Consider the following 72,089-nt stretch of genomic DNA (forward strand, 5'->3'; position numbering starts at 1 on the left):
AGGAATGTGGCCTCCTTATCTCTGTACAGAAAACTCGTGCCCTCATTCCATGTGGTATTCCACCACCCAATTATCATATAGATGGGCGAGCACTTGAGAACTGCGAGTCTTACAGATACCTTGGTGTCCCCATTAACGACCCTGGGTACCTTTCTTCTCTCAAGAGGAGACTTTGGGAGAGATTAAAGCCCTTGCGGGTCCTTGTTGGTGTCAATCATGGAATCAACGTGAGACTTGCTAGAATGTTTTATGTATCATTTATACGCTCTGTGATTGACTACAATGCTCTACATCTCACACTGTATACTGACAAAGAGCTGAAATCTCTTGAAACCTTGCAAAATGAAGCTATGCGTCTCATCCTTGGGGCTCCATAGTCCACAAGAATAGTTAATATGAGAGCAGAGTTAAAATTACCTACCATAAGTGAGAGAATTTTGTCTATTAGCACAGTTTTCGGCGTGAAGGCATTGAGTAGATCTAGACAACACATGAAGTTTCAAGCTAAACTTTCTAATATGCTGCACTCACCTGTGGTCTATAGAAGAAGAACGAAATCTGATTATGTATTTTGGTTCTACAAGCTAGCCAACTCCATCAAAATATTAAATATGTACCCAACTCAATTAATGATTAATCAACCAATTACTCCATAGGATAACTGGGATCTATCGGTTGATTTTGTAAATGAGCCCAAGAAAGATAGTGTGCACTCTATATTATTAAAACAGTTAACACTGAAAAGCATCACTGAAAGTACTCAGAGTATGGGTAACGATGTGTATCAGTGCTACACTGACGGTTCTGTAGAAGAAGGTGGACGATGTACCGGATGTGCATACAATATATTTGAACAATCTTCTCTCGTACATACAGCAATGAAGCGCGTCAATGACTGGGCAAGTACAACTCGAACCGAACTTGCAGGCATATACCTTGCCATTGAATGTTTAAAAGACAAAGGCAGTGGACTTATATACTGTGACTCGCAGAGTGCACTCCTGGCATTGAACGCACATAGTAGTAACACCCAGAAAATAGTCAGTGATATTCGAATGAATGTTTTAGCTGCCAAAGAAAACAGATTTGAAATTAAATTCCTATAGATACCATCACATGTTGGCATCTCAAGGCATGACACTGTTAATATGCTTGCAAAGTCAGCCTGCAGAAAACCAGTGGTAGAAATTGATATGGGTGTTTCATTAGCAGTGACAAAGAGAATACTTAAACAAATATTTAATGAAGATCTCACAGACCTAACAAATTCACAAAGACCGGAAAGTTGTAGCATTAAATATTATGATAGATATCGTGAGGAGACATTCACATATGGGACTAATAGAACAAGAACCCGGCAATGTGATGTTATAGTGGCCAGAATACGCCTGGGATATAGACGTATCTGGCAGCTTTCTCAAAACCCAAATGTCGAGTACACAATGTGTCAACTTTGGAAAAGAGAAAACATGCACTCTCTTGAACATTATATTGTAGAATGTTCCATATTGACTGACTTTCGCCCTCCTGGGCTATGGTATGCTGAACTGTGTAATTACTATATGAGTACTGAAACACTTGATGATATATTGGACTTGTACCCAAGATTAACCATGTAATGTATCAATTATATAATGTATGTGTGTGATGTAACTATATAACCTGAGCTTGTAAAAGCACCTTCATCACCTTCAGTGATTAAGTGCTTAATTGCACACTAGTTTCTCTATCAGCTATCTCACTCTGTCAGAGTAAAAGAGACAAATGTATGTGAATGCATGTGTGTGTGTATATATACATGTATATATATATGTATGTGTTTATATATATGTGTGTGTGTATATATGTATGTGTATAAAGTACATATGGAAGCTGATAAGAATTACATTTCACCTTTGTAAATGCACATTAACGACATTATGTAAAAGACACATCGAACACTATGTAGGGCATACGTAAATCTGTGTATCTATGTATTTACGTATGTAGGTTATCTTAGCATTTTAAAAGCACCGAATCACCTTCTGTGGTTGATTGTTCACTAAACCCTTGAACTATATGTTTAACACATCTCTAACCCTGTCCATGGAGGACAGAAGAAAATGTATATATGCTGGTTAGCATTGTAAATGCCACGTTTGTGGTAGAAAATAATAATAAAAAAAACTATAATTTTCTGTCCTCCAGTTGCTATGGTGCCTGATATGTAGTCACTGAAAACTGTTAGCTACAGAAGCGGCTCTCTCTGTTATATTGATGTTGGCCATGTTGTTTCTATCATATTCCTGTCTGGGTCTTCTGTCGTTCGGTGAGGGGTTATATATAACTATTACTATAATTTTCTATCCTTCAGTTGCCATGGTGCCTGATATGTAGTAACTGAAACCTTCACAGTTCTGATTTACCATCTCTTCAATACTCCAACCTTTTCTTATCAGCATAGCTACACCTCCTCCTCCTCCTCTTCCTTCTCTCTCTTTCCTCACTACATAGTAGCCCTGTGGAAACACTGCGTTTGTTATAGTTTTCGTTAGCTTTGTTTCTGTGAGTGCTATTATGTCTGGGTTTTCTTCTAGTGCCCATTCTCTGAGTTCACTTGTTTTATTTGTAATCCCATCTATGTTAGTGTAAATTGCCTTGAAGCTCACTTTCTTCTGTTCATTTTCTTGTCCCCTTCTTGGCGAGCATTCTGCTGGTGGGGAAAGCTGGGTGAGAAGATCTGTGAGGTGGTTTGCAGGGGTCTCAGAGGATTTTGGTGTTGAGGGTGGGGGTTCAAGGGAAGGGGGGACAGGTAGGGTGTAGGGGAAGGAGATAGAGGGGACATGGACGATACGGGGTGAGGAGGGAGGAGGGATAGGGAGGGTATGGGATGAAGGGGGAGGGGGGACAAGGGGGGAAAAGCAGGAGGGGGACATGGTGGGAAAGGGGGAGGGGTGACAGGGTCAGAATGGGGTGTTTTGGGTGAGCATTTGAGTGGGGGCAGGTAGGGTGAGGGGAAGGGAGGGTTTCTATACAGATGGGGGTGGTGGGGTTGCCTTCCCCTCTGGTGTTGCTGGGATGCTGGTTGTGGGTTCCCCTCTTGTCTCTGGGACTATTGTGTTGGGGGCTGCAATTTCCTGGTTTACTCCTCTCTCCCTGCGCTTCCTCCTTGCCTCTGCTGCCCTGGCACTCTCCTCCTTCGTGCTATCCCTCTGCAAGAATACTTTTTTGTATTCCTCCACATGCTGCAGATGACTCTTCGTTTCTAGAATAACCTCTTTTGAGGTCTCGTTTGTAAACACCACCTTTACCAGTCTGTTTCTGTCCTTGCTGTACCAGCCCAACCTGAAAACCTTCTCAATATTTTGTTCAGCCCCTTCCATCTGTAACCCCTTCAGTATCCCATGTACTGCTTCTCTATCCTTGCTCTTCCATTCCTGCCTATTGGATCCTTCCTGTTCTTTGATGCCTACAACTACCACTGATCTTTTTCTTTCCAGCAGATGACTGGTGCATCTTGCTAATCCTCTGATTTAGCTGCTTGCAAGGCTACCTCCCTCACTGTGTCCATTGCTTCTGAGCTCTTTCTCAGTCTTTCCCCAAATGTTTCAGGCACAGAGGTGTTTCCTTTTAATGCAACATTCCCACCATCCCTTTGGATGATAATCTAATGCTTGGACTCTTTATTTTTCTCTGTGAGAAATTTGATCTCCTTCCTTGCTGATGTCAGCTCACTTTACAGGTAGCTAATTGTAATCCCCATTTCATGTATCTCCCTCCTAAATTCCTCCAAAACTTGGACTAACATTTCCTTCATTTGGTCATTTTGACTATTCCCTGTATCCCTGTTGCATCCTTTTGCCATTTTGTCCCTTTCCCTGATATGTTTTGATAGGGTTAGGCAGGGGGGTTCAGAGAGGTGGGGCAGAGAGAGAGAGAGAGAGAGAGAGAGAGAGAGAGAGAGAAAGAGTGCAAGAGAAAGAGGGCAAGAGAAAGAGGGCAAGAGATAGAGAGAGAGAGAGAAAGAGAGAGAGAGAAAGAGTGCAAGAGAAAGAGGGCAAGAGAAAGAGGGCAAGAGAGAGAGAGAGAGAGAGAAAGAGAGAGAGAGAGAGAGAGAGAGAGGGGGGGGGGAGGGGGAGAGAGAGAGAGAGAGAGAGAGAGAGAGAGAGAGAGAGAGAGAGAGAGAGAGAGAGAGAGAGAGAGAGAGAGAGAGAGAGAGAGAGAGAGAGAGAGAGAGAGAGAGAGAGAGAGAGGGGGAGAGAGGGGGAGAGAGAGAGAGAGAGAGAGAGAGAGAGAGAGAGAGAGAGAGAGAGAGAGAGAGAGAGAGAGAGAGAGAGAGAGAGAGAGAGAGAGAGAGAGAGAGAGAGAGGGGGAGAGAGAGAGAGAGGGAGAGAGAGAGAGAACAGTGAGGACGAGAGAGGGGAGGGCGGGGGGGGGGGAGGAGGGAGATTGTATGACACTATCTATGGTGTCCAGTTGTCGTGTAGGTGTGTGTACTCACCTAATTGTGCTTGCGGGGGTTGAGCTTTGGCTCTTTGGTCCCACCTCTCAACTGTCAATCAACAGGTGTACAGATTCCTGAGCCTATTGGGCTCTATCATATCTACATTTGAAACTGTGTATGGAGTCAGCCTCCACCACATCACTTCCTAGTGCATTCCATTTACTAACTACTCTGACACTGAAAAAGTTCTTTCTAATGTCTCTGTGGCTCATTTGGGTACTCAGGTTCCACCTGTGTCCCCTTGTTCGCGTCCCACCAGTGTTGAATAGTTCATCCATGTTTACCCGGTCGATTCCCCTGAGGATTTTGTAGGTTGTGATCATGTCCCCCCTTACTCTTCTGTCTTCCAGTGTCGTAAGGTGCATTTCCCGCAGCCTTTCCTCATAACTCATGCCTCTTAGTTCTGGGACTAGTCTAGTAGCATACCTTTGGACTTTTTCCAGCTTCGACTTGTGCTTGACAAGGTACGGGCTCCATGCTGGGGCCGCATACTCCAGGATTGGTCTTACATGTGTGGTGTACAAGATTCTGAATGATTCCTTACACAGGTTCCTGAACGCCGTTCTGATGTTAGCCAGCCTCACATATGCCGCAGACTTTATTCTCTTTATGTGGGCTTCAGGAGACAGTTTTGGTGTGATATCAACTCCTAGATCTTTATCTCTGTCTGTTTCATTATGTACTTCATCTCCTATTCTGTATCCTGTGTCTGGCCTCCTGTTTCCACTGCCTAGTTTCATTACTTTGCATTTACTCGGGTTGAACTTCAACAGCCATTTGTTGGACCATTCACTCAGTCTATCTAAGTCATCTTGTAGCCTCCTACTATCATCCTCTGTTTCAATCCAACTCATAATTTTTGCATCGTCGGCAAACATTGAGAGGAACGAATCTATACCCTCTGGGAGATCATTTACATATACCAGAAACAGTATAGGTCCAAGGAATGACCCCTGCGGGACTCCACTTGTAACGTCTCGCCAATCTGAGACCTCACCCCTCACACAGACTCGTTGTCTCCTGTTGCTTAGGTACTCCTCTATCCACCGGAGTACCTTCCCTTTCACTCCAGCCTGCATCTCCAACTTTCGCACTAGCCTCTTGTGTGGCACTGTATCAAAGGCTTTCTGACAATCTAAAAATATGCAGTCTGCCCACCCTTCTCTTTCTTGCCTTATTTTTGTTGCCTGGTCGTAGAATTCATGTAACCCTGTGAGGCAGGACCTGCCATCCCTGAACCCATGTTGACGCTGTGTTACAAAGTTCCTTCGCTCCAGATGCTCCACTAGTTTTTTTCGCACAATCTTCTCCGTCAGCTTGCATGGTATGCAGGTTAGGGACACTGGCCTGTAGTTCAGTGCCTCCTGTCTATCCCCTTTCTTGTATATCGGGACTACGTTAGCTGCTTTCCAAATATCTGGCAGTTCCCCTATTGCCAGTGATTTGTTATACACTATGGAGAGAGGTAGGCACAGTTCTCTTGCTCCTTCCCTTAGAACTAAAGGGGAGATTTCATCTGGGCCTATAGCCTTTGTCACATCCAACTCTAGTAAACACTTCCTTACTTCCCCGCCGGTAATCTCAAAGTCTTCCAGTGGTTCCTGGTTAGCTATTCCCTCACTTATCTCTGGAATTTCTCCTTGCTCTAAGGTGAAGACCTCCTAGAATTTCTTATTCAGTTCCTCACACACTTCCTTGTCATTTGTAGTGAATCCTTCTGCCCCTATCCTTAATTTCATAACCTGTTCCTTTACTGTTGTTTTTCTCCTGATGTGGCTATGCAACAATTTAGGCTGAGTCTTTGCCTTGCTTGCGATGTCATTTTCGTATTGTCTTTCTGCCTCTCTTCTCATCCTGACATATTTATTTCTGGCATTCTGGTATCTTTCTCTGTTCTCCAGTGTCCTGTTATTCTTATAGTTTCTCCATGCCCTTTTACTTTGCTGTTTAGCTAGCTTACATCTCTGATTAAACCATGGGTTTCTCATCTTCATTTCTCTGTTTTCCTTTTGGACTGGGACAAACTTGTTTGCTGCGTCCTTGCACTTCTGCGTGATGTAATCCATCATATCTTGGGCCGTCTTTCCCCTGAGCTCTGTTTCCCATGCTATAACTGTTAGGAATTTTCTTATCCCCTCATAGTTTCATTTTCGGTATGCTAACCTTTTGGTTTCGGTATCCCTCCTCGAGTTCAATAACCCTTCTTCAACCAAGTACTCAAACACCAGTACACTGTGGTCGCTCATTCCTACTGGTTCCTCAAAATCGATTTCTCTTATGTCGGAGTCGTTCAGAGTCAAGACTAGGTCGAGTCTCGCTGGTTCGTCATTGCCTCTCATCCTTGTGGGTTCTCTGACATGTTGGGTTAAAAAGTTTCTTGTCACCACCTCCAAGAGTTTGGCTCTCCACGTATCCTCGCCTCCATGCGGTTCCTTGTTCTCCCAGTCAATCCTTCCGTGATTGAAGTCGCCCATGATGAGCAGGTGGGATCTAGTTCTACAGGCAGCAGAGGCTGCCCTCTCAATTATAGTGTTAACTGCCATGTTGTTGTTTTCATACTCTTGCCTGGGTCTTATGCCATTTGGTGGAGGGTTGTATATTACTGCTACTACTATTCTTGGTCCTCCCATTGTCATGGTGCCTGCTATGTAGTCTCTGAACTCCTCACAGCCTGGGATAGCCATCTCCTTAAAACTCCATTCCTTTCTCATGAGTAGGGCCACTCCGCCTCCTCCCCTACCTTCCCTCTCTTTCCTTATTACTGTGTACTCCCGGGGAAACACGGCATTCGTTATGATTCCAGAGAGTTTTGTTTCAGTGAGTCCGATTACATCTGGGTTCACTTCTTGTGCTCTTTCCCTTAGTTCACTTGTCTTGCTTGTGATCCCATCTATGTTCGAGTACATCACCCTGAAACTGACTCTCTTCTGCTTCTCCTCTGGGGGGGACCTTTGGGATCTGGGGTGAGTGGGAGCTGGGGGGACCTGGCATGGGGAGACTGGTGGAGGAGGGAGGGCTTGGGTGGTGGGGGAGAGGGGAGGGTAAGGGGGGTGGGTAAGAAGGGGAGGGTACGGGGGGAGAGTGAGAGGGTTGGGGGGGGGAGTGAGAGGGGGAGGGTTGGGGGGGTGAGAGAGAGAGTGTTGGGGAAGCATGGGGGGAGGAGAGGCTGTGGGGGATAGGGGAGATGGGGGGGCTTGGGGGGGAGAAAAGGGTGGAGGGCTTGTGGGGCGTGGGGGAAAAAGGAGGGCTGAGGTGGGTGAGGAAGAGGTGAGGGGTTTAGGGGAGTGGGGGAGAGGGGAAGACTTAGGTGGGGTGGGGAAGAGTGGGGGGCGAGGGAGAACGGAGGGCTTGGGGGTGGGAGAAACGGTAAGGCATGTGGGAGAAGGGAGGGCTTGGGGGATGGGGGAGAAGGGAGGTCCTGGGGAGTGTGTGTGTGTGTGTGTGTGTGTGTGTGTGTGTGTGTGTGTGTGTGTGTGTGTGTGTGTGTGTGTGTGTGTGTGTGTGTGTCCTCACCTAGTTGTGTTTGCGGGGGTTGAGCTCTGGCTCTTTGGTCCCGCCTCTCAACCGTCAATCAACAGGTGTACAGATTCCTGAGCCTATTGGGCTCTATCATATCTACACTTGAAACTGTGTATGGAGTCAGCCTCCACCACATCACTTCCTAATGCATTCCATTTGTCAACCACTCTGACACTAAAAAAGTTCTTTCTAATATCTCTGAGGCTCATTTGGGCGCTCAGTTTCCACCTGTGTCCCCTTGTGCGTGTGCATCTTGTGTTAAATAGCCTGTCTTTATCTACCCTATCAATTCCCTTGAGAATCTTGAATGTGGTGATCATGTCCCCCCCTAACTCTTCTGTCTTCCAGCGAAATGAGGTTTAATTCCCGTAATCTCTCCTCGTAGCTCATACCTCTCAGCTCGGGTACTAGTCTGGTGGCAAACCTTTGAACCTTTTCCAGTTTAGTTTTATCCTTGACTAGATATGGACTCCATGCTGGGGCTGCATACTCCAGGATTGGCCTGACATATGTGGTATACAAAGTTCTGAATGATTCTTTACACAAATTTCTGAGTGCCGTTCGTATGTTGGCCAGCCTGGCATATGCCGCTGATGATATCCTCTTGATATGTGCTGCAGGAGACAGGTCTGGCGTGATATCAACTCCCAAGTCTTTTTCTTTCTCTGACTCCTGAAGAATTTCCTCTCCCCGATAATACCTTGTATTTAGCCTCCTGCTCCCTGCACCTATCTTCATTATATTACATTTGGTTGGGTTAAACTCTAACAACCACTTTTTCGACCATTCCTGCAGTTTGTCTAGGTCTTTTTGAAGTCTCAAACAGTCCTCTTCTGTCTTAATCCTTCTCATAATTTTGGCATCGTCCGCAAACATTGAGAGAAATGAATCTATACCCTTCGGGAGATCATTTACATATATCAGAAACAAGATAGGACCGAGTACAGAGCCCTGTGGGACTCCACTGGTGACTTCACGCTAATCAGAGGTCTCACCCCTCATCGTATCTCTCTGCTTCCTATTGCTTAGGTACTCCCTTATCCACTGGAGCACCTTACCAGCTACATCTGCCTGTCTCTCCAGCTTATGTACCAGCCTCTTATGCGGTACTGTGTCAAAGGCTTTCCGACAATCCAAAAAAATGCAGTCCGCCCAGCCCTCTCTTTCTTGCCTAATCTGTGTTACCTGGTCATAGAATTCTATTAAGCCAGTCAGGCAAGATTTACCCTGCCTGAACCCATGTTGTTGATTTGTCACGAAGTCCCTTCTCTCCAGATGTGCTACCAGGTTTTTTCTCACGATCTTCTCCATCACCTTGCATGGTATACAAGTTAAGGACAGTGGCCTGTAGTTCAGTGCCTCTTGCCTGTCGCCCTTTTTGTATATTGGGACCACATTCGCCATCTTCCATATTTCTGGTAGGGCTCCCATCTCCAGTGACCTACTATACACTATGGAGAGTGGCAAGCAAAGTGCCTCTGCACACTCTTTCAGTACCCATGGCGAGATCCCGGCTGGACCAACAGCCTTTCTAACATCCAGCAGGTGTCTCTTGACCTCCTCTCTCGTAATTTCAAACTCTTCCAAAGCCGCCTGGTTTACTTCCCTTTCTCCTAGCACAGTGACCTCACCTTGTTCTGTTGTGAAGACCTCTTGGAACCTCTTGTTGAGTTCATCACACACCTCTCTGTCTTTCTCTGTATACCTGTCCTCACCTGTTCTAAGTTTCACTACCTGTTCTTTCACTGTTGTTTTCCTTCTGATGTGACTGTGGAGTAGCTTTGGTTCGGTCTTGGCTTTGTTTGCTATATCATTTTCATAACTTTTCTCTGCTTCTCTTCTCACCCTGACATACTCATTTCTGGTTCTCTGGTATCTCTCACTGCTTTCTGGTGTTCTGTTATTCCGGAAGTGCCTCCACGCCCTTTTGTTCAGTACCTTTGCTTCCATACATGCCCTATTATACCATGGATTCTTCTTTTGCTTCTCGGATTTTTCCTTTTGGGCCGGAATGTATCTGCTTACTGCCTCCTGACACTTTTGGGTGACATAGTCCATCATATCTTGTACAGACTTAGCTCTGAGGTCTGTGTCCCAAGGTATTTCCCTTAGGAAGCTTCTCATCTCCTCATAATTTCCCTTTCGGTATGCTAGCCTTTTGTTTCCTAGTTCTTTTTTTTTGGGGGGGGGGGGATAATTCCTAGCTCTATCAGGTACTCAAAGTTCAATACACTGTGATCACTCATTCCCAAGGGCGCTTCCATCTTGACTTCCCTTATATCCCACTCATTTAGGGTAAATATCAGATCAAGCATTGTTCGTTCATCCTCTCCTCTCATTCTTGTTGGATCCTTGATGTGCTGGCTTAGAAAGTTTCTTGTTGCCACGTCTCTGTTCTCCCAATCTATCTTCCCATGGTTGAAGTCTCCCATGATTAGTAGTCCAGATCCATTCCTGCTAGCAACAGAAGCTGCTCTCTCCATTATGTTAATGGTGGCCATATTGTTTCTATCATATTCCTGTCTGGGTCTTCTGTCATTTGGTGGCGAATTATATATGACTACGACTATAATTTTTTGCCCTCCAGTTGTTATTGTTCCTATTATGTAGTCACTGAAACCTTCACATCTCTGAACAACCAACTCCTCGAAATCCCAGACTTTTCTTACCAGCAGAGCTACACCACCACCACCTCTTCCTTCTCTCTCTTTCCTCATAACATAATAGTCCTGTGGGAACACTGCATTTGTTATTGTTTTCGTCAGCTTTGTTTCTGTGAGAGCTATTATGTCTGGGTTTTCCTCTAGTACCCATTCTCCAAGTTCATTTGCTTTATTTGTAATACCGTCTATGTTAGTGTACATTGCCTTGAGGCTCACTTTCTTCTGTCCCTTCTCAAATCTCCTCCTTGGTGAGTGTTCTGCTGGTGGAGGAAGCTGTGCCATGGGTGTGAGGATTTGTGAGGTGGATACCAGGGTTGCAGAGGATACTGGGATGAGGGGTGGGGGGTCAAGTGAAGGGGGAAGGACACACACACATGTGTGTGTGTGTGTGTGTGTGTGTGTGTGTGTGTGTGTGTGTGTGTGTGTGTGTGTGTGTGTGTGTGTGTATATGTGTGTGTGTGATTGTTGAGAAAAAAGTTGATTGACAGTTGACAGATTGACAGTTGAGAGGCCAGAAGCTAAAAAGGCAGAGCTAAACCCTCGCCAGCACAACTAGGTGAATACACATGTTATAAGTGTTGCACCGTACAGGAATAGCGTGGTTTAGGTTTGGTAACACAGGAATAAGGAGGTGGGTGTTGCAAATTTAAATAAGGGGGTGTGAGTGTTGCAACACTGAAATGAGAAGTTATAAGTGCTGGAATACAAGAAGGAGGTGTTGCGAGTGTTGAAAAACAGAACTTGTTGTTTGAGTGTTGGAACAAAAAATTACATACCCAGGGATGCAACACGTAAATAACATACTCTGTGTTGCAACGTTCCAACACACAATACACATTATGCCTGCGTTGCAACACTACATGTTATTTATGCGTTACAACACAAGCAAGTTATTTCTATGTTGTAACGCCCATAACATATTTATAAGTACTGCAACATTCACAACACATTATTTATGTTCTATCACACAAAAGTCGTTATTGTCTTGCAACACAACTCCCAACACGTCATTGCTGTGTTACAACACTCACAACACGTCATTGCTGTGTTACAACACTCACAACACGGTATTAAAGTGTTGCAATTTTTACACTTTCACTGTGCAATTTAATAAAGAAAAGGTGATAGAAAATATAACTAACAAGTGACTAAATCGATAAATTACAAATAAATGAATAAATAAAACTTGACTGAATAAACAAATTATATTAGATTGAACCGCTAATGATTAGTGATTACCAAGAGAAATATTGGTGATTAAGTATAAAAAACGGGTGATTACATTGGTAAATAATGCTCGAACAAATCGATAAAATGTTACATATATAAAAATTACTGTAATTTACAAATAAAACGTGAATGAACATTTAAAATGTGATTAAATAGATGAAAATTGCGATTGAATAATTCAAACTGAACTATTATTTAGCTAAATGAATATAGAAGAAAAGATGAAAGAGTTGGAACTGGTGACCGCGTGAACACCGGGTCCAACTGGTGACCGCGGGAACACCGGGTCCAACTGGTGACCGCGTGAACACCGGGTCCAACTGGTGACCGCGTGAACACCGGGTCCAACTGGTGACCGCGTGAACACCGGGTCCAACTGGTGACCGCGTGAACACCGGGTCCAACTGGTGACCGCGTGAACACCGGGTCCAACTGGTGACCGCGTGAACACCGGGTCCAACTGGTGACCGCGTGAACACCGGGTCCAACTGGTGACCGCGTGAACACCGGGTCCAACTGGTGACCGCGTGAACACCGGGTCCAACTGGTGACCGCGTGAACACCGGGTCCAACTGGTGACCGCGTGAACACCGGGACCAACTGGTGACCGCGGGAACACCGGGTCCAACTGGTGACCGCGTGAACACCGGGTCCAACTGGTGACCGCGTGAACACCGGGTCCAACTGGTGACCGCGTGAACACCGGGACCAACTGGTGACCGCGTGAACACCGGGTCCAACTGGTGACCGCGTGAACACCGGGACCAACTGGTGACCGCGTGAACACCGGGTCCGACCTCCCAGTCTGGCCACGACTCTTCCTGCCTAATGAAGAACTCAACACTCATATGTTCATCCACTTCATCATACATCATCAGTTGACAGTTGAGGTCTGAGAAGCAAAAATCCACGAGGAAAAACTATAAGAAAAATATGTAAGGTAAGGCAAGGCAATTATGAGGTGAAAGCGCTAGGCCAGTATGCTTATATATCACTTGGAAGGATCATTAAGATGAGCTGGGATGTGAGGACGGAGTGAAGGAACGCTGCCCAACCACTTCCACTTCCGGAATCAAACAAAAACATATTTTATAAACATCAAGGATCTGAATATATTTAATCGATGGAAACTGTACACGGTTGTTCTCAGGAATTCTATAAGGTATATCAAGGTATACACTTAGTACTTAATAAATATAAAAATTCGGGACAGGTTGTTTAATGGCATTGATGTGCTCACCTAGATGTGCTCACCTAGATGTGCTTACCTAGATGTGCTCACCTAGATGTGCTCACCTAGATGTGCTCACCTAGATGTGCTCACCTAGATGTGCTCACCTAGATGTGCTTACCTAGATGTGCTCACCTGTATGTGTTCACCTAGATGTGCTCACCTAGATGTGCTCACCTAGATGTGCTCACCTAGATGTGCTCACCTAGGTGTGCTCACCTAGATGTGCTCACCTAGGTGTGCTCACCTAGATGTGCTCACCTAGATGTGCTCACCTAGATGTGCTCACCTAGGTGTGCTCACCTAGATGTGCTCACCTAGATGTGCTCACCTAGGTGTGCTCACCTAGATGTGCTCACCTAGATGTGCTCACCTATATGTGCTCACCTAGATGTGCTCACCTAGGTGTGCTCACCTAGGTGTGCTCACCTAGGTGTGCTCACCTAGATGTGCTCACCTAGATGTGCTCACCTAGGTGTGCTCACCTAGGTGTGCTCACCTAGATGTGCTCACCTAGATGTGCTCACCTAGGTGTGCTCACCTAGATGTGCTCACTTAGATGTGCTCACCTAGATGTGCTCACCTAGATGTGCTCACCTAGATGTGCTCACCTAGATGTGCTCACCTAGATGTGCTCACCTAGGTGTGCTCACCTAGGTGTGCTCACCTAGATGTGCTCACCTAGATGTGCTCACCTAGATGTGCTCACCTAGATGTGCTCATCTAGGTGTGCCCACCTAGATGTGCTCACCTAGGTGTGCTCACCTAGATGTGCTCACCTAGATGTGCTCACCTAGATGTGCTCACCTAGATGTACTTACCTAGATGTGCTCACCTAGATGTGCTCACCTAGGTGTGCTCACCTAGGTGTGCTCACCTAGATGTACTCATCTAGGTGTGCTCACCTAGATGTGCTCACCTAGGTGTGCTCACCTAGGTGTGCTCACCTAGATGTGCTCACCTAGGTGTGCTCACCTAGGTGTGCTCACCTAGATGTACTCATCTAGGTGTGCTCACCTAGATGTGCTCACCTAGGTGTGCTCACCTAGGTGTGCTCACCTAGATGTGCTCACCTACATGTACTCATCTAGGTGTGCTCACCTAGATGTGCTCACCTAGGTGTGCTCACCTAGGTGTGCTCACCTAGATGTGCTCACCTAGATGTGCTCACCTAGATGTACTCACCTAGGTGTGCTTACCTAGATGTACTTTCCTAGATGTGCTCACCTAGATGTACTCATCTAGGTGTGCTCACCTAGATGTACTCACCTAGGTGTGCTCACCTAGATGTGCTCACCTAGATGTGCTCACCTAGATGTACTCACCTAGGTGTGCTCACCTAGATGTACTCACCTAGGTGTGCTCACCTAGATGTACTCACCCTAGTTATCAGTGTTAAATATTATCAAAAACTATAGCTGATTTTTTACTTTTCAATTTAATTTTCTAGTAATGATCACATAGCAGGAATTTTATCTGTATGATTAGAAAAAATAAAGTACAGTGTATTTGGCGTTTATGGGTTTAATTTATATTTTACTTCTAGTTCGCCGCAAGTGCAGAAAGAAAGAAGCAACAGATCGATGGAACTTGACGTCATAATGTGTTCAAACTCATAAGATTCCAATTCTTGCCCTAAACTTTTAACAAAAAAGTTCCTCAAGTTATTTTTCTATATTGAAGACTTCAAACAATTTATAATAATAGCTACGGTAATTATGGTAATATTCTGTCAATAGTTGAGGCATTAAGGTAATATTTATGGTAAAGACTTGTATATTCCTTTTGTGTACAGAGGAAATATTGGTATATTTCTAACACAATCTCACGGGAGTCATTATATTAGTGATTATATTTCTCTATTGATGCTTGAGAAAAGAAATCTATAATGAGAACGGAGTTATGAACGATAATCTACTTGCACACAAACAACATATATTGAGACATTCACACATGTTGTGAGCTTCACAACAACAACGGAATAGCGTGTTGTGAGTGTTGCAATACACGAGTGAGTTGTTATTGTTGCAACACAGAAATAATGTGTTGTGAGTGTTGCAACACATGACTAACATATTTGTTGTGAACGTTGCAACATAAAATAATATACTGTGAGAGTAGCATCACGTTATTTCTGCGTTGCAATGGTGCAACACTCACCACATAATATCTCTGTGTTGCAATGGTGCAACACTCACCACATAATATCCCTGTGTTGCAATGGTGCAACACTCACCACATAATATCTCTGCATTGCAGTGGTGCAACACTCGCCACATAATATCCCTGTGTTGCAATGGTGCAACACTCACCACATAATATCCCTGTGTTGCAATGGTGTAACACTCACCACATAATAACATTGCGTTACAATGGTGCAACACTCGCCACATAATATCCCTGTTTTGCATCATTCACACCCCATTATTTCTATGTCGCAACACGTTATTGCACGCAACATTCCTGTCCGTTGCACGCAACATTCAAAACACGTTATTCCTGTCCGCTGCAACATTCACGATACGTTATTCTTGTATTACAACGTTGCAACACTCACAACACATTATTACTGTGTTGCAGCGTTCATAACACTTTATTTCTGCGTGTCATTATTCACAACATTTTTGTTCTGTGGTGCAACACTCACAACATGTCACTCCTGAGTTGCAACACGCACAACGGGTTATTTGTGCTGTGTAACTCTCACAACACGCTAATCTTGTGTTGCAATGATGTAACACAACACTCCCAATCTATAATTTATGCGTGCAACACTTACAGAACGTCATTTGTGTTGCAGTACTCACAAAATGGCATTTATGTGTTGTAACACTCACAACACGTTATTGCTGTGTTGCATCGCTGCATCACTCACAACACGTTATTCCTGTGTTGCATCGCTGCAACACTCACATGTTATTCCTGTTATAATCCCAATATATAATATATATATATATTATATGCTAAGGGGGAGTAACCTACAGCATCAATGGAAAACAGCCTGGCCAAATATCAATAAGTGTCTAGGGGAGTGAAAGGCTAACAAAAAATATTCCAGTTTACTGGGCATTAACATAAATGAACATAACAAAAAAGAATACAATCTATAAACTCACACTCAATGATTTATCCAGCTTCTCAAAGCTGGGCATGATCATCAACAGGTCTCAAAACTGTATACAATCAGCACTAGCTGACGCCAGGCTCTATCGTGGCGCAGTGGGACACTAGCGCCTATTATGCTGCTAATACCAATACAGGGTGGTGGTGGTGGTGTCAACCATTAACAAATGAGGTATGAGGAATCAATATCATATACAGCACAATGGCATCACTTAAGATCCTCAGGTACTCACCTCACTAAGATATATAACAGCACCTATCACCTGGTATAAAGGATACACAATGGTAGAACTGATCCATGGTATACATTACTGCAACATGACAAATATCCTAGCAGTCAAATGACACAAATAAGGTCACAAAGCCCGGACCGTAGCGGCAACACATGCGCTCGACTGAGAAAATCAAAGAGTGACCGCCCAGAGCCATGCTGGCCGGGAGCGACACTGTATCCACCTCTATGAGTCAGCTGACTCCTCTCTTTCAAATATCTCAAGCTCATATACAGACATATCTCCATCAAGAACTTGTAATTCATATATCAACAAAATAAAGACTATAATACATAACCTTACATAATAATACAAATCAATAATTCAGTACATTAAAGATTATATCATGATACAAAAATATGTGAACAAAGAATTCATATTGGCAAGACATGGTAACACTGGCGGGAGAGGGGAGGAGGGGTTAAGGGAGGATTTCAAGACGTCTGCCAGCCAGCCATTATACATAAGTATACATGAATACAATATAAAGTATAAATATATACAACATGTGTATCAAAACTATGCCTATGTGGTATACATCTCATAGTGCCAAAATCTAATTTAATGTTAGAGGACAATGTAATGAACAATAATGAAAGGGAAATTACACAGTATACATGACAGTAATACATCCGAGACCTAAATTTATACATTCTCCATCATAGTTCACATAATATTTCCTATACAGCATTATGTAGCATTCCATAATATAAGCATATGTGGATGTTTTTCAAGCTACATGACATTAGGCTACTGCTATTCACTAGACTTCTAATATATATCCACAAATACATGGCAAGGACTTATGGTACAGATATATAATATACATAGATATATGTGGCATACATTGGCAATACACATTTAATACTAGTGTGTTGTCGAAAAAAGAATAACTACATAAATTAATATTCATGACACTAGGCTAATCAGCCAAGACATCACTATACAGTTTGAGCACATCATACACCAGCTACAGTATGATCATACTGGTGTATGTGTGGTCATAACACCACCTCACACCCATATGGTAATATCACAACACACTATGGACCAGTATGGTAATATTACAACACACCATGGACCAGTATGGTAATATCACAACACACCATGGACCAGTATGGTAATATCACAACACACCATGGACCAGTATGGTAATATCACAACACACCATGGACCAGTATGGTAATATCACAACACACCATGGACCAGTATGGTAATATCACAACACACCATGGTCCAGTATGGTAATATCACAACACACCATGGACCAGTATGGTAATATCACAACACACCATGGACCAGTATGGTAATATCACAACACACCATGGTCCAGTATGGTAATATCACAACACACCATGGACCAGTATGGTAATATCACAACACACCATGGTCCAGTATGGTAATATCACAACACACCATGGTCCAGTATGGTAATATCACAACACACCATGGTCCAGTATGGTAATATCACAACACACCATGATCCAGTATGGTAATATCACAACACACCATGGTCCAGTATGGTAATATCACAACACATCATGGACCAGTATGGTAATATGACAACACACCTGAGTGATTGTGAGGTGATGGTGATATAGCAGTGATAGTAATTTAATAAAGATAGTATGATAGTGATACTGAGGTTGTTATATGACAGCGATAGTGAGGTGATGGTAATATAGCTGAGATAGTATAGTGGTGATATAGCAGTGATACTGAAGTGATAGTGATATGACAGTGATGGTGAGGTGATGGTGATATAGCAGTGATGGTGCAGCAGTGGTACTGTAGCAATGATAGTGATATAACAGTGAAAGTAAAGAGGAAATCTATCAGTGTGAGGTGATAATGTGGTGAAAGTGAAATGATGTTGGTGTAGCAGTGACAGTGTTATGTGATAGTGAGCTGTTGGTGATATAACAGTGACAACAGCTGTCATATGGTGACACCAACAATTTGTTACTCAACATGGTCAGTATATGACCCTAAGTGTGGGGCCTGAGGTGATGGTGATATATACAGGTGATAGTGAAGCTATAGTGATACAGCAATGATAGGTTACAGTACTGAGAAGATATAGCATTGATGGTGATACAGTCGTCATTGTCAAGCATATGATACCAAAGTATAAATACCAAAGTGTTAAATACCAAAGATAGTGAAGTTATGATGATATAGTGATAAAGGTCTGTCCTTAAGTTACATTGTCATCAAAACACGCAGTCCATGGTGATGCAGAAGTGATGGTGATGGTACAGTGAACTAGAGTGGCAGCACAACACCACAGTAGTGGTGGTACAGTAAACTAGAGTGCAGCACAACACCACAGTAGTGATGGTGGTGGTACAGTGAACTAGAGTGGCAGCACAACACCACAGTAGTGATGGTGGTGGTACAGTGAACTAGAGTGGTAGCACAACACCACAGTAGTGATGGTGGTGGTACAGTGAACTAGAGTGGCAGCACAACACCACAGTAGTGATGGTGGTGGTACAGTGAACTAGAGTGGCAGCACAACACCACAGTAGTGATGGTGGTGGTACAGTGAACTAGAGTGGCAGCACAACACCACAGTAGTGATGGTGGTGGTACAGTGAACTAGAGTGGCAGCACAACACCACAGTAGTGATGGTGGCGGTACAGTGAAATAGTGGCAGCACAACACAACAGTAGTGATGGTGGTGGTACAGTGAACTAGAGTGGCAGCACAACACCACACTAGTGATGGTGGTGGTACAGTGAACTAGAGTGGCAGCACAACACCACAGTAGTGATGGTGGCGGTACAGTGAACTAGAGTGGCACCACAACACCACAGTAGTGATGGTGGTGATACAGTGAACTAGAGTGGCAGCACAACACCACAGTAGTGATGGTGGTGGTACAGTGAACTAGAGTGGCAGCACAACACCACAGTAGTGATGGTGGCAGTACAGTGAACTAGAGTGGCAGCACAACACCACAGTAGTGATGGTGGTGGTACAGTAAACTAGAGTGGCAGCACAACACCACAGTAGTGATGGTGGCGGTACAGTGAACTAGAGTGGCAGCACAACACCACAGTAGTGATGGTGGTGGTACAGTGAACTAGAGTGGCAGCACAACACCACAGTAGTGATGGTGGTGGTACAGTGAACTAGAGTGGCAGCACAACACCACAGTAGTGATGGTGGCGGTACAGTGAACTAGAGTGGCAGCACAACACCACAGTAGTGATGGTGGCGGTACAGTGAACTAGAGTGGCCGCACAACACCACAGTAGTGATGGTGGCGGTACAGTGAACTAGAGTGGCAGCACAACACCACAGTAGTGATGGTGATGGTACAGTGAACTAGAGTGGCAGCACAACACCACAGTAGTGATGGTACAGTGAACTAGAGTGGCCGCACAACACCACAGTAGTGATGGTGGCGGTACAGTGAACTAGAGTGGCAGCACAACACCACAGTAGTGATGGTGATGGTACAGTGAACTAGAGTGGCAGCACAACACTACAGTAGTGATGGTACAGTGAACTAGAGTGGCCGCACAACACCACAGTAGTGGTGGTACAGTGAACTAGAGTGGCCGCACAACACCACAGTAGTGGTGGTGGTGGTACAGTGAACTAGAGTGGCAGCACAACACCCCAGTAGTGGTGGTGATGGTACAGTGAACTAGAGTGGCAGCACAACACCACAGTAGTGATGGTGATGGTACAGTGAACTAGAGTGGCAGCACAACACCACAGTAGTGATGGTACAGTGAACTAGAGTGGCCGCACAACACCACAGTAGTGATGGTACAGTGAACTAGAGTGGCCGCACAACACCACAGTAGTGGTGGTACAGTGAACTAGAGTGGCCGCACAACACCACAGTAGTGGTGGTGGTGGTACAGTGAACTAGAGTGGCAGCACAACACCCCAGTAGTGGTGGTGATGGTACAGTGAACTAGAGTGGCAGCACAACACCACAGTAGTGATGGTGGTGGTACAGTGAACTAGAGTGGCAGCACAACACCACAGTAGTGATGGTACAGTGAACTAGAGTGGCCGCACAACACCACAGTAGTGGTGATGGTACAGTGAACTAGAGTGGCCGCACAACACCACAGTAGTGATGGTGATGGTACAGTGAACTAGAGTGGCCGCACAACACCACAATAGTGATGGTACAGTAAACTAGAGTGGCCGCACAACACCACAGTAGTGATAGTGGTGGTACAGTGAACTAGAGTGGCAGCACAACAACACAGTAGTAATGGTGATGGTACAGTGAACTAGAGTGGCAGCACAACACCACAGTAGTGATGGTGATGGTACAGTGAACTAGAGTGGCAGCACAACACCACAGTAGTGATGGTGATGGTACAGTGAACTAGAGTGGCAGCACAACACCACAGTAGTGATGGTGATGGTACAGTGAACTAGAGTGGCAGTACAACACCACAGTAGTGATGGTGGTGGTACAGTGAACTAGAGTGGCAGCACAACACCACAGTAGTGATGGTACAGTGAACTAGAGTGGCAGTACAACACCACAGTAGTGATGGTGGTGGTACAGTGAACTAGAGTGGCAGCACAACACCACAGTAGTGATGGTGGTGGTACAGTGAACTAGAGTGGCAGCACAACACCACAGTAGTGATAGGGGTACTGTGAACTAGAGGCAGCACAGTAGTGATGGTGGTGGTACAGTGAACTAGAGTGGCCGTACAACATCACAGTAGTGATGGTGATGGTACAGTGAACTAGAGTGGCAGCACAACACCACAGTAGTGATGGTACAGTGAACTAGAGTGGCAGCACAACACCACAGTCCACTACAGTCACCTCCCTAATGTCACTGTGGTTGACTGCTGCCCTCACCACATCCAGGCCGCTCACCACATCACCGAAGACATAAAACCACTGATCACTACCCTGGCGGTCCCTGGTGGTGATGGTGAACTGGGCACTCGTGGGACCCCCCGGCTCATCAAAGCACAACACAGCTCCTGCCCGGACTGACTCCCGGTACTGCCCATAGAGGTCAGACAGCAGTGGGGCTCCTCCCTCACCATCATTACTCTCGTAGTCTCCGCCCATCACATACTCCCCCGGCTCACCCTTGTCCCACACCTGCAACAGTTTAGTGTTGCGGTAGGTGTGGCCCCGCTGGCCCGTACACAACAACACAAACTGTCTGGCCAGCGGAGTGTCAGGGGTCAGCCGGATGGTGACCCGCCCTCTTGTTGACCCCGCCCACCCGAGGTCAAGGAACGCCAGGGTGCAGGAGGGCTCCAGCACGCCCACAACCTCACTCTCCTGCAGAAAAAGAAATAAATCATGCTGATAACTGTATAACAAAATGTTATCATATTAGTTATCAAAACTCAGTAAGTCAGTAATGTCAGTAAGAGAAGTGGGTGTAATAAAGTAACCTGGAGGGTGTGGGCGTGGGCGGGCGTGGGCTGACGCAGGAGTGGGTGGAGGTACAGCTTTCCGTATTGTAGAGTTATCCTGGCGGAGCGGCAGCCATCTTGGTCTTCCTGGACGGCCAACACCTGGCCAGCCTCCACCAGCCTCTTGACGGGCTCCCTCATCCTGCGGAGGTCCTCAACCTGTGGACAGTGTCAGTCCCATTATGACCTGTGGACAGTGTCAGCCCCATTATCACCTGTGGACAGTGTCAGCCCCATTATCACCTGTGGTCAGTGTCAGCCCCATTGTCACCTGTGATCAGTGTCAGCCCCATTATCACCTGTGGTTAGTGTCAGCCCCATTATCACCTGTGGTCAGTGTCAGCCCCATTATCACCTGTGGTCAGTGTTAGCCCCATTATCACCTGTGGTCAGTGTCAGCCCCATTGTCACCTGTAATCAGTGTCAGCCCCATTATCACCTGTGGGCAGTGTCAGCCCCATTATCACCTGTGGTCAGTGTCAGCCCCAGCTCTACTGGCAGGGGGTTGGTGCTTGCCCTGAAGCTCCAGCCCCCCACTACTGGCAGGGGGTTGGTGCTGGACCTGTAGCTCCAGCCCCCCCCCCCTCCTCTACTGGCAGACGGTCGGTGCTGGGCCTGTAGCTCCAGTCCCACCTCTACAGGCAAGGGGTTGGTGCGGGACCTGTAGCTCCAGCCCTCCCCCCCCTCTACTGGCAGGGGGTTGGTGCTGACCCTGTAGCTCCAGCCCCCCTCTACTGGCAAGGGGTTGGTGCTGGACATGTAGCTCCAGCCTCCCTCTACTGGCAGAGGTTTGGTGCTGGACCTGTAGCTCCAGCCCCCCCTCTACTGGCAGGGGGTTGGTGCTGGACCTGTAGCTCCAGCCCCCCTCTACTGGCAGGGGGTTGGTACAGGACCTGTAACTCCAGCCCCCCTCTACTGGCAAGGGGTTGGTGATGGACCTGTAGCTCCAGCCCCCCTCTACTGGCAGGGGGTTGGTACAGGACCTGTAGCTCCAGCCCTCCTCTACTGGCAGGGGGGTTGGTGCTGGACCTTTAGCTCCAGTCCCCCTCTACTGGCAGGGGGTTGGTGATGGACATATAGGTCCAATCCCCCTCTACTGGCAGGGGGTTGGTGCTGAACCTGAAGCTGCAGCCTCCCCCCTCTCTCTCTCTCTACTGGCAGGGGGTTGGTGCTGGACATTTAGATGCAGCCCCCTCTACTGGCAGGGGGGTATGGTGCTGGACCTGTAGCTCCAGCCCCCTCTACTGGCAGGGGGTTGGTGCTGGACCTGTAGTTCCAGCCCCCTCTACTGGCAGGGGGGTTGGTGCTGGACCTGTAGCTCCAGCCCCCTCTACTGGCAGGGGGTTGGTGCTGGACCTGTAGTTCCAGCCCTCCCCCCGTTTATTGGCAGGGGGTTGGTACTGGCCCTGTAGCTCCAGCCCCTTCTACTGGCAGGGGATTGGTGCTGGACTTGTAGCTCCAGCCCCCCTCTACTGGCAGGGGGTTGGTGCTGGACCTGTAGCTCCTGCCACCCCCCTCTACTGGCAGGGGGTTGATGCTGGACCTGTAGCGCCAGCCCCTCTTTACTGGCAGGGGATTGGTGCTGGACCTGTAGCTCCAGCCCCCCTCTACTGGCAGGGGGTTGGTGCTGGACCTGTAACTCCAGCCCCCATCTACTGGCAGGGGTTGGTGCTTGACCTGTAGCTCTAACCCACATCTACTTGCAGGGGGTTGGTGCTGGACCTGTAGCTCCAGCCCCCCTCTACTGGCAGGGGGTTGGTTCTAGACCTGTAGCTCCATCCTACCTCTACTGGCAGGAGGTGGTTCTGAACCTGTAGCTCCAGCCCCCCCTCTACTGGCAGGGGGTTGGTGCTGGACCTGTAGCTCCAGCCCCCTTCTACTGGCAGGGGATTGGTGCTGGACCTGTAGCTCCAGCCCCCCTCTACTGGCAGGGGGTTGGTGCTGGACCTGTATCTCCCGTTCCCCCTATACTGGCCGGGGGGGTTGGTGCTGGACCTGTAGCTCCAGTCCCCCTCTAATGGCAGGGAGTTGGTGCAGTACCTGTAGCTCCACCCCCGTCCCTCTACTGGCAGGGGGTTGGTGCTGGACCTGTAGCTCCAGCCCCCTTCTACTGGCAGGGGGTTGGTGCTGGACCTTTTGCTTCAGCCCCCCTCTACTGGCAGGGTGTTGGTGCTGGACCTGTAGCTCCAGCCCCCCTCTACTAGCAGGGGGTTGGTGCTGGACCTGTAGCTCCAGCCCCCCTCTACTGGCAAGGTTTTGATAATGGACCTGTAGCTCCAGCCCCCGTATACTGGCAGGGGGTTGGTACTGGACCTGTAGCTCCAGCCCCCTCTACTGGCAGGGGGTTGGTACTGGACCTGTAGCTTCAGCCCCCCCCCCTCTACTAGCAGGAGATTAGTTCTGGACCTGTAGCTCCAGCCCCCCTCTAATGGCAGTGGGTTGGTGCTGGACATGTAGTTCCAGCCCCCCTCTACTGGCAGGGGGTTGGTGCTGGACCAGTAGCTCCAGCCCCCCCCCCCTCTGCTGGCAGGAGGTTTGTTCTGGACTTGTAGCTCCAGCCCCCCTCTAATGGCAGGGGGTTGGTGCTGGACCTGTAGCTCCTGCCCTACTCTACTGGCAGGGGGTTGGTGCTGGACCTGTAGCTCCAGCCCCCCTCTACTGGCAGGGGGTTGGTACTAGACCTGTAGCTACAGCCCCCTCTACTGGCAGGGGGTTGGTGCTGGACAAGTTGCTACAGCCCCCCCACTACTGCAGGGGGTTGGTGCTGGACCTGTAGCTCCAGCCTCCCTCTACTGGCAGGGGATTGGTGCTGGACCTGTATCTCCAGCCTCCCTCTACTGGCAGGGGGTTGGTGCTGGACCTGTAGCTTCAGCCCCTCTCTACTGGCAGGGGGATAGTGCTGGACCTGTAACTCCAGCCCCCCTCTACTGGCAGGGAGTTGGTGCTGGACGAGTAGCTTCAGCCCCCTCTCTACTGGCAGGAGATTAGTTCTGGACCTGTAGCTCCAGCCCCCCTCTAATGGCAGGGGGTTGGTGCTGGACCTGTAGCTCCAGCCCACCTCTACTGGCAGGGGGTTGGTGCTGGACCTGTACCTCCAGCCCACCTTTACTGGCAGGGGGTTGGTGCTGGACCTGTAGCTCCAGCCCCCCTCTACTGGCAGAGGGATGGTGCTGGACTTGTAGCTCCAGCTTCCTTCTACTGGCAGGGGATTGGTGCTGGACCTCTAGCTGCAGACCCCATCTACTGGCAGGGGGTTGGTGCTGGACCTGTAGCTCCAGCCCCACTCTGCTGGCAGTGGGTTGGTGCTGGACCTGTAGCTCCAGCGCCACTCTACTGGCAGGGGGTTGGTGCAGAACCTGTAGCTCCAGCCCCCCTCTACTGGCAAGGGTTTGGTGCTGGACCTGTTGCCCCAGCCCCCCTCTACTGGCAGGGGGTTGGTGCTGGACTTGTAGCTCCAGCCCCCCTCTACTGGCCGGGGGGGTGGGTGCTGGACCTGTAGCTCCATCCCCCCCCTCCCTCTACTAGCAGGGGGTTGGTACTGGACCTGTATCTCCAGCCCACCTTTACTGGCAGGGGGTTGGTGCTGGACCTGTAGCTCCAGCCCCCCTCTACTGGCAGGGGGTTAGTGCAGGACCTGTAACTCCTGCCCCCCTCTACTGGCAGGAGGTTGGTGCTGGACCTGTAGCTCCAGCCCCCTCCTACTGGTAGGGAGATAGTGCTGGAGCTGTAGTTCCAACCCCATCCCCCTCTTCTAGCAGGAGGTTCGTGCTGAACCTGTAGCTCCAGCCCACCTCTACTGGCAGGGGGGTGGTGCTGGACCTGTAGCTCCAGCCCCCCTCTACTGGCAAGGGGTTGGTGCAGGACCTGTAGCTCCAGTCCCCTCTACTGGCAAGGGGTTTGGTGCTGGACCTGTAACTCTAGCCCCCCTCTACTGGCAGGGGGTTGGTGCTGGACCTGTAGCTCCAGTCCCCTCTACTGGCAAGGGGTTTGGTGCTGGACCTGTAACTCTAGCCCCCCTCTACTGGCAGGGGGTTGGTGCTGGACCTTTAGCTCCAGCCCCCCTCTACTGGCAGGGGGTTGGTGCTGGACCTGTAGCTCCAGTCCCCGTCTATTGACAGGGGGTTGGTGCTGCACCTGTAGCTCCAGCCCACCTCTACTGGCAGGGGGTTGGTGCTGGACCTGTAGCTCCAGTCCCCGTCTATTGACAGGGGGTTGGTGCTGGACCTGTAGCTCTAGCCCACCTTTACTGGCAGGGGGTTGGTGCTGGACCTGAAGCTCCATCCCCCCCTCTACTGGCAGGGGTTGGTGCAGGACCTGTAGCTCCTGCCCCCCCTCTACTTGCAGGGGGGGTTGGTGCTGGACCTGTAGCTCCAGCCCCCCTCTACTGCCAGGGGGTTGGTGCTGGACCTGTAGTTCCAGCCCCCTCTACTGGCAGGGGGTTAGTGCTGGACCTGTAGCTCCAGCCCCCTTCTACTGGCAGGGGGTTGGTGCTGGACCTGTAGCTTCAGCCCCCCCCTCCTACTGGCAGGGGGTGGGTGCTGGACCTGTAGCTTCAGCCCCCCCCCTCCTACTGGCAGGGGGTGGGTGCTGGACCTGTAGCTCCAGCCCCACTCTACTGGCAGTGGGTTGGTGCTGGACCTGTAGCTCCAGCGCCACTCTACTGGCCGGGGGTTGGTGCAGGACCTGTAGCTCCAGCCCTCCTCTACTGGCAAGGGTTTGGTGCTGGACCTGTTGCCCCAGCCCCCCTCTACTGGCAGGGGGTTGGTGCTGGACTTGTAGCTCCAGCCCCCCTCTACTGGCCGGGGGTGGGTGGGTGCTGGACCTGTAGCTCCATCCCCCCCTCCCTCTACTACCAGGGGGTTGGTACTGGACCTGTACCTCCAGCCCACCTTTACTGGCAGGGGGTTGGTGCTGGACCTGTAGCTCCAGCCCCCCTCTACTGGCAGGGGGTTGGTGCAGGACCTGTAACTCCTGCCCCCCTCTACTTGCAGGGCGTTGGTGCTGGACCTGTAGCTCCAGCCCCCTCCTACTGGTAGGGAGATAGTGCTGGAGCTGTAGCTCCAGCCCCCCTCTACTGGCAGGGCGTTGGTGCTGGACCTGTAGGTCCAGCCCCCCTCTACTGGCAGGGGGTTGGTGCTGGACCTGTAGCTCCAGCCCCCCTCTACTGGCAGGGGGTTGGTGCTGGACCTGTAGTTCCAACCCCACCCCCCTCTTCTAGCAGGAGGTTCGTGCTAAACCTGTAGCTCCAGCCCACCTCTACTGGCAGGGGGGTGGTGCTGGACCTGTAGCTCCACCCCTCCTCTCAACTGGCAGGGGGGTTGGTGCAGAACCTGTAGCTCCAGCCCCCATCTACTGGCAGGGGGTTGGTGCTGGACCTGTAGCTCCATCCCCCCTCTACTGGCAGGGGGTTGGTGCTGGACCTGTAGTTCCAGTCCCCTCTACTGGCAAGGGTTTTGGTGCTGGACCTGTAACTCTAGCCCCCCTCTACTGGCAGGGAGTTGGTGCTGGACCTTTAGCTCCAGCCCCCCTCTACTGGCAGGGGGTTGGTGCTGGACCTGTAGCTCCAGTCCCCGTCTATTGGCAAGGGGTTGGTGCTGGACCTGTAGCTTCAGCCCCCCCTCCTCTAGTGGCAGTGGGTTGGTGCTGGACCTGTAGCTCCAGCCCCCTTCTACTGGCAGTGGGTGGGTGCTGGACCTGTAGCTCCAGCCCCCCTCCTCTAGTGGCAGTGGGTTGGTGCTGGACCTGTAGCTCCAGCCCCCCCCCTCTACTAGCAGGGGGTTGGTGCTGGACCTGTAGCTCCAGCCCCCCCCCTCTACTGGCAGGGGGTTTGTTCTGGACCTGTAGCTCCAGCCCACTTCTACTGGCAGGGGGTTGGTGCTGGACCTGTAGCTTCAGCCCCCCCCCCTCTACTGGCAGGGGATTGGTGCTGGACCTGTAGCTTCAGCCCCCCTCCTACTGGCAGGGGGTGGGTGCTGGACCTGTAGCTCCAGCCCCCCCTCTACTGGCAGGGGGATAGTGCTGGACCTGTAGCTCCAGCCCCTCTCTACTGGCAGGGGGTTGGTGCTGGACCTGGAGCTCCAGCCCCGCTCTACTGGCAGGGGGTTGGTGCTGAACCTGTAGGTCAAGCCCCCCCCCTCTACTGGCAGGGCGTTGGTGCTGGACCTGTAGCTCCAGCCCCCTCTACTGGCAGGCGGTTTGTTCTGGACCTGTAGCTCCAGTCCCCCCCCCCTCTACTGGCAGGGGGTTTGTTCTGGACCTGTAGCTCCAGCCCCCACTCTACTGGCAGGGGTTGGTGCTGGACCTGAAGCTCCAGCCCCCCCCCCCCTATCCTGGCATGGGGTTGGGGCTGGACCTGTAGCTCCAGCCCCCCCCCCCCCCTCTACTAGCAGGGGGTTGGTGCTGGACCTGTAGTTCGAACCCCAGCCCCCTCTTCTGGCAGGAGGTTCGTGCTGAACCTGTAGCTCCAGCCCACCCTCTACTGGCAGGGTGGTTGCTGCTGGACCTGTAGCTCCAGCCCCCTATCCTGGCAGGGGGTTGGTGCTGGACCTGAAACTCCAGCCCCCCTCTACTGGCAGGGGATTGGTGCTGAACCTGTAGCTCCAGCCCCCCACCTCTACTGGCAGGGGATTGGTGCTGGACCTGAAGCTCCAGCCCCCCTCTACTGGCAGGAGATTTGTGCTGGACTTGTAACTCCAGCCCCCCTCTACTGGCAGGGGGTTGGTGCTGGACCTGTAACTCCAGCCCCCCTCTACTGGCATGGGGTTGGTGCTGGACCTGTAGCTCCAGCCCCCCCCTCTATTGGCAGGGGGTTGGTGCTGGACCTGTACCTCCAGCTGCCCCTCTACTGGCAGGGTTTTGGTGTGGGACCTGTTGCCCCAGCCCCCCTCTACAGGCAGAGGGTTGGTGCTGGACCTGTAGCTCAAGCCCCACTCTACTGGCAGGGGGTTTTTGCTGGACCTGTAGCTCCAGCCCCCCTCTACTGGCAGGGGGTGGGTGCTGGACCTGTAGCTCCAGCCCACTTCTACTGGCAGGGGGTTGGTGCTGGACCTGTAGCTTCAGCCCCCCCCCCTCTACTGGCAGGGGATTGGTGCTGGACCTGTAGCTCAAGCCCCACTCTACTGGCAGGGGGTTTTTGCTGGACCTGTAGCTCCAGCCCCCCCTCTACTGGCAGGGGGTTTGTTCTGGACCTGTAGCTCCAGCCCACTTCTACTGGCAGGGGGTTGGTGCTGGACCTGTAGCTTCAGCCCCCCCCCCCTCTACTGGCAGGGGATTGGTGCTGGACCTGTAGCTTCAGCCCCCCTCCTACTGGCAGGGGGTGGGTGCTGGACCTGTAGCTCCAGCCCCCCCTCTACTGGCAGGGGGATAGTGCTGGACCTGTAGCTCCAGCCCCTCTCTACTGGCAGGGGGTTGGTGCTGGACCTGGAGCTCCAGCCCCCCTCTACTGGCAGGGGGTTGGTGCTGAACCTGTAGGTCAAGCCCCCCCTCTACTGGCAGGGCGTTGGTGCTGGACCTGTAGCTCCAGCTCCCTCTACTGGCAGGCGGTTTGTTCTGGACCTGTAGCTCCAGTCCCCCCCACCTCTACTGGCAGGGGGTTTGTTCTGGACCTGTAGCTCCAGCCCCCCCCCCCCACTCTACTGGCAGGGGCTGGTGCTGGACCTGAAGCTCCAGCCCCCCCCCTATCCTGGCATGGGGTTGGTGCTGGACCTGTAGCTCCAGCCCCCCCCCCCCTCTACTAGCAGGGGGTTGGTGCTGGACCTGTAGTTCGAACCCCACCCCCCTCTTCTGGCAGGAGGTTCGTGCTGAACCTGTAGCTCCAGCCCACCCTCTACTGGCAGGGTGGTTGGTGCTGGACCTGTAGCTCCAGCCCCCTATCCTGGCAGGGGATTGGTGCTGGACCTGAAACTCCAGCCCCCCTCTACTGGCAGGGGATTGGTGCTGAACCTGTAGCTCCAGCCCCCCCCCTCTACTGGCAGGGGATTGGTGCTGGACTTGAAGCTCCAGCCCCCCTCTACTGGCAGGAGATTTGTGCTGGACTTGTAACTCCAGCCCCCCTCTACTGGCAGGGGGTTGGTGCTGGACCTGTAACTCCAGCCCCCCTCTACTGGCATGGGGTTGGTGCTGGACCTGTAGCTCCAGCCCCCCCTCTATTAGCAGGGGGTTGGTGCTGAACCTGTAGCTCCAGCCCCCCTCTACTGGCAGGGGGTTGGTGCTGGACTTGTAGCTCCAGCCCCCCCCCCTCTACTGGCAGAAGGTTGGTGCTGGACCTGTAGCTCCAGCTTCCCCCCCCCCCACTTCTACTGGCAGGGGGTTGGTGCTGGACCTGTAGCTCCAGCTTCCCCCCCCCCACTTCTACTGGAAGGGGGTTGGTGCTGGACTTGTAGCTCGAGCCCTCCCCCCTCTACTGACAGAAGGTTGGTGCTGGACCTGTAGCTCCAGCTTCCCCCCCCCCCACTTCAACTGGCAGGGGGTTGGTGCTGGACCTGTAGCTCCAGCCTCCCCCCCTCTACTAGCAGGGGGGGTTGGTGCTGGACCTGCATCTCCAACCCCTTCTCTACTGGAAGGGGGATGGTGCTGGACTTGTAGCTCCAGCCCCCTTCTTCTGGCAGTGGGTGGGTGCTGGACCTGTAGCTCCAGCCCCCCTCCTCTAGTGGCAGTGGGTTGGTGCTGGACCTGTTGCCCCAGCCCCCCTCTACTGGCAGAGGGTTGGTGCTGGACCTGTAGCTCAAGCCCCACTCTACTGGCAGGGGTTTGGTGTGGGACCTGTTGCCCCAGCCCCCCTCTAATGGCAGGGGGGTGGTGTTGGACCTTTATCTCAAGTCCCCCCTCTACTGGCAGGGGGGGTTGGAGCTGGACCTGTACCTCCAGATACCCCTCTACTGGCAGGGGGTTGGTGCTGGACAAGTAACTCCAGCCCTCTATTGGCAGAGGGTTGGTGCTGGACCTGAAGCTCCAGCCCCCCCCCCCTACTGGCAGGGGGTTGGTGCTGGACCTGAAGCTCCAGCCCTACTCTACTGGCAGGGGGTTGGTGATGGACCTGTAGCTCCAGACCCACTCTACTGGCAGGGGGTTAGTGCTGGACCTGTATCTCAAGCCCCCCACCCTTTACTGGCAGGGGGTTGGTGCTGGACCTGTACCTCCAGCCCCCCCCCCCTCTACTGGCATTGGGTGGGTGCTGGACCTGTAGCTCCAGCCCAACTCCTCTAGTGGCAGTGGGTTGGTGCTGGAACTGTAGCTCCAGCCCCCCTCTACTGGCAGAAGGTTGGTGCTGGACCTGTACCTCCAGCTGCCCCTCTACTGGCAGGGGTAGCGCCGATAGTTCTGAGGTCTAGGAGCCTCTGTAAGTGGATATACACAGCCTGACGAGTATATAGTGACTAAGAAGGACTGCAGAACTTCAGGGAAGTGCGAGGAAGCCTAATCCAGCGGTGAAAGGGCGCCGAGGACCGTGTGCTAATAGTTTTGGAGAAGTTGAGAGAGTTACGACGGCTGGAGGAGTGAGTGACTCGCTGTCGGTGGAACTCCAAAGCATTCAGAGCTGTTGTGATTAGATCACGCCTACTAGGAACTCAGAAGGGAGAAAGTGCATCCTGATCCTTGAGTGTGGTCTCGGTGAAGGAATGCTTGAGGGAACGACGCATGCAGTGACGAATGGATGAGCCAACGCCCAGGAACATCACTCACGGAATGAGCACGGAGATGCCGAGGATCTTCACACCTATGGACTGGTGATGCTTCTGGAACACTGGGAACAACGCGAGGAACGGAGTACCCAGCGGGCGACTGGAGCCTAGGCGTCTGAGGACGGGATATGTTAAGGTAGATCATATTTCCCTTGATTGTTAGGCAAGATAGGCCTATTATTATGCTTAGGCATTTATTAGGGTGCATATAAGTCATAGGAGTAGATTAGGCTGTGGGACAGCACGTATATATATTATTCTACTGAGTGGTGAAGACAGCGTGTGGCCGGCCCGTGGAGGAGTGAGGAGCGACGCTGACGGAGCCGCCCCAGTGAGGAGGGGCCAGTGATCCCTTTAATTCATCAGCTGATGCGAGCTGCTGGCGGCCACCAGACGAGCGCTGCTGTCATCATTATTATTATTATTTCCATAAATTCATATATGTATCTTGTGTGTTGTAGTATACTTTGAGTAAACTTTTACTATTTTATCACTGCTTTTGGTATAACCTCCATCTCATTGTGCTTTGTAGTTAATAACATGATTATACTGTACTGTTACTGGAATGACAGAGAGAGACCCTGTGTTGGCAACATGACATGAGATTTGAACACTGGTACAGGCATTCCCTAATGAGTGACCCTGAGGTGACAACATGACTGTACATTTGAATTCTAGTATTGGCAGCACACAGTAAGGTCCTAGGCTGCTGTAAATATATTATATTTAAACTAACGGCGCTGCTGGGACGCAGAGAGAATTACCCAGCTGGCGACCAGGAAGGAAGAGGTGGACGTGAGGCTACGACCGGAAGTCCGGCAAATTCTCTGCACGCACAGGTGGGCAGGCCTGGTGGTGGAGTCATATACTGCAGGATTGAGTTTAGTAGTGTGGGCTGGGCCTTCTCCTCTCCTCCTTGGGTCCAAGGTCAAGTGATGACCGGTCTTGAGGCATGACTAGGAGAGCTGCCTGGGGTGAAATGTGATACCCTAGTGGAGGGAGTGAAGTCCCACGGCGTGAGGTTATAGGATCAGTAGCACGATCCCCCGCTGTTTAACTGTAACCTCATGTAACACAAGGCCAAGGTGAGCGGCGCGTGACAACCTGTAGCTCCAGCCTCTATCTACTGGCAGAGGGTTGGTGCTGGACCTGTAGCTCCAGCCTCTATCTACTGGCAGAGGGTTGGTGCTGGACCTGTAGCTCTGGCCCCCCCTCTACTGGCAGAGGGTTGGTGCTGGACCTGTAGCTCTGGCCCCCCCTCTACTGGCAGGGGGTTGGTGCTGGACCTGTAGCTCCAGCCCCCCTCTACTGGCAGGGGGTTGGTGCTGGACCTGTAGCTCTGGCCCCCCCTCTACTGGCAGAGGGTTGATGCTGGACCTGTAGCTCTGGCCCCCCCTCTACTGGCAGAGGGTTGGTGCTGGACCTGTAGCTCTGGCCCCCCCTCTACTGGCAGAGGGTTGGTGCTGGACCTGTAGTTCCAGCCCCCCTCTACTGGCAGGGGGTTGGTGCTGGACCTGTAGCTCCAGCCCCCCTCTACTGGCAGGGGGTAGGTGCTGGACTTCCAGCCCCCTTCTACTGGCAGGGGGTTGGTGCTGGACCTGTAGCTCCAGCCCCCCTCTACTGGCAGGGGGTTGGTGCTGGACCTGTAGCTCCAGCCCCCCTCTACTGGCAGGGGGTAGGTGCTGGACCTCCAGCCCCCCTCAACTGGCAAGGGATTGGTGCTGGACCTGTAGCTCCAGCCCCCCTCTACTGGCAGGGGGTAGGTGCTGGACTTCCAGCCCCCTTCTACTGGCAGTGTGTTGGTGCTGGACCTTCAGCCCCCTTCTACTGGCAGGGGGATGGTGCTGGACCTATAACTCCAGCCCCCCCTCTACTGGCAGAGGGTTGGTGCTGGACCTGTAGCTCCAGCCCCCTCTACTGGCAGAGGGTTGGTGCTGGACCTGTAGCTCCAGTCCCCTCTACTGGCAGGGGGGTTGGTGCTGAACCTGTAGCTCCAGGCCCCCCCTCTACTGGCAGGGGGTTGGTGCTGGACCTGTAGCTCCAGCCCCCCTCTATTGGTAGGGTGTTGGTGCTGGACCTGTAGCTCCAGCCCCCTCTACTGGCAGGGGGGTTGGTGCTGAACCTGTAGCTCCAGGCCCCCCCTCTACTGGCAGGGGGTTGGTGCTGGACCTGTAGCTCCAGCCCCCCCTCTCTTTTGGCAGGGTGTTGATGCTGGACCTGTAGCTCTAGCCCCCCTTTACTGGCAGGGGGGTTGGTGCTGGACCTGTAGCTCCAGCCCCCTTCTTCTGGCAGGGGGTTGGTGCTGGACCTGTAGCTCCAGCCCCCTTCTACTGGCAGGGGGGTTGGTGCTGGACCTGTAGCTCTAGCCCCCCTTTACTGGCAGAGGGTTGGTGCCGAACCTGTAGCTCCCGTCCCCCTCAACTGGCAGGGGGGTTGGTGCTGGACCTGTAGCTCCAGCTCCCCTCTACTGGCAGGGGGGGTTGGTGCTGGCATTGTTTGGGAGTTTGTTGGCAGTTTCAAGGCTTCAGTCTTTTCGAACCCAGCAGTGGTGTGTTTTGGTTCACTGTCTTCCTGAATGCTTTCCCGGTAGGTTGGTGGAGTGTCACCCGCTCTCTGCGCCTCTGTGAGGGGGCCAGGATCCGGGTTCAATAGAGGATCACATGTTCAATCTTTATGCAGGACGGAAATGATTCACATGTTTCTTTTCACCTGTTTCTGTTGTTCACCTACCAGTAAATGTTTACCAGGAGTTAGGCAACTATTGTGTATTGTATGTTAAAGAAAGTCAGTTGTTGACCTTGGGGAACCTCCATAAACCTAAGAACAGGCTTCCTCTCCTCGAGACACAACTCAATATCTTGTGATATGAACCACGAGAGAAAATAAAAAACTTACTGTTAATTGCTTCTGAGTGATCTCTCCGGTAATTTCCTGAACTTTATTCGTGATGCTGGAGGCTGAGAAAATAAAAAACTTACTGTTAATTGCTTCTGAGTGATTTCCTGAACTTTATTCATGATGCTGGAGGCTGAGTCTCCCAGGTGTACGGGGTCAGCTGTGGCACCTGTCTCTATGGCCATCATCTCCAGGGCCTCCCTGATGGTCTCCTGCACCTGTCATTACCAACACAAACATTAATGGTGGAACCTGGACTATAATGAAGCATCAGGCTCTGAGTAAAGTAACTGGACTATAATGAAGCATCAGGCTCTGAGTAAAGTAACTGGACTATAATGAAGCATCAGGCCCTGAGTAAAGTAACTGGACTATAATGAAGCATCAAGCTCTGAGTAAAGTAACTGAACTATATTGAAGCATCAGGCTCTGAGTAAAGTAACTGGAAAATATAAGTAATGGAGTTTCTCTACACTGACCACAGTGTAGAGAAACACCAAGATGACAGTTGACTTTATTAATAACAATGTTTCAGGTACTAGAGCAAAAAAACAGCGTTGAATGTAATGAAACACCATTTTCTGGGCGAGTCCCGGAGGCTCCCCACAGATATCCAAGCTGATATGGATATATTAGCTTTCTGGCATCAATGTGCATGGAGTTCTTGCCTACCAGGATCCACGAGCCAGAACATGGCCCCCCTCAGAGAGGCACAAGGACCAATGGCGTATAGAAATGCACATGTGATTTGGAGCAATCTATATCTGCCATCGACTGGGACAGGCACCCAGAGAGGCAAGCACCTCAAAACAAACCCCTATTCTGGTTAAAAACAACGAAATTAGACAAGCGAGTGGACAGAACCCCTTCCCCCCAAATGAAAACGAACAAACAAGCATGACGTCACACGAGCCACATTGCATGTCTGCACAGATCCCCCCTCCCCAAGAGGGGGGAAGGGGAAGCCCCAGACACCCACATCGGCGATCCACCCTAAAGTTCTGAGGCTGGATGTTAAAATGCGCAAAAACTGCCGACCGGAGAAAGGGAGGGTTGCCGGGGAGCCTCCGGGACTTACCCAGAAAATGGTGTTTCATTACATTCAACGCTGGTGTTCTGAGGGGTAGCCCCTATGGCTCCGCGGAGCTACTTCACCAGAGACTAAAAAGAAAGAAGGGCGACTTACCCGGGATACCTGCTTGATTGGGTTCTGGGAATAGTTCTACTCCCCCAAGCCCGGCGTGTTTGGGGAGGAGCCCGGCGTGCTTGGGGAGGAGCCCGGCGTGCTTGGAGAGGAGCCCGGCGTGCTTGGGGAGGAGCCCGGCGTGCTTGGGGAGGAGCCCGGCGTGCTTGGGGAGGAGCCCGGCGTGCATGGAGAGGAGAACTATTTGACTTGTGAGAGCATGGTCCACTAGGCTGTTGCTTGGAGGCGGTCAGTGTTCCACATCTCAACTCGAAGTTGAGACAGGCTGCAGCCACCGACCCAAAGCGACACAGGCCCAACTAGGCCCAGGAACGTTAACGAGGTAGCATGCAGCCAGGACCCTGTTCAACCACCAAAAACCCAGTGTCCTAATGTCAGTCCAGGACATGTTACCAAAGACGGCACCAAGAGCAGCAAATTTACGAATGTCATGGACACAGGAATAAACCGCAGACTAGCTAGACTTAATAACCCTGTGGATGACCTGTGAGACCTGTACCCGAAAACAGGGAAGAGGGGAAACCGGATGAACCCAAAACGCATCCCCGGACACAGAAGCTGTGGCACGCAAATAACGGCAGAGGGCCGCAACTGGACACAACACATGATGCACCCCCTGGCCTGATCAACCAAGCATCAACAACCCAAGGACCCCTTTCGGAAACCAGCAGTCTCATTCTTCGCCAGAAAAAAAGGAGACGGTTGAATACGAACAAACTTATCACCACGAACATAAAAGCAGAAACCCCTGTGCTGGAGAAGAGCATTGAGCTCCATAGCCCGACCCCCAGATGCCAATGCCAAAAGGAAAAAGAGCCTTAGAAAAACAATCCTGAACCGAAGGGGCCACAAGAAACCAAGATGATAGATAGGAGAGCACTCTGTCCAAAGACCAGGACATCCCATGGAAGACCAGGAGCGAAAAGGCACTCATTAAGGTGCTCAAAATCGCCCTCAAGTAAACCAGGACCACAGTCAACGCCTTGTGCCACCCAAGCCTGTGGGTATGACAGAAGGAGTCCCAAGCATCCAGCGAGAACAAAGGGCAGTCCTCAAGCCAGGACGAACCCGGAACCAGTATGGAGACGAAGAACCAGACCTGAAGGAAGACGGATCCATTATATAGTCATTTTCCGGGTCACGCAGGAGGTAAGCTGAAATGCCCCCCCACACCTCAGTAGGCGAGGCGTGGGAAGCCGAAAACCTCCGGAAGGATGGAACCGAAAGATTCACAGGGACACGGAACCGAACCCCGGGGAGGAGCCGAACCCAAATCCAACTCGTAAGCAGAGGGGGAGAAAGGAAAACCACAAATACCTGTAACAATAAGCCCAGCCCAGTGGGTCGGAAAACCCAGGCGGGGTCCAACGAGGCCCAAGGCCCTCAAATCAGCTCTTCCCCAACCCCTTGAACCTCCTCCACATCAGGCCCTGAGGGGGCGAGTTGTCCTCCAAACCCCCGGCCTCACAAGAAAAACTTGGTGAGGCTGAAATAGCTGGAAGAGAGCGAGCCCACTGGTCAGACCCCGGAGCTACGGCTGGAGAAACAAACTCGAATGCCTAAATAGCAACCCAAGAAGAGGCAACCCCCCGAAACCACCAGTCTCAGAAACCTCTAAATCCTGTCCTGACCCCGAAGACTCCAGACACTTAGGAGCCGTAAATGGATGAGGGGGGGGGGGGAATGAACTACAGCAGGGGAAGAACGAGGGGGCACGGACTGAACCAAGGCCGACGCGACCAACACCCCCAAAGTCCGGGTCCCTATAAGCAAAATGGGACAGCCTCGGAGTATCCGGGGAAGCAACCAACCTAGCGCGTTGCAACGACCTAACCTATCCTGCAACGCGTGAGCCACCTGCACTTGAATAATGTCATCAGCAGATGGGATGAATTGAGTCACAAACAAGCAACAAAGCTTGTAGGACTCAGGGCCAAATGTCTCACCGACCCAACAGGCAACATGACGGAGGAAAAAAAATGGGTGTTGCCCTGAGAGAAGTGGACAGAGCAAACCTCAAACTCATACAAAGCGAGAGGGGACTCAGGGGTCTCATCCATTGGACCCCGAGTGCCCCAGCGGGGGTTTCCTAGGGGCCCCCTAGACTAGGTCTGCTAAGGGTAATTCCCAGGCAGGGTACTGCTAACCGGCATCTAAGCTACCAATCAACACTGCTAAATGATGAACCCCCGGGACATGTCCACTCACGAGAGCAAAGCAGGGGGAGTAACACAAAACAAAAACAACCCTAATATAAAGGAGGGGGCACACCAAGGCACACTCCCCCCCCCCCCACCAGGCAAAAAGAAAAGAAAAACTCGCAAGAGGACATCGCACCCAGAGGAAACAGAGCCGGCCCCTGTTATAGGTGAAAACTAGCTGTGCAGTACCCCTCACCCCTACCAACGCAAAAACTACCCCTTACCTCAAAACAAACAAGGGTGGAAACCCCCCAAACACTCGGGGAGGTTAATTGCCAAGCAGCAAAACACCAACAGAGGTAGGACAAAGGTGACTTGTGGAAGAGAACCCCAAGCCCCAAGGGCAGTACTTACAGGGCACTCAGAAGGTGACCCTAAGCACATGCAGCCCAAGTACCTGTGAATATTACTTCCAGCTTGCACCCCACCATAAGAGCATTACTGAAACAGAGGACAGCACAACAACAGGCCAGAGCTGTAGCCACACGACCATGCTGTCTCCCATCAGCCGAAGAACTGAAGGAGTGGATCGCGGGCATAGGGGTCTGGGGCTCACCATTCCCCCTCCCGAGGAGAGAGCTGCGCAGACATGCGGGGCGGCTCGTGTGACGTCATGCTTGTTAGCTCGTTTTCATTTTGGGAGTTCTGTCCACTCGTTTGTCTATTTTTTTTGTTTTTAACCAGAACAGGGGTTTGTTTTGGGGCGCTTACCTTTCTGGGTGCCTGTCCCAGTCGATGGCAAATATAAAATGCTCCAAATCACATGTGCATTTATATAGGCCATTGCTCTTCGTGCCTCCCTGGGAGGGCCAGGTTCTGGCTCATGGTCCCTGGTAGGCCTAGAACTCCACCCACATTGATTGATGCCAAAGTTAGGAAGGAATATCCATATCAGCCTGGATAGCTCCGGGGAGCCGTAGGGGCTCCCCCCTTCCCTCCCCAGAAAACCCACAGGAACACACAACGTAACCCGGGGAGGGGGTAGACACCAAATCCAATTCGTACGAGGAAGGAGAGAAGGAGAACCCCACTCCTTGCAACACCAAGCCCCGCTCCAAGGGTACAAAAACTCAGGCGGAGTCCAACAAGGCCCAAGGCTCCCAAGTCAACCCCCACCCCACTCAGGAACCTCACTCCGAGGACCTGGAGCCGAGCCGTTCTGCAAACTCCCCGCTTCTAAGAGGGAGTTTGTTCTTTCGGCAGGAGCTACCGAAAGAACAGGATCGAAAGGGGCCCACTGGTCAGACCCACAAGCTTAGGCCAGAAGACCAGGCTCAAATGGATCCGCCGCCACCCCGGAAGGGGACTTCCCCAAAACGGCCCGAGTCTCAACACCAATTAGACCCTGCCCTGACTCCGAAACCCTGAGACGTTTTGGAGCTGGAAGCAAGGGACCAGACACTCCACAGAAGGGGGGAAGGACAAGGAGGGGGGACGGAACCAAAGTCGAAGTGACTCCCACCCCCAAGTCCGGGTCACTAAAACCAAAACAGACCAGTCTCGGGGCATCCGGGGAAGCAACTAACCTATTGCATTGCAGCAGCCTAAACCTAGCATGCAAAACAGCTGCTGCCTGCACCCTCATATCATGATCAGTGGCATGGGTGAACTGGAAAATGTACCAACAACAAACGTCACATGACTCCGGGTCAAAAGTATCACCGACCCTACAGGCAACATGGTGGAGGCACAACTGGAGCGTGTCACCCTGAAACAAGGGGACAGAGCAACTATCACCCTCACACAAACGGAGAGGGGACTCAAGGGTTGCATCCATCGGACCTCGGAGCCCGCGTTGGGTTTCCTAGGGCCTTGTTACCTTGGTAACAAGCTAAGAGAAGCCCAGACAGTGTACTGTAAACCGGTGCCCAAAACTACCAAGCAAACTTCTAAAAGCTGAACCCTCAGGACATGTCCACTCACAGGGGGCCTAGCAAGGGGATACCACAAAGAACACAGATATGTATATATACCCTAAATATAGATAGGGGCAACCAACCAAAGGCAGACCCACCAAAACCCACCAGGCAGGAAAACAAAAACAAAAGAAAAAACCTGCAAGAGGACAACATACCCAGGCGGAACAGAGCCAGCCGCTATAATAGGTGATAACTATCAGTGCAGTACCCCCCGTGCTACCAGTGATGAAAACTACCTCCTACCCAGAGACAAACAAGGGCAACAAAAACCCCAGTTGACTCCAAGGGCGACCAAGTACCGAGCAGTAAAAGACTCAGCAGAGGAAGATCCTAAAGAGACTTGTGGAAAGTGGCCCCAAGGGCAGTACTTACAGAGCACCTAAGGAAGGTGACCCTAGGTGCATGCAGCCCGAGCACCGAAGAATATTACTCCTTGCTCACACACCACCCGTAAAGACAGACCATGCCTCAAGGCACAGAAACTGAGACAAATTCAGGAGTCAGAGGCACAAGACCTCACCATTATCACTTCAGCCAAGAACTAAAGGGTGGATCACCAGCGTGAGGGGTCTGGGGCTTCTCCCCTCCCCCCTCCTCCTACCGGGAAAGGGGAGGGGTTGCGCAGACAGCGGCGTGGCAATGTGATGACGTCATGCTCGTTTGCTAATTTTTGTTTGGGGAGTTCAGCTTTCGGTAGCAATATTTTCACCAGAATAAGGGTTTGTTTTGGAGCGCCTACCTTTCTGGGTGCCAGACCAGGTCGATGGCAGACATAGAATGCTCCCAACCACACGGGGATTTCTATAGGCCATTGCTCCTCGTGCCTCTCTAAGGGGGCCAGGTTCTGGCTCGTGGTCCCTGGTAGGCAAGAACTCCATGCACCATGACTAATTCCAGAAAGCTAATATAGCCATATCAGCCTGGATAGCTCCAGAGAACCAATGGGGCTCCCCCCAGAAAGTTTCCTATATATAAAGTCAACTCTCATCTTGATGTGTCTCCATGTCAAAAGTGTTTATATAGAGGCAATACTACACTCAGTTGGGTGAGAACAATGTGACCTTCAGCAGCGTACCTTCACTGAGGTGTGGACAGTCTTGACATTAGGGAAGAGTTCCTGGCACTTCTGGAGCCAATCTTCTATCTTCATGCTGCACTCATCAGCTGTGCCTATGGTTGTGTCAACCACCAGTAGGGTGTTGACTGTGTCGAGGCTTCCCAACATGGCCTGCAGCTGAGTCTTCCCTTTCTCTCCTTGTGTTGTCATATCCATCACATTGGTATCCTCCAGTTCCAAGAGCTTCATTGCTGACTTGTTCTGCTCTACCAGAGCATAGAGTCTGTCCTGGAGCTGGAGGTGGTGAGTCTTCCAGTCCCCCAACTGGCCCCGGTACTTCCCCAGCTGGGACAGTACCTCTTCACAGCTAGTAATGAGGCTGCTGATGATGCTCTTCTGCTCCTGCACCAGGGAACGTAACTTCTTACTGATGCCTCTGGCGGGACCTTCATAAGGTTTTGCTGGCACTACTTCCTCAGTTGTTAGCTGGATATTTTTGAGTTTCCTAACAAAAGCCTCCACAGCATAGCTAATTGGGAACTGAGTAGCAGCTGTGGCAGCGTGCTTGGCACGGCAGCTGGGGCAGGACAGCTGACTATTCTTAATTGCATTGTCAATACACTGGGAGCAGAATGTGTGGCCACACGGCAGATTGCGAGGCCGTAGCTGATTGTCATCATAATCATTATAACACACTGAACATTCCTCTGGCTTGTTATCCTGTGGAAAAGAATATTGATTTAGCTAGATGACAGGTTGGATAACAGGATTTAGCTAGATGACAGGTTGGATAACAAGAACTTTTCACACTAGAGATGCTATACCGATGATGATACTTTTCAAAACACTTGTGCTCTCTAGAGCGGAGTACTGCTGCACAATGACAGCACCTTTCAAAGCTGGAGAAATTGCTGACCTGGAGAACGTGCAGAGATCCTTTCCTGCTAGAATCCACTCAGTAAAACATCTAAATTACTGGGACCAACTAAAGAGCCTAAATCTGTACTTCCTTGAGCGCAGGCGGGAGAGATACATAATAATTTACACGTGGAAAATAATTGAGGGGCTGGTCCCAAACCTGCACACAGAAATAACATCACATGAGACCAGAAGACATGGCAGGATGTGCAGAATACCCCCGTTGAAAAGCAGAGGTGCAACAGGTACTCTGAGAGAGAACTATCAACATCAGAGGCCCAAGACTGTTCAACACGCTTCCACTATACATAAGGGGCATAACTGGCTGACCCCTCACAGTGTTCAAGAGAGAACTGGATAAGCACCTCCAAAGGATACCTGATCAATCAGGCTGTGACTCATACATCAGGCTGCGAGCAGCTGCGTCCAACAGCCTGGTTGATCAGTCCAGCAACCAGGAGGCCTGGTCGACGACCGGGCCACGGAGACGCTAAGCCCTGGAAGCACCTCAAGGTAAGATGTATTTACAACAAAACACCAGCGTTGTATGTAATGAAACGCCATTTTCTGGTTTCCCAGAGGCTCCCCAGAGCTGTCTAGGCTGAATGGATGTGTATAACTTTATGGCATCAGTCAATGTGCTTGGAGTTCTTGCCTACTGGGGACCACGAGCCAGAACCTGGCCTCCTCAGAGAGGCATGAGGAGCAATGGCCTATAGAAACCCCCATGCAGTTGGGAGGATTCTATATCTGTCATCGACCGAGACAGGCACCCAGAAAGGTAGGTGCCCCAAAACAAACCCCTATTCTGGTGAAACTATTGCTACCAAAAGTCAAATGAGTGGACAGAACTCTAGAAACGAAAATTAGCAAACGGGCTTGACGTCATCATGTTGCCGCCCTGCTGTCTGCGCAACTCCCCCCCCCCCCCCAGGAGGGGAAAGGGGAAGCCCCAGACCCTCGCGCCGGCAATCCAACATTCAGTTCTTACACTGGATGTCAAAAAACGCAAAAAACACCGCCGACCGAGGGTGGTAGAAATGCCGGGGAGCCTCCGGGACTCACCCAGAAAAATGCGTTTCATTACATGCAATGCTGGTTTTCTGGGGGGGGGGGTGCCCCGTCCACTCCCCAGAGCTAACTACCCAAAGATATGGAAAAAACAGGGACTTACGCGAGAGGTGGTCTGTTCTCACTCCTCAATGCGAAGTCGAGACAACTGGCTGCAACCGCCGACCCAATGCAACGCAGGCCCGACCAAGCCCTGGGACATTCATCAGGTAGCGAGCTGCCAGGACCCTGTTCAACCTCCAAAAACCCCTGGCCAGAATGTCAACCAAAGACATGCCCAGCAAACACAAATCATCTAGAAAACGTTCGTCTATCTCTTCCCATAGGTGTGGGAATGATTTGCATTGAGAATGGTGCAGGAGAGCCTTTGAGAAACTTTTAATCAAAAAATCCAAACACAAAGGTTTTATAATAAATTGTTTTTCTACGACTATTTTGTTCCTAATGTATTACAAATAGTTTTTACATGTTTAAATATGAAATTTATAGTGTTTTTGGTAAAATTCATTAATAAATTGTGAATGATATTTATTGGCTCAGTGAAACGTTCAAAATCCATTTAGTTATAATATGATCAGAAAAAAGTAGTTTTCCAAATTTTCTAAAAATCGCTCTTTTTAACACAATTTGACTCCTTATGCATTCCACTAAACACTAATATCATGTTTAAATATATAATTTATGTATTATTCCCTAAGATAATTTATATAAATTATAAAAGTTGCTGAAAAGTGGTGTGAAAGAATCTGAAAATGTTTTGTTTTCTTATATTGGCGTGTTCTTATTAACTAGAGTGAGTAAGAGTGAGCGAGAGTGGGTAAGAGTGAGTAAGAGTGACTGAAGGTGAGTGAGAGTGCCAGAGAGTGTGTAAGAGTGAGTGAGAGTGAGTAAAAGTAAGAGTGAGTGAGAGTAAGAGTGACAGAGTGAGTAAGTGATTGAGAGTAAGAGTGAGTATGAGAGTAAGAGTGATTGAGAATGAGAGTAAGAGTGATTGAGAGTTAGAGTAAGAGTGATTGAGAGTTAAGAGTGAGAGTAAGAGTGATTGAGAGTGAGAGTAAGAGCGAGTGAGAGTAAAAGTGATTGAGAGTTAGAGTGAGAGTAAGAGTGATTGGGAGTAGGAGTGAGAGTAAGAGTGATTGATAGTAAGAGTGATTGGTAGTAAGAGTAAGAGTGGGAGTAAGAGTAAGAGTGAGAGTAAGAATGAGAGTAAGAGTGATTGAGAGTAAGAGTGATTGGGAGTAAGAGTAAGAGTGAGTAAGAGTGATTGAGAGTAAGAGTGAGTAAGAGTAAGAATGAGAGTAAGAGTGATTGAGAGTAAGAGTAATTGAGAGTGAGTGAGAGTAAGAGTGATTGAGAGTAAGAGTATGAGAGTAAGAGTGAGTATGAATGGGTAAGGGTGACTGAGAGTAAGAGTGACAGAGTAAGAGTGACTGAGAGTAAGAGTGAGAGTAAGAGTGAGTATGAGAGTAAGAGTGAGTAAGGATGACTGAGAGTAAGAGTGAGTAATTGTGCGTAAGAGTGATTGAGAGTGAGAGTGATTATGAGAGTGAGTTAGTGTGAGGTGTGAGAGGGTAGCAGGCCAGGGAAGCAGGATGTGTGGTCACAGATAGGCCTAGGCCTCGTGATCTCTAATGTTGGTTTTTATATATATGTTGGATTTATTGTCCTGTTTCAAATTATAATTATTTAGCAGGAATGTAATAAGATATTGCACAGTATTAATGTGACAATAATATATGCATTATTTCCTTGATAATCAAACTTGTTGTTCAAAGATAATATACAATCTTTGAAGGAAACATTTTGAGAGCGCGAGCTGGCAACACTAGGCTGGTGGTGAGAGAGACATGGTTAGTTGTGCTCAGACCTTCAGTGGTGAAGGGTGTGTCCCAGCTGGCCGCCACCAGCCGCCACCACCCACCACCAGCCGCCACCCGCCACCACCCACCACCAGCCGCCACCCGCCACCACCAGCCGCCACCACCCACCGCCACCCGCCACCACCCACCACCAGCCACCACCCGCCACCACCCACCACCAGCCGCCACCACCCACCACCCACCACCGGCCACCAGCCGCCACCACCCACCACCAGCCGCCACCACCCACCACCACCCACCACCCAACACCAGCCGCCACCCGCCACCAGCCGCCACCACCCACCACCAGCCACCACCCGCCACCACCACCACCCACCACCATCCGCCACCCGCCACCACCACCACCCACCACCAGCCGACACCCGCCGCCACCACCCACCACCACCCACCACCACCAGCCGCCACCCGCCACCACCCACCACCACCAGCCGCCGCCACCCACCACCACCCACCACCACCAGCCGCCACCCGCCACCACCACTGCCACCACCCGCCACCACCACCACCCGCCACCACCCACCACCACCACCCGCCACCCGCCACCACCAGCCGCCACCACCCACCACCACCAGCCGCCACCCGCCACCACCACTGCCACCACCCGCCACCACCACCACCCGCCACCCGCCACCACCACCAGCCGCCACACGCCACCACCCACCACCAACAGCCGCCACCTGCCGCCACCAGCCGCCACCGCCACCACCAGCCGCCACGCCACCGCCACCAGCCGCCACCCACCACCACCACCAGCAGCCACCACCACCAGCCGTCACCCACCACCAGCCACCATCCACCACCCACCACTACCAGCCGCCACCGCCACCACCCACCACAGCCGCCGCCACCCATCACCGCCGCCACCACCACCCACCACCACCGCCACCACCCATCACCGCCGCCACCAGCCGCCACCGCCCACCACCAGCCGCCATCACCGCCACCAGCCGCCACCACCACCAGCCGCCATCACCGTCACCACCAGCCGCCACTAGCTGCCACCACCAGCCGCCACCAGCCGCCATCACCGCCACCACCACCACCACCAGCCGCCATCACCGCCACCAGCCGCCACCACCCATCACAGCCGCCGCCGCCCGCCACCGCCCGCCACCGCCCACGACCACCCACCACTACCGACCGCCACCACCGCCACCGCCGCCACTGTCCGCCACCGCCAGACATAGCTGCCAGTGCCCGCCACCGCCGCCACTGTCCGCCACCGCCAGACACAGCCGCCAGTGCCCGCCACCGCCGCCACTGTCCGCCACCGCCACCACTGTCCGCCCGCCGCCAGTGTCCGCCACCGCCGCCACTGTCCGCCACCGCCACCACTGTCTGCCAGCCGCCACTGTCCGCCACCGCCGCCACTGTCCGCCACCGCCACCACTGTCCGCCACCGCCGCTACTGTCCGCCACCGCCGCTACTGTCCGCCCGCTGCCACTGTCCACCCGCCGACACTGTCCACCCGCCGCCACTGTCTGCCACCGCTACCACTGACCGCCACCACTGTCCGCCACCGCCACCACTGTCCGCCCGCCGCCACTGTCCACCACCGCCGCCACTGTCCGCCCGCCGCCACTATCCGCTACCGCCACCACTGTCCGCCCGCCGCCACTGTCCGCCCGCCGCCACTGTCCACCACCGCCGCCATTGTCCGTCACTGTCCGCCCGCCGCCACTATCCGCCACCGCCGCCACTATCCTCCACCGCCGCCACTGTCAGCCACAGCCGCCACTCTCCGCCGTACAGCCTCCCCTCTCTCCGTTAGTAAATAATTATAATTGTTAGTAAATAATAAAAGAAATATTAATTATTAGATTTTTTTTACCCTTAAATTGGTTTTAATATTTAATTGAAAATAATAATATAATATAAAATAAAATATAATAAAAATAATAATATAATTTAAAATAATATAATTTAATTTCAAGAAATTTAACTTTAAACACAAAGATGTGAAAAGGGTTCAGATTATAGGCTCAAACCTTTCATAAGAGATTCATATTGGTATATGAATGGATTATGAATGATTCATGTTAGGATTGTAAAGTTGCCACAACATCTCAAATTAGTGTTAGACACGTAGGTTTTGGTTGTAAGTTTTGGAAACCTATTTAAGTCCACACACAAATTCGTATCTGATACGATAAAACAAACGTTTCCAATCCTTTCAAATACTTTCCAGAGATGTTGTGGCAACCTTAAATTGTTTGCTGGGTGTTGCCAATGATGGCAGCCAAAGCAGCAAACTTACGAACGTTGTGGACACGGGAATAGACTGCAGGCTGGCTAGATTTAATAACCCTACGAACGACCTGAGAGACCTGAGCTCGGCAACAGGGAAAAAGAAAAACCGGGTCAACCCAAAGCGCATCCCTGGTCACCGAAGCCGTGGTGCCAAGCACCAACGACCCAAGGCCTCCTCCGGAATACAGCTGTCTAATTCTTCCCCAGAAAAGGAGATGTTGCAACCGAACAAAACGACCACCAGCACCAAAAGAGTAGAAACCCCTGCACCAGAGAAGAGCATGAAGCTCCCCGACCCAACCCCCCGAGGCCAATATGCCAACAGGAAAAGTGCCTTGGAAAAACAATCCTAAATGGAAGGGGCCACAACAAGCCAAGGAGAAGAGAGAAATGAGAGCACCCGGTCCAAAGACCAGACGGGCTCAGGAGACGCATGAGCAGGCTGGAGGTGAAACAATGCACAAGACAGCTTGCGGAACAGGGCAGAAGTAACATCAACACCGAAAGCAAGCTGAAACAGCTCCGCCAGTGCTGCTCGGTACGAGCTGACAGTATTCAGCATAAGATGACGGTCCATAAAAAGAAAATTTGGCATAAGATGACAGTCCTTATAACAACCACGAATGGAAGGACATGACAACCCTATTAGAGATCGAAAAACACCTATGCAATGATAGGAAAAAATGGAAGGACTGCCAGGAAACTTCATACTGTCTCCGAGACGAAGCACGCAGGTGGTAGACCAACAACAAAGCCACCTGCGCACCATACAAGTGATGATAGACTCGAGTCAAAAACACCAAATGCGGATGGACTGATCTGCTGAAAGAGGCAGAGCCACAGGAAGACCCTCGGGTTTGGACACCGAGCAAGCAGTGCCTGAACCAAGGCTGGGCCGGCCACCAAGAAGCCAGAAGGACAACTCTCCCCTAGTAAGTCTCCAAGCGAGCCAGGACCTGGAGCAACAGCTGAATCGGGGAAAAGAAGTACATGTAACCCCACCATGCCCAGTCCAGCCGGAAGGCATTGACCCTGACGGCCTCGCAGTCAGGGAAGGGCACCATGGATACTGGGAGATGCCTCGACCACGCTGACGCAAAGAGATCCACTTCCGGAGGCCCGAACGTCTGGCAGAGCCAACTGAACGAGCTGGCGTCGACTGTCCATTCTGTGGACAGGGAAATGAACCAGGACAGGCCGTTCGCCAAGACATTAGACACCCCCCCAAACGTGAACTGCCAGGAGAGCCAAAGCCCAAGAACTCAGCAGACGAGTCACCCGAAGTGACCAGCACCAAAGAGCCAAGGACTGCAAGGAACCCCCACAGTTCAGACAATGAACAACTGGGGAACAGTCCGAATGGAGCCTGATCATTGATCCGCGAGTGACCCAAACCCTCCGGAGCGACATCCACACCGCCGTGAACTTCCGCACTGTGCTGTGGGCTCAACAGAAGAACAGACTCCACCGCCCCTGGCCAACCTGGTGAGCACTGGTCACAAAGCCCCAGCCAAGAGACGCGTTCATGAACACATTTAGCGAGGGCTCTGGTAGGCGCCAAGGCACTGAGCCCCGAAAACCCCGAAGAGGAAGCCGGCGTCGCAACAACTGACACAAAGTCCCCAGAGGCCGAACCCAGCGGTCACGAGAGAGGCAAAAAGAGACGTCCACGAAGAAACCAGAACAGCCTACAAAGCCACACCTGACTTGGCGGGTAGACCATCATGGCAAAGTTCAGGCTCCTGCACAAACTCTTGAGCAACTGCTGCATGATCCGGAAGTCCCTCAGGAACAGACGAAGGCGGGAACACAAGTGAAGCAGAGTCACCAGAGGAAGAGACAAGGAAGCATAACAAGCATCCCACACAAGACCCAGTCAAGACCGAACCTGAGAGGGAACCAGATAGGACTTCCTCGAGTTCACCAAGAACCCGAACCCAGCGAGCTTGGAAAGAACCAAATCCCTGGTGACTGACTCAGAGCCCAAGCCAGCCAGTCGTCGAGGTAGGCCAGAACCCCAACACCTAACAGATCCAGCCGAGCCACCACGACCCGAGTAAGGCGAGTGAATACGCAAGGCACCAGATTCAAGCTGAACGGAAGGCAACGAAAGCAGTAACCTTGACACCCCACAGCAAAACAGAGCCAATCCCTGAACCTTGGATGAACCGGGATGTGCCAATATGTGTCCTTGAGGTCCAGGGACACCATCCAAGTGCTCTGCTCCAACAGAAGACGGACCTGGAACAGAGTAGTCATCCAGAAGAAGGGGCAATAAACCCACGGGTTCAGATGGGACAAGTCCAGAATGAACCAGAGGTCTGCGCAGTCCCGTTTTGGGACCGGAAACAGGCGGGAAACCCACCCAAGGGATGAGGTCTTTCGACCATGGCCAAGCGAACCCACTCCAAGACGACATGACAGAGTGCAGGAGAAGAGGCCTGCCCTGCGAGCCCCAAGCCCCCCAAGGGAGGGGGGCCATCCAACGTCACCACAGGCAGTACGAAACGACCCATAAAGCCTGCAAATCGTAGGACCAGGCACGAGCGAACAGAGCGAGCCTCCTCCCCATCTCCTTTTCAATGGGACAAACCGCGAAAGGACCAACACACCTTACAAGAACTTAAGTGGTACACAGGGTGATTCCCGCGCCGACCAGAAACAGACAGAACTGAAGGCTGCACTTGCCCTGAATCTGGCACCACTGGCCTACTGTGACGGAAGGAACCCCGAGCCCCTGGCATAACTTTTACGAGAAGTCCCTCCACGAGCCCCCCGAAGCACCAACAAGTCCGACATAGGCCGACAACTAACTGAAGCCGCCTGCAGATACTGTACCACCGCAGACTCTAACAGCAATGGACAAAAAGGTGAGGACAACCTAAGAGACAGGGCCCACGTGGATTCCAAGGAAGAAGCAAGCACCACCTGCCGACACGCAAGGAAAGAAGCATAAAACCGCAATACAGCATCCCGCAGGAGCGGTGCGAACAGCTTCAACAAGGCAGACGACGCCTGCACTGCTGAGGGCAGCGCACCAGACCCAGCAGCGGCCCCAAGTGCCCCACATCTACCTCAAGCCAATCCAAGGACGGTTCGAGGGAAAAGAAATGCAGGACCGAATCCAGCCGGCCACGAGTACGCAAATCCTCTGCAACCAAGGCAGCCGAAAGGGAGGGAACCTGCACATGAAGCTGCATCACATAAACATCCTGCGGAAGGGCAGGGGAAAACAAACACGCACTGATGAGCTCGAACTTGCCCCCCAGGAAAACCTGCAACGCTGTCTGAGCTTCCCTCCACTCAAGTGCATGGGACCGACAGAATGTGTGCCAAGCCTCCAACAAAAAGAGTGGGCAGTCTGCCAACCAGGATGACTCCGGAACTTCATAATGAACCCAGTACGTACAAGATGATCCTTACACAAATGCGCGCGTATCCATCCTGAACGTATCCATCCTGAGGGGTAGACACCAAATCCAAATCATACGAGGAGGGTTCGAAAGTGAACCCTTCACCCTGTAACACTAAGCCCCGCTTTGAGGGCAGAAAACCCCAGGCAGGGTCCAACGGGGCCCAAGGCCACCAAGTCAACCCCTCCCCTGCCTCGGAAACCCCATTCTGAGAACCCGGCGCCGAGCCGGCCTCCAAACCCCACGCCTCTAAGGAAGAAGTGGGACCTCCAAAACGGCCAGAACAAAGGGGGGCCCACTTGTCAGGCCCAGAAGCTCCGGCAAGAGGATCAGGCTCAAATACCACTGCTGCAACCCCAGAAGGGAATTCCCTCGAGACCGCCCGAGTCTCAACACCAACTAGACCCTGCCCTGACTTCGAAACCCTCAGACACTTAGGAGCCAGAAGCAAGGGGGGATGGGGGGAAGGCACCAGATGCACAACAGAAGGGGAAGGACTAGGAGGGGCGGACGGAACCAGAGCCGAAGCGACTCCCACCCCCAAGTCCAGGTCCCTATAATCAAAACGGGGCAGTCTCGGGGCATCTGGGGCCGCAACCAACCTAGCACATTGCAGCGACCTAAACCTAGCATGCAACGCAGCAGCTTCCTGCACCCTCATATCAGTATCAGTAGCTTTGGTGAACTGGAGCACGTACAGACAACAAATATCGCACAACACCGGGTCAAATGAATCACCGACCCAACAGGCAGCATGGCAGAGGCACAACCGGTGAATGTCACCCTGAGACAAGGGGACAGAGCAACCTTCAAGCTCGCACGAAGCGAGGGGGGATTCAAGGGTCACATCCATTGGACCACAGAGCTTCCGCGGGGTTTCCCAGGGCCCTTTGCCTTATTAACCCTCGTGTTGCTCAGGGCTAATTAGCATTTGTCACCCACAGGCGCATACCAAAAAAAAATAAAAAAAATCTAAACCTGTTAATTTGTGTTCTCTGATTACGGGAAAAATAATAAAAAAAAATCTTAAGTGGCATATATTGCCCGCTATAGGGTGGGGAAGTCTGACAAAAAACAGGCGCTGACGCAGCGTGCGTCCCAGACAGTCTGTTGCTCACCAGCTGTCAGGCAAGAGTGGCCACAAAGAGTTAATTACCTAATTATTTCAATGTCTGATTGATTTTTCGTAGTTTTTTTGCTGTAATATTATTCAATAGTGTGTAGTGTGATATATTTATATAATTAAATGAGTGAATCATCACTGTACTCAAAAATATGGTGTGCATATTGTTGATTCAATTATTATGCTCATCAAACAGTGAGCAAATACTTTGTCGGTTATTACACTGTATACACAGGTTATATATAAGTATCTGCATGTTTTGTTCACCATAATGAACCACTAAGTTGGTATTATGAGTCAAAAAGCAATGAGGAGTGACCGCCACACACCAGCCAGCCACTCGCTGCCACTCACTCCCTCAACACCTCACTCGCCCACATTCTCCTCCCACAATACTGTTTTTGCTTTTATTCACTATATACATCAGTTATATATAAGTATCTACATATTTTGTTCACCACAACTGTACAACTAAGTTGATATAGTTAGTTCAGGCACTAAGAGACGTCGCTAGACACACAGTCAGGTGGCGGCTGCTTCCCTCACACATTCAAGGTCAGATGCACTAAAATTTCATCCCCCACCAATACTGTTTGTGGTATTATTGCCCTATATACAGACATTATATATAAGTATCTACATGTTTTGCTCACCATAACTGTTCAACTAAGCCGGTATAATGCCCAAAGAGCATAGTGGCCACCCCTACCAACATGACAAATCATGCAGATGTTGCCACACCCATCACCAAAATGGCTTCTCCCTCACACTTCTTTTGCTGTTACTACACTGTATATACACGTTATATACACTGTATATACACGTTATATATAAGTATCTACATTCGTGTTCACCATAACGAACCACTAAGTTGGTATGCTGAGTGGTAGTGGCAGTGACAGGCAGTGGCAGCCCGCCACTGGCTGCCACTCCCTCCCTCCCTCACCTCACCTGACGTGCCACCATTCTCCTCCAACCATATTGTTTTTGCTTATATACACAGACGTTATATATAAGTATCTGCATGTTTTGTTTACCATAGCGAACAACTAAGCTGGTATAGTGAGTCCAGACAGTAAAAGGTGGTCACACAGAGTCAGCAGACAATGCTACCTCCCTCCCCACCAAGATTACTCCTCCCACTACAGCGCTATTTATCACAACAATCCTGCTATTATCAGAATCCTGGTCATTTTTATCACAGTCAGGGGTCTTCTGTAATAATATCATTGCTAAATAATAGCATGAACATGTATATTATGGCATTTTTAGGCGATGCTGTGATCACAAGCTGAACAGCAGTGCTGTGAGCTCATGCTGCGTGCATCAGGCTTGGTGGCTCACTCAATACTGAGGCCCCTCACACCCGGGAATTTGGCCCATGATTTTAAAAAAATGGCGTCTGTTTACAAGAGCCCTGATGAAGGTGAGGTGAACCCGTGAATCCGCGGGCCATTTAAGTCTTGTGTAGTACTCCAATACATCATATGATGAGATGCGCAATTTATAGCAAGTCACTTAACCCATTATATGGATGTGTTGCGCAACTTAAGGGTTAACACACTAAGCGAAGCCCAGGCAGGGTACTGTAAACCGGCGCCCAAGTCTACCAAACAAACTGCTAAAAGTTGAACCTCCAGGATGTGTCCACTCATGGGGGCCTAGCGGGGAATACCACCAAAACACAGATTAGAATATATATACTGTATACCCCTACAACAGCTAAGGGGTAACCACGAAGGCTGACTCCCCCCCCCCCTCCACCAGACAGAAAACAAAAACAGAAGAAAACCCCCACAAGAGAACAACGTACCTAGGCAGAACAAAGCCGGCCACTACAATTAGTGAAAACTAGCTGTGCATTACCCCATGCCCCTACCAGTGATGAAAACTACCTCCTATCCTGGGACACACAAGGGCTAGAAAACCTCAGCAGACCCCAAGGACTGGGCAAGTACCGAGCAGTAAAAGGCACAGCGGAGGCAGATCCCAAGATGACTTGTGGAAGGTGGCCCCAAGAGCAGGATTTACCGAGCACCTAAGAAAGGTAGCTCTAGGTGCATGCAGCCCGACTACCTTGGAATATTACTCCTGGCTCACACACCACCTGGAGAGACAGCCTACGTCACAAGACACAGAACTGAGACAAAAAATTTGGAGCCAGAGGCACAAGACTTTCCCAGAATCGCATCAGCCAAGAACTGAAGGTTGGATTGCCGGCACGAGGGTCTGGGGATCCCACTTCCCCCTCCCAAGGAGTTGGGGGGAGGGGGGGTTGCGCAGACAGCAGCGCAGCAACAGGATGACATGCTCGTTTGCTAATTTTTGTTTGGGGAGTTCTGTCCACTTGTTCAGCTTGCGGTAGCAATAGTTTCACCAGAATAGGGGTTTGTTTTTGGGGGCCTACCTTTCTGGGTGCCAGACCCTGTCGATGGCAGACATAGAATGCTCCCAACCACAGGGGGGGGGGGGTTCTATAGGTCAATGCTCCTCGTGCCTCTCTGAGCCAGGTTCTGGCTCGTGGTCCCTGGTAGGCAAGAACTCCAAGCACATTGACTGATGCCAGAAAGTTACACATATCCATTCAGCCTGGATAGCTCCGAGGAGTCGACGGGGCTCCACCCAGAGAAGTAATATTATGGTATTTTATTTACTAATACAAATTGCATAATATTTATATACATTCTTTGTATTAGCTATTCTAGAGCAGAGTTAATATCACTGACAGATTAACATATTCACAGCAGGGTCAATATTTTTTATAAACATATCCCAGAGTATGGGATAATATTTTTTGGTAACATATTGCAGCAGCATAGCTGCTTGGAAGCCGTACCCGAGAGTACAGACTACCAAAACCTGTCCTTACTTTCTTATGAATAATGGAAGAAAACGTATGCGTCATATAGAATAATGGGGGAAGGATCAAGTATTCTTAGTCTAAGCTGGACATTAAGTGCACTGTGAGTTAAATCTTTACACGTGGGTTTTATTGAACAACTCCGGATTATTTTACACTTATTAACTATAGGAATACACGATTACGTTACAGGATTGTTGAGATTGAGTGATACTCTTCACGAAACATAAACATGGTGGATGGATTGAGTACTGGTCCCACACAAATCTGGGCTTAGTCGTTATATTACTATACACTTTCTTGGTAATGTAGCATGGATTTTTACAATATAAGGTCTTTACACTTAATCACTTTACTAACAGGGACCAAGGTTGATGGAGTTTAAACTACGTGTTACAATACTACTTAAAGTGGGTGAATGAGTCCAAAATAACACAAGACACACAGGGTTCAACAAACACATTCCAAAAATTTGTATTCCTAAACTAACAAAGAAAAAAGCACTGGTGCAGTTAATGCACTTATCGTTACTGCAGAAGACTATCCGAGCGTCGCACTGACGTCTACTGGACACTGGAGTAGTCTCCACCTGAATGGACAACTTGCTGCCGCTCTCCACTCTGTGTGCACTCCCTTGGTTCCAATAATGTTTCACACAAAACTCCTATCCCAAAATTGGTCATTTGTATGTCTTATAGAGTTCCAGACAGTTTTCAACATTTAACACTGCTGTTTCTATATATATTTTCAACCAGTGAATGTCTTAAATAAGTGTTTCCTATACTATTCCATTGCTTTGGGAAGGATATATAATTATTAATAATAATAATTTTCCTTTCTAAGTCACTGGGCTTCGCATGTGCAGAACTGACTATTGTACTGGCAGAAATCATAAATTCAAGAGTTTAATGTAATGAGTTAAACACTTCACACAGGTCCCTACATTACAGAGCTAATATTTCTGACAGAAAACATCTAGGTGCAAGATTAATATTTCTGACAGACAAACATATCCCAAAGCAGAGCTAATATTTCTGACAGATTAACATATCCCTCTCACTAAAAGATATGGTGCATGAATTTTTACTGAAGAAATAAATCCCCATGATAATGTTAGCGTGCTTCAGCCCTATATTTTGTATCACCACAAAACTATGTTAGAACCATTTATCTTCTTATTGAAAATCCACAGTTGTCTCTCCTAGCACATGCAAAGTATTGTCACCAACCGCTGTCAATCTACTGTTGTTAGGTATCAACCTGACATCTGATCCTAACACACTCCGAGTAAGGATGGACGTAGAAGCATCGGTGTCCACCAAGGCAGTATGTATTGTGCCCTTTAACTGTAATTGTACTTTTATGGGCTGCCCCAAACCCACTATACATAACCACTGTCTGCCACCCCTACCATGCAGACTTGGTAATTAGGAGTGACAAATAACTTACACTGCTAGGCCAAGTGACCACCGTCACCACAACGCTTACACACCAGTCATGTTCATTGTCTACATAAGCGATCTACCAGATGGAATACAGAATTATATGAACATGTTTGCTGATGATGCTAAGATAATAGGGAAGATAAGAAACTTAGATGATTGTCATGCCCTTCAAGAAGACCCGGACAAAATAAGTGTATGAACATCACTTGGCAAATGGAATTTAATGAAATAAATGCCATGTTATGGAATGTGGAATAGGAGAACATAGATCCCACACAACCTATAAATTATGTAATTACCTAAGTGTGGTTACAGGATGAGAGATATGCGCATGATGCACAAAGAGTGCTCTTTGTCATATAATGCTTGAAATTACCAACGCTTTTGGCCTCCACTACCTTCTCGCCTAACTTGTTCCAACCGTCTACCACACTTGTTTGTTTGTGAAAGTAAATTTTCTTAGTCACTTCTAAAAAAATTTATTTTCTTTGGCACCTTTGTTTAGTTTATATCTATGACCTCTTGTTCTTGAAGTACCAGTCACAGGAATTTTTTCCCTATTAATTTTATCGATTCCCATTACTATTTTGTATGTAGTGATCATATCGTCTCTTTTTCTTCTTTCAGTTTTGGCATATTTATTGCTTCTAACCACTCCTCATAGCTCTTGTCCTTCAGTTCTAGGAGCCATTTACAGTACTATGTATCTTTCCTGCTTGTGCTCAAGAGAATACAGATTTTTGCATTTTAGTCGGTCCCAATAGTTTAGATGTTTTACTGAGTGGATTATATCAGTAAAGGGTCTCTGCAAGCTCTCTAGGTCAGCAATTTCTCCAGCTTTGAAAGGGGCTGTCATTGTGCAACAGTATTCCACTCTAGAGAGCACTAGCATCTTGAAGAGTATTATCATTGGTATAGCATCTCTAGTGTGAAAGGCTCTTTTTATCCAACCTGTCATTTTTCTTGCAGTTGTGACGGCTACTTTATTGTGTTCTCAAAAGGTAAGGTCTTCCAACATGAGTACACCCAAATCCTTAACATTGCTTTTTTGTTCTATTGTTGTCTACTCTCATAAAAATCCTAGTGTCATCTGCAAAAGGATGATACAGTACTATGGATTGTGTCCTTGTCGATATCTGATATGAGGATGAGAAAAAGTACTGGAGCAAGCATAGTACCCTCTTCACGGGTACTGTGCTTGCTCAGTACCCGTGAAGTACTCACGGGTACTGGACCGTAAAGAGCTCACAGTCCATCCAACCGTGAGCTCTTCACGGTTGATGGACCGGATTTTATTTTGTCGAGTATTATACGTTGGGTTCTATTTGTCAGGAAATCATAGATACATCTGCCTATTTTTCCGGTAATTTCTTTTGAATGCATTTTATGTGCAATAACACCATGATCACATTTGTCGAAGACTTTTGCGATATCTGTATAAATTACATTAGCGACCTGTCTGTCTTCCATGTCGTCATGTCATGTCATAGTGGTCCAGCAACTGTGATAGGCAAAGAGCACCCTGTTGTGAAACCATGTTTTCTGCGGTTATGGAGATGCTGGGATTCCATGTGTTTTGTGATCTTACTTCTTAGCGCTCTCTCAAAGATTTTTATGATGTGTGATGTTAGTGCTATCGGTCTGCAATTTTTTGCCTCTGCCATATTTCTTTCTTTATGGAGTAGTGCTACCTCTGGATGTTTTTAGTATGTCAGGGATAAGGCCAGAATCTAGGCTTTGTCTCCAAATTATGTGAAGGGCCTGCGATAGTATTTTTTTTACAGTTGTTGATGAGTATAGAGTCCCAAGAACCAGGGTCTGGTGCAGAGTGCATTGGTATACTGTCTATGACTTCTTAAAAATCCAGTGGGGATAGGGTGACATCTGATATATGATTTGATGTTGGTATCATATCCATGAAAAATTCCTTTGGGTTATCAATCTTTAGTGTGTTTAGTGGCTCGCGTACTGATTCCTCAGTATTTCACTCATTTCTTTGTTGTCGTTTGTGAAAGTTTCATATTCCCTTCACAGGGGCCCGATACAAGATGTGGTTTTTGATCTTGATTTTGCATTGGAGAAAAAATATTTTGGATTTCTCTCTATTTCACTGATGGCCTTTTGCTCTCTTTGCCTCTCCTGGGTTTTGTATGATTCTTGTAGCTTTAGTTCAATTGTTTCTATTTCTCTACCCAACCTTCTTCGCCGTTCTTGAGAGAGGGTGCGACTCTCAAGTTGTTCAATAATTCGTTTTCTTTTCCTATAGAGGGACGACGTTTCTGTTCCAATCTGCATCTCTTCTTCTTTTTCTTTGGTATATGAAGTTTGAGCTAGTTCTACTGAGCTTATTTTTTCAGGCACTGGTTCAGGTTTACATTTTCTAGCTGTTCTTCCCAGCTTATTTCTGTGAAGTCTTGGTTTATTTTCTCCCAGTTTATCTGTTTATTATTGAAGTTGAATTTGCTGAAATCTCCTCCACTGGGAATGGAGACTGGTTTAGAAGGTCTATTCCTCATGCTTTTCAGAACTTCAATTAAGTTGTGATCTGAGTAACAGGTATTTGTAATCATTATATTCCTGATCAATTCATCACTATTATTGAAAATGAGGTCCAGCATGTTCTCCTTCCTAATTGGTTCTACTATTTGCTGATTTAAGGAAAACCTGTTGCACATTTGTAGCAGGTCATTTGCATGTGACTGTTCATTTAGGCTACTTCCAGGAATTCTCTCAGATAAAACTGTATTAGCTAAGGTCTTCCATTTCAGGTGCCGTAGGTTGAAGTCCCCAAGAAGGACGATGTTTGGGGTTGGATTTGTGAGGTTTTCTAAGCAGTGTTCTATTTTCATTAGTTGGTCTTTAACCCTCAAACCGTTAGGGGCCCAAATGAAATTCACACCCACAGGCGCAACAAAAAAAAAATCCAAAAAATTATTTTGTCTTATAGAGGTGTTCATTTTTGTTCCCTGATCACCGAAAAAAAAAAAAATCGGAGGTGGCATATTTTAGCCGCAATAGGGTAGGGAAGTGTGGCAAAAAAAGGGCGTTGGCAGAGCCTTTCTCCAGACGAGGTCTACTCCGCCCGAGCTGTCAGACGGCAGTTGCCACAATTATTACCTAATTATTTCAATGTCTCTGATTGATTTTTTCTTAGTTTTTTTGCAGTAATATTATTCCATACAGTGAATTGTGGTATATTTATATTATAAAATGTGTGAACCATCGCTGTACTCAAAATTATGGTGTGCTGCATATTAGTGATTCAATTATTATGTTTATAAAACAATAAACAAATAGTTTTGCCGTTGTTCCACTATATACACAGGTTATATATAAGTATCTGCAAGTTTTATACACCATAACGAACTAAGTTGGTCTTGTGAGTCAAAAAACAACGAGGAGTGACCGCCAAACACCGGCGAGCCACTCACTGCTACTCCCTCCCTCAACACCACTTCACTCACCCTCATTCACTTCCCACAATACTGTTTCTGTATTTATTCACTATACACAGACACTATATATACGTATTTACATGTTTTGGTCACCATAACAGTACATCTAAGCTTGTATGGTGAGTAAAGGCACAAAGACATAGCTACTCACACAGTCAGCTGATCGGCAGCAGCCCTCAAGGCCAGACGCACTAATATTTGTCCTCCAACAATATTGTTTGTGGTGTTATTACGCTATATACACACATTATATATAAGTATCTACCTGTTTTATCCACCATACCTGTACAAATAAGCTGGTATGGTGCCCGAAGACCATAGTGGCCACCAGTAAACAACATGCCAAGTCGTGCAGACGACGCTCCTCCCTCACCAAAATGGCGGCTCCCAACCTCCTACTCTCGCTGTTATCTCACACTATACACACGTTATATATAAGTATCTACATTTGTGTTCACCATAGCGAACCACTAAGCTGGTATGGTGAGTGCAGTCAATAAATGGTGGCCACACACAGTCAGAAAATGACGCCACGACCCTCCCTCCACAGCCTTACTCCTCCCTCCATGGAGCACAGCGCAAAATATCACCACAATCCTGCTATTATCAGAATCCTGGTCAGTTTCATCACAGTCAGGGGGGCTTCAGTAATAATATCACTGCTAAATAATAGCAGCATCATTTATATTATGGTATTTGTAGGCGATGCTGTGGTCACAAGCTGAACAGCGGTGCTGTGAGCTCATGCTGCGTGCGCCAGCCTTGGTGGCTTGCTCAATACTGACGCTGTAACACCCAAGAATATTGGCCTGGATTTTTTTTCTAGGTGGCATCTGGCAACTATCGGTCGTGGCTGTACTACAGCTGCCCCCTATCCCAGGCGGGGCGTTTAAATTATAGCGCTAGACACGAAATCATATATAAATGATGTGTGCGGTTTCGGTTTTGTCACTGATATCATTTATATATGATATGCGCAGTTTGAGGGTTAAACTGCTGATGATTTGCCTCCGGTGACTTATATACAAGGACAATAACTACTTTAAGATCCCTATTTTGATTATCAGCACTTCCACCATATTGTTTGTGGTGGCATCTATAATACCCATTGTCCAATGCTAACTAAACAAGTCACAACTAAAAGGTTCAACAATCCATGGCTTACTAAGGGTATACCTAAATCGGTTAATAAAAAACATGACTATGAGAAGAAATATAGGTTAGGGGTCACCCCCAAAGAAGTTTCAAGGAGATACTCATCAATGCTGTCCAAAATAATTAGGAGAGTCAAAATAAAAATACCCAACAATCTCATTCCTGTAAAATCTCTGTGGCTGGATCCTAGAAATTGAGTAAATTTGTTACACAGGATTTTCCAGATCCAAAACCATACTGTCTGTCTGTTATTATATAGTTTTTTCTAGGGGTTCTACCCATTTAGTTTTAATTATTTTTTTCCAATATTTTGACTATTACACTTGTCAATGATACAGGTCTATATTTGATGGGATCTTCCCTGTAGTCACTGTTGTAGAGTGCTGCTGCCTCTAATATCAACTGGGAGTCTGAAATAGGTAGCATAGTGAATATCAACCTTGTAGTGCAAACATTTCTTCTATGTAAGCCTTTTTCCACACATCTGCTATGACTCCTGTTCACGGGGATGCCTGAAAAATCTGTTGAAGTGGAATGCTGAGCTCAGGTGCACATTTTCTCAGGACCCATGATGAAACTCCATCTGGGCCAAATGCTTTGTTCTTACCTAGCTCCTTTAGCATTTTTTTAACTTCATATCTAGAAACCTCTATGAAATGTGAGAAATCTTTAAAGAATTCGGATAAAGAAAGAGATCTAGGAGTGGTTCTAGATAGAAAACTATCACCTGAGGACCAAATAAAGAACATTGTGTGAGGAGCCAATGCTACACTTTCTAACTACAGAATTGCTTTTAAATAAATTAAATTAAATTAAATTCTTTATTCAGGAAAAGTACATACATACTTGATTTACAAACATAATGTTGGATTTATATATATCACAGTCTCCTTGGTGTAGTGGTAAGACACTCGCCTGGCGTTCCGCGAGCGCAATGTCATGGGTTCGTATCCTGGCCGGGGAGGATTTACTTGGCGCAATTCCTTAACTGTAGCCTCTGTTTAACGCAACAGTAAAATGTGTACTTGGATGAAAAAACGATTCTTCGCGGCAGGGGATCGTATTCCAGGGACCTGCCCGAAACGCTACGCGTACTAGTGGCTGTACAAGAATGTAACAACTCTTGTATATATCTCAAAAAAAAAAAAAATATAGAGCTAGTACATACAATACCTAAAGCCACTAATACGCATAGCATTTTGGGCAAGGTATGGGGAAAAAACACTTAAGACGAAAACTTAATAGTAATTGGGATTAGGTATAAATTGTGTTGAAAAAAGGAATAAAAAATAAAAAAGGGTGGGAACATGGCAGAAATCAGCAATTGTACAAGTTGGTGAACAAACAGCATTATTTAAAAATAGCAAGACATGGGATGACATTTAGGGGGCAAGGTAGGTTACATGGAGTTAATTAGGTATTACTTAATTTTACTCTTAAACTGGTTGAGAGAGGTACAGCCTTTTTACATGATTGGGGAGGTCATTCCACATTCTAGGTCCCTTGATTTGTGGAGCATTTCTAGTTTGGTTTAGTCGCACTCTTGGGATATCAAATAGGTATTTGTTTCTGGTGTGATGACCATGAGTTCTGTTACAACCTTCTAGGAAGCTTCTAAGGTCAGGAATGACATTGCAGTTCAGTGTTTAAAATATATATATAGAGTTCACATGAGAGGATGTGCAGTGACTTAATATCTAACATATTCAAAGATTTGAGTAGGGGTACCAAGTGCTGTCTGGGACCAGAGTTTGATATTGTTCTAATAGCAGTTTTGTGTTGAATAATTAGCAAACGTAAATGATTTTGGGTAGTAGAACCCCAAGCACAAATACCATAATTAAGATAAGGATAGATGAGAGAGTAATAAAGCGTCACCAGGGTAGGGCGAGGTACATAATATCTGATCTTAGAAAGAATGTCAACAGCTTTAGAAACTTTTTTTGATATATTTAGAATATGTCCCTGGAAATTCAGCTTGTTATCGATGAGAACACCAAGGAATTTACCATCAACTTTGTTACAAATTTGGATATTGTTCATCCTGAGATTAATTTGATTTGAGGATTTATTGCCAAACAAAATATAGAAAGTTTTGTCAATGTTAAGAGTGAGTTGTTTGTTGGCAGTTAGCCAAAGGTGGACTTTATTTAGTTCAGTATTCACTGTGACATTTAGTGTAAGAGGGTCAGGCCTGGGGAATATGAAGGTTATGTCGTCAGCAAATAGAATTGCTTTGAGGTGTTGAGAGGTATTTGGAGGGTCATTAATGTATATGAGAAACAAGAGAGGGCCAAGTATGCTGCCCTGAGGAACGCCAATGTTGATTGGTAGGGTGGGAGAAAATGAATTACTCACAAAAACATACTGGAGCCTGTCAGAAAGGTACGACTGAAGATATTGGAGGGAGTGACCTCTGACTCCATAATGATAAAATGTAAGAAGGTTATGGTGGCTGACAGTGTCAAAAGCCTTACGTAGGTCAACAAATAACCCAACAGGGAACTCATTTTTATCAAGAGCTGCATGTACAAGTTAATCATACTAATAAGTGAATCATTAGTGTTTTTTTTTGTTTGAAGCCATATTGACAAGAGCAAGTATATTGTGTTTGGCTAGATAGGAGTAAAGCTGCTTGTAGATAAGTTTTTCAAATATTTTTGACAAGTTAGGCAGAATTGATATAGGTCTGAAGTTGTTGACATCAGTGAGATCACCACATTTATGGACTGGGGTTACTCTCGTTTATTTAAGAATATCTGGAAAGGTTTGGAGTTCAAGTGACTTGTTGTAGAGCAATGCAATGGCAGGAGCTAAAAATCTGGAGGCTTTTTTGTAAATTAGAGTTGATATCTCTGCAAGGGCACTAGACTTTGTTTTAAGGGAAAGGATTATCTCATTAATATCAGAGGAATTAGCAGGCGTAAGGTACAGAGACTGTGGATAATTACCTGTAAGGTTGTCCTGAACATTAGTATGGGAGGATGGAATATCATTAGCAAGGATGACCCAATGGATGAGAAGAACCTATTGAATTCAATAGCAGTATCAGAGGCTGAAAGCAAACCATCGTTTTTGGACAGGAGTATTGGATTTTTATTTAAAATCTTTTTGGATCCCAATATTTGTGAAATAGTGCTCCATGTTTTCCTAATGTTGCCCTTTACTTGGGTGAATTTATTTTTGTAGTATTTAATTTTGGATGTCCTAATTATTTCAGATAGCACAGATGAGTAATTCTTTGAAAATTCCTTGGAGACGATTCCTAACCTATACTTCTTCTCAAGGTCATGTTTCTTATTAATAGATTTAAGTATCCCCTTTCTAAGCCATGGATTGTTTAGCCTTTTAGTTGTTACTTGTTTCGTTAGCATAGGACAGTGGGTGTTATAGAGGCTGAGAGTTTTTTGAAGAAATGATTGTACTGCTAGGTTGATGTCCCCTATGTTACGTAATTCGGACTCCCAGTTGATATTAGCAGCAGCAGCTATAAAATTGCCTATAGAAGTTTCACTGTGCAGCCTAAAGCTTATCTTCCTTGTATCTAGAGGTGGTTTCTTAACGTTGGTTAGTAGAAATGTGGAGCAATGGTCTGTGGTTCTATCAGTGATTATCCCTGAAGTAAGTGGAGAGGTTATGTTAGTCCAGATGTGATCAAGAGCCGTGGCAGTACTATCAGTGATTCTAGTATGTCTAGTGATTAAAGGTATGAGGAAGCAGGAATTCATATAGTTGAGGAAACTAGCAGCAGGAGGGTTATCAGGCTCATTGAGGTCAATGTTAAAGTCCCCAGAAATAATTAAGTGGTTTTTGTTCAGTCTGTTCTCTAGTACAGTGGTACCTCGCAAAACGAATTTAATCCGTTCCGTGTTCGTCATGTGAAACGGACGTCATACAAAACAAATGTCCCCATTTAACTGCTCTGATGCACTGTGTTTATTGTGAAATTCCCCCAGAGTGCATGACATCAAATGTTCCCAAAAAATCATTTTTCTATGTAAAATGATAAATTACCTTCCCTGAACATGTCTATGTAAAAATAATTACCAAATTCCACTTACTTTGGCTGTGAGGACGTGGACAAGGTGGGCTATGACGTCATCAGGGGCTGGTCGCCCGTGTGTGAAGCTCCCAGACACGGTCGCGCAGGCCATTCAAGCACCGCGTGTTGCCACAAATATATTTTCAAATATTTTATCTATGTATTTCAAATGCGGATTTATTTGTTTCTTTTATCGTATATGATGCATATTTGTGACCTTTACAATATGTATACAGTAAAATGTTCATAATTTTCCACAGCACTGTGATACATGTGTCAGTAAGGTGTCCACAATAAATGTTTATTGTCACAATATTACGTGGTAAAAATTCACAAAAATTACAATATGTACAGTTTCACATACTATTTACACAGTAACACACTGTATTACACACTCAGTACTTTGGAGGTGCGTAATAATCAACGAAGTAGTCCATGGTAAACAGCACGACTTTGCTCTCCTTGCACCAGCTACAGATAGATTTTCGCTTCCTGTTTCATCGTTCTGTGTGCTTGCAAATAACGCACTCACATACACCCTTGGCTTTGGTACTTGTAGGTGGTATGTAGCCAAGCTTGTAAAGCATAAGGTAGTATGGAAACGATTATAGAAAAAGCTCAATTTGTAAGGTAGTCTTGAAAAGATCGCTTTGTAAGGTCCCACACAGGAAGAAATTCAGCTAGCCTCAAAGAGTGTCTGTCAGTCAGGAAGAGATTCAGGTACAGTATTCTTGAAAATATCTATGGACAACACCACCATGGAAGCCGCTAACACTGTTCATCTATGCTACTTGTATCAGATGCATCATCATTGAATGCAGAAAACGATTCTTCTATGTATCATCTATATAAATTGGAGATGGCAAGGGTGGGGCTCAGAGCTACAACTGGATATGCTTGCTGTATCATCCTCATAGGTGCTGTATCACTTGCATCTGACCGTTGTGTAAAGTCCTTATTGCGCATAGATTCACCAATATTATGACCCTTATGTTCTTCAAATAATAGGGTCTGAATTTCACCGACTGAGCGCAATCTTTCAACACCATGTCGGACAGGTGTTTGGGAGCCTAAGGCACATGTGCCACAAATGGTTGCTCACACAGTACTAACCCAGCCAGCAGCCCTAGTCTTTCATATTCGTTATAGCAAAAGGTTCGTTCAGTGTTTGTCGGGTAGGCTGCTCCATTATGACGATCTTTCTTTGTTTCAAATGTGTTCCATTTGTTTTGTATTTGTCACATATGTCTCAATAATGGAGCAGCCTACCTGACAAACACTGAACGAACCTTTATGGCATTTGTCATTTTTCACATTGTTTCAGCAGTTCTATTATTTTTTCGTTTTATTTTTTTTTTATTTAATTAACATGGAGCAGCCTACCTACCGACCACCGAACAAACCTTTTGCTATAAGACAAATGAAAACTAAATATTGAACACATTTGAAGATAGGACAATGTCATAATGGTTCAGTAAGGTAAGGTAGGCTGCTCCATTATTGAGACGTAAATGACAAATACAAAACAATGGAACACATTTGAAACGAAGAAAGATTGTTATAATGGAGCAGCCTACCTGCCGGACACCGAACAAACCTTTTTGACATTTGTTGTATATCAGAAATTGCATTTCTTTTTTTCTACAAAAACATCAATGCTTTGCAACATCTCAGCAGTCACCCCTTTATATCCCAGCATTATTAGCATCTTTAAACAAAAACAACATAATTTATGTGCATCATTGGAGGCATCTGAGAATGAGCAAGAAGCAGCGCGACTCCACCATGTGGCGTTGACGTTACTCAAACCAGTGTTCGCCATACGGGACGATTTGACGCCGATCGGGCCGTTCGTTACCCAAAATGTGCACCTTTTGGGGCGATCGTTATGCGAGGTACCACTGTATTAGATTTCTAAGGTTAGAGTTGAATTCAATCACATCAGCGTTAGGAATTCTGTAGACTGCTTACACAGTCAGGACAGCCTCACAACCATTGACTCTAAAACAGGCAAAGATAAGCCTGTTTTTCCACCCCTTTCCACAGGGGTCTCTAGTTTTAATTACTTTTAACCCTTAAAGTGCGCATCACATCATATGACGTGTTGCAAGCTGTTCCAGTCAACTGCGCTTCACGTCATATGACGTGTTGGAGTACTACGCAAGATTTAAATGGCCCGCGGATACATGGGGTTCACCACACCTTCATCAGGGCTCTTGTAAACAGATGCCATTTAAAAAAAAAATCATGGGCCAAATTCCCGGGTGTTAGGGGGCCTCAGTATTGAGTGAGCTACCAAGCCTGATGCATGCAGCATGAGCTCACAGCACTGCTGTTCAGCTTGTGACCACAGCAACACCTAAAATTGCCATAATATACTTGTTCATGCTATTATGTAGCGATGATGATATTACAGAAGACCCGACTGTGATAAAACTGACCAGGGTTCTGATAATAGCAGGATTATGGTGATATTTAGCGCTGTGCGCCATGGAGGGAGGAGTAATGCTGTGGGAGGGAGGGTGGTGGCGATATCTTCTGACTGTGTGTGGCCACCTTTTATTTACTGCACTCACCATACCAGCTTAGTGGTTCGCTATGGTGAACACAAATGTAGATACTTATATATAACGTGTGTATAGAGGGTATAAACAGCAAGAGGAGTAGGTTGGGAGCCGCCATTTTCGTGAGGGCAGTGGAGTCGTCTGCAGGATTTATCATGTTGTTTACTGGTTACCACGATGGTCTTTGGGCACCATACCAGTTTACTTGTACAAGTATGGTGAATAAAATAGGTAGATATTTATATATAATGTGTGTATATAGCGTAATAACACCACAAACAGTATTGTTGTAGGAGAAATATTAGTGCGTCTGGCCTTGAGGGCGGCAGCCATCAGCTAACTGTGTGAGGTCCTACGTCTTTGTGCCTTTACTCACCATACAAGCTTAGATGTACAGTTATGGTGAACAAAACATGTAAATACTTATATATAACATCTGTATATAAAAGCAAAAAAGTATGGTGGGTGGAGAATGGTGGCAAGTCAGGTGAGGTGAGGGAGGGAGTGGCAGTCAGTGGCGGGCTGCCACTGCCTGCCACTGCCACTCAGTATATCAACGTAATGGTTCGTTATGGTGAACACGAATGTAGATACTTATATAGAGCGTCTGTATATAGTGAATAAAAGCAAAAACAGTATTGTGGAAGGAGAATGTGGGTGAGTCAGGTGACTTGAGGGAGGGCGTGAGTGGCTGGCTGGTACTCGGCGGTCACTCCTCGTTTTTTTTTTTCCTCATAATAGCAACGTAGTCGTTCATTATGGTGAACAAAACATGCAGATACTTATATATAACCTGTGTATATAGTGTTAATAACCGACAGAGTATTTGTTCACTGTTTGATATATATAACCTGTGTATATAGTGTTATTAACCGACAGAGTATTTGTTCACTGTTTGATGAACATAATTGAATCAACAATATGCACACCATATTTTTGAGTACATCGATGATTTACTCATTTTATTATATAAATATATCACACTACACACTATTGAATAATATTACAGCAAAAAAACTACGAAAAATCAATCAGAGACATTGAAATAATTAGGTAATTATCTCTTTGTGGCAACTCCGGCCTGACAGCTGGCGATCAACAGACCGCCTGGGACGCACGCTCAGTCAGCGCCTGTTTTTTGCCAGACTTCCCCGCCCTATAGCGGGCAATATATGTCACTTACGATTTTTTTATTATTTTTCCCATGATCAGTGAACACAAATTAACAGATTAGGAAGATTTTTTTTTTTTCAAAATTACATGCGCCTGTGGGGAACAAAGGATATTATACCCCTAGCATGTTAAGGGTTAAGCAAGTCAGTTCTTGGTGGTAGTAAAGAGCAGTACCACCACCTCTTTGAATAGGACGACAGTTGTGAATTGCTGAGTAGTTTGGTATGCTGTAGAGTTGAGTAGTATTCTCTTTTAACCATGTTTCAGTAAGCACAATAAAAGAGAATATGTTGTCAACTGTTTGAATCAGGGCACTAACATCATCAAAGTGTTTGCTTCGAGATCTTACATTCAAGTTAATTACAGAAACATTGTGATTATGAGTTAAAACATTGTTTACATCAGGTGCTGTATAATACCTGCAGTTTTGATCATTAAAGTGATGATTGGCATAGATACTAGATAAGAGGTTTAGTTCTGGATCTATACTAGTTTGCATAAGAGGGATGTTTGACGGAAAAAGGCAAAAAACGAGCGTTGAATGTAATGAAACGCCATTTTCTGGGTGTGACCCAGAGGCTCCCTGGAGCTATACCAGGTTGATATGCTAATGTCAGACTTTGGCATCAGTCATGTGTATGAAGTTCTGTGGGCCTACCGGGGACCATGAGCCAGAACCTGGCCCCCCTCAGAGAGACAAGGGGAGCAATGGCCTATAGAAACCCCGGTGTGGTTGGAAGCATTCTATGTCTTCTATCGACCGGGTCGGGCACCCAGAAAGTTAAGCGTCCCAAAACAAACCCCTATTCTGGTTAAAATTGCTACCTAACGCCGAACTAGTGGATAGGATTCCCCAAAAAGATACAAGCAAACTAGCATGACGTCACACGTCACCACGCTGCTGTCTGTGCAGCTCCCCCCTCCCCGGAGTGGGAAGGGGGAGCCCCAGACCCCCATGCCGGCGATCCACACCCCAGTTCTGAGGCTGGATGTGAAGAAAAAGCAAAAAACCACCGACCAGAGGGAGGGAGGGAGGGAGGGAGGGAGGGATGCCGGCGAGCCTCCGGGTCACACCCAGAAAATTGCGTTTCATTACATTCAATGCTGGTTTTCTGGGAGGAGCCCCGTCGGCTCCCCGGAGCTAACTACCCACAGAGGAAAGTAGAGGGACTCATCCGGGAGGCGATCGCTGCACGCTCCACAACTCAAAACCGAGACAACTGGCTGCAACCGCCGACCCAAAGCGACACAGGCCCTACTAGGTCCAGGAACGAGTATGAGACAACGAGCAGCCAGGACCCTGTCTGACCGCCAAAAACCCCGCGCCTGAATGTCAAACCAGGCCACGTTGCCAAAAACGGCAGCAAGAGCCACGAACTTACGAACGTCACGAGCACGGGGTAGACCGCAGGCTAGCTAGCCATAAGAATCCTGCAGACGACCTGGGAAACCTGCACCTGTGAACAGGGAAGAAGGGAAACCAGAGCAACCCAAAACGTGTCCACTGACACAGAAGCCAAGGCGCGCAAAAAACGGTGGAGAACCATCACAGGCCACAAAACACGAAGCACCCCTGGCCTAACCAACCCCACATCAAAAACCAAAGGACCCCTCAGGAAAACAGCAGTCTCAATCTTTGCCAGATAAGAAGTAGACGGCTGGAGACGAACAAACCTACCGCCCCGACCGAAGGAGCAGAAAACCAGAACAGGAGGGGCCACCATAAACCGAGGAGAAGAAAGAAAAGAGCACTATGCCTAAAGACCAGGACAGCAAAGGCGGCGCATGAGCAGGCTGGAGGTGAAACAACGCACAAGACATCTTGCGGAATGGCTTAGAAGTAACATCAATACCGAACGCAAGCGAAAGCGACTCCGCCAGTGCCACGCGATACGAGGCGACAGTATGCGGCAAAATGACGGGCCCCGAACCCCCAGAAGAGAGGAACAAGACAACGCCAACACAGCCACCTAAGAAGGGACAGAAGAAAAAGGAAGGACCGCCAAAATAAAAACCACACCGCCACCAAGAAGCACACAGGTGGGTCACCAGCAACGAAGTCACCTGATCACCAACAGAAGGCGAGACTCGAGGCAGAGCCGAACGATCCAAGGAAGAGGCGGAGCCGTGGGAAGACCCCGGGTATGAGCATTGAGCAGGCAGAGCCAGAAACCTGAGCCGGCAAAGAAGGAGATGGAATGTCTGCCGTACCAAAAAACATCCCAATGCCAGCGAGCCGCCAGGAGGTTGGAGACCAAGACCCTGACAGACTCCGGAGAAGGGACACCACGAGACTCCAAAAACCCCAACAGGCCGGGAAGGCCAGGAACCAGAATCGAAACTTGGCAATAGGAGAGTCAAAAGGCACAAACAAAACACACAACGTGTAGGACAAAACGAAGCTGAGGAACAAAGAAGGTAGGCAGCAAATGGGAATAAAGGGACTGGAACAACACCAAAAGCCGCTGGACCTGTCCCAACACGTCCTCGGGAGACAGCAGATCCAGAGGGGACATGACCACCACATGCAAAATCCTCAAGAGGAAGCTACAAGGTAGAGAAATACAAGCCAAGGAACACATGGGGCACTTGGAACGGGGAAAACATGTTGAACTGAACACCCAAATGAGCCGTAGAAAAGAGAAGAAGCACACACCAGTGTCAGTAGGAGACAATAGGAATGCCTGAGGAAGGCCAACCCCACACCCAGTGTCAAGTGCAGAGAAGATAACTTAGAAGGCACAAGAACCGGAACAAAAGGCAAATGACAGGCGAGAGGCGGGACTAAGAGCCAAAGCTCATCCCCAGCAAGCACAACGAGGTGAGGACAATGAGGGGAGTACAGAGAACCCAATGTAAATGGAAAAGTGAAGCCTGGTACAGCAAGACCGGCAAGGAATGAGGGACCCAGAAAATCATGGGATGGAAGGCCCAAGGAAGAAGCATGGAAGGGCCAAACAAAACACCACAACCATACCTCAACACGCAACCGCAGTATCAAAACCGCAGCAAAACGTCACCACACAACACCGCTGGACACAGGAACATGTACCACATATTAGGCACCTCCACCTTTGTACCTTGGAACACGGTGGAGGTGGCACCCTGAAATGCAAGCATGGGTGGACATGCATAGGAGAGGGACTGGATGGGCATAGTCAGGAGCCGCCTTGTATGGGCCAAGAGGCCTGCAGTCACCTGTGTTTTGACATTCGAATCGGGAGGTAAGGAACAAGAGCCGCCACGTATAGGCCAATAGGCCTGCTGCAGGCACCCCTGTTTGTATGTTCTATGTTCACATGTACGTATGTACACCCATTCATACCCCCAAAACTAACCAGCGCCTGGACAAAGGAGACACCAGACCGTATAAACTCGCCTGCAGAACATAGGTATGGAAGGGTCATGACAATGTTACTAAGTTGGTGCTGCCAGAGGCAGCGAGGGTATCGTGCACCCGCAGTCCAGATAATGGGAGCACCACCCGCGGAAGCATGCCAGAGCCGCTCAAGCAGGAGAAGAGGAGGGGAGAGGCGAAGGAGGCGCCCCCCACCCAAAACGCAGGGAAAACCCAGCGTCCTCCCCATAGCGGCACTCTAGAAAAACCCCAGGAGCAATGGGGCACAGACTGTAGAATGAGAAGAGCGAGAGGCAAGCCTGAATGGTCCCTAGGACTATATGCAACTGAAAACTTGTGCTAGTTCGCATTTGTGTTCCTCACATGTGCCCCAAAGAATGAGGTGATTTGATAAAATACAATGCCTAAGATTACCATCAGAGTGCCGGTGGGCTGATGGGCTAAATAGCCTCGGCTACCATCAGTTTTTGTCTGGTC

At 48.7% G+C, this 72,089-nt stretch overlaps 1 protein-coding gene across 1 annotated transcript; it reads right to left on the reverse strand.

The window, feature by feature from the left end:
* Window positions 1–17,900: 17,900 nt before the first annotated feature.
* On the reverse strand, window positions 17,901–56,721 carry LOC123765928 (uncharacterized). Its single transcript, XM_069336968.1, has 5 exons — window positions 56,644–56,721; window positions 40,923–41,624; window positions 34,607–34,741; window positions 21,928–22,107; window positions 17,901–21,811 (listed from the first exon to the last, which is right to left on the reverse strand). The coding sequence occupies exons 1-5, from the start codon at window positions 56,719–56,721 to the stop codon at window positions 21,299–21,301; spliced, it is 1,608 nt and encodes a 535-aa protein (XP_069193069.1). The 3' UTR covers window positions 17,901–21,298.
* Window positions 56,722–72,089: the final 15,368 nt, after the last annotated feature.

This window comes from Procambarus clarkii, chromosome 37, assembly GCF_040958095.1.
Source record: "Procambarus clarkii isolate CNS0578487 chromosome 37, FALCON_Pclarkii_2.0, whole genome shotgun sequence".
Classification (NCBI taxonomy): Eukaryota; Metazoa; Arthropoda; class Malacostraca; order Decapoda; family Cambaridae; genus Procambarus; species Procambarus clarkii.

Coding starts and splice junctions, on each gene's coding strand:
- LOC123765928 (XM_069336968.1), bottom strand. CDS start 56,721: ATGACAGCCCCTTTCAAAGCTGGAGAAATTGCTGACCTAGAGAGCTTG. Junction 34,742..40,922: donor CTGTCCACACCTCAGTGAAG/GTACGCTGCTGA, acceptor TGGTAATGACAG/GTGCAGGAGACCATCAGGGA. Junction 22,108..34,606: donor TCACTCAGAAGCAATTAACA/GTAAGTTTTTTA, acceptor CACTGTCCACAG/GTTGAGGACCTCCGCAGGAT.